The sequence below is a fragment of the Siniperca chuatsi genome, linkage group LG13 (assembly GCF_020085105.1).
Source record: "Siniperca chuatsi isolate FFG_IHB_CAS linkage group LG13, ASM2008510v1, whole genome shotgun sequence".
NCBI lineage: Eukaryota > Metazoa > Chordata > Actinopteri > Centrarchiformes > Sinipercidae > Siniperca > Siniperca chuatsi.
In genome coordinates this window covers 29,286,275-29,358,363 of record NC_058054.1, presented here as the reverse complement: position 1 = coordinate 29,358,363, position 72,089 = coordinate 29,286,275, and the positions used below count along the sequence as shown (strand labels likewise).

General features: G+C 42.3%; 2 protein-coding genes across 7 annotated transcripts; one reads left to right on the top strand and one right to left on the bottom strand.

The window, feature by feature from the left end:
• Nucleotides 1-17,148: 17,148 nt before the first annotated feature.
• On the top strand, nucleotides 17,149-39,048 carry LOC122887062 (tissue factor-like). The gene is made up of 7 exons (XM_044219902.1): nucleotides 17,149-17,377; nucleotides 19,390-19,504; nucleotides 20,668-20,757; nucleotides 27,122-27,222; nucleotides 32,147-32,325; nucleotides 34,620-34,779; nucleotides 38,157-39,048. Exons 1-7 carry the CDS (start codon nucleotides 17,311-17,313, stop codon nucleotides 38,300-38,302), a joined length of 858 nt encoding a protein of 285 aa, XP_044075837.1. The 5' UTR covers nucleotides 17,149-17,310; the 3' UTR covers nucleotides 38,303-39,048.
• Nucleotides 39,049-41,068: 2,020 nt separating this feature from the next.
• LOC122886775 (epidermal growth factor receptor substrate 15-like) lies at nucleotides 41,069-71,514 on the bottom strand. 6 transcript variants are annotated; one of them, XM_044219361.1, is made up of 11 exons: nucleotides 71,257-71,514; nucleotides 66,358-66,442; nucleotides 63,805-63,966; nucleotides 60,478-60,675; nucleotides 58,937-59,095; nucleotides 56,877-56,957; nucleotides 56,473-56,623; nucleotides 52,782-52,826; nucleotides 51,877-52,344; nucleotides 48,956-50,488; nucleotides 41,069-46,409 (listed from the first exon to the last, which is right to left on the bottom strand). In XM_044219361.1, the coding sequence occupies exons 1-10, from the start codon at nucleotides 71,316-71,318 to the stop codon at nucleotides 49,917-49,919; spliced, it is 1,983 nt and encodes a 660-aa protein (XP_044075296.1). In that variant the 5' UTR covers nucleotides 71,319-71,514; the 3' UTR covers nucleotides 41,069-46,409; nucleotides 48,956-49,916. The 6 variants fall into 6 exon arrangements, with proteins under 6 accessions (XP_044075296.1, XP_044075297.1, XP_044075294.1 ...); XM_044219362.1 differs by having other exon boundaries at nucleotides 66,385-66,442; XM_044219359.1 differs by lacking the exon at nucleotides 71,257-71,514 and adding an exon at nucleotides 70,036-70,679 and having other exon boundaries at nucleotides 60,478-60,660.
• Nucleotides 71,515-72,089: the final 575 nt, after the last annotated feature.

Genomic DNA, 72,089 nt, shown 5'->3' with positions numbered 1-72,089 from the left:
AGATTACTTACAACTAAACTCAAAGTCATTTCAGTAGTAAGTGCACCTTGGGTTAGGGTTGTTTACAACAAGTGTATCTTTATGATATTCAGCTTGCCCATTTAACTGCTGAATAATCATTCTTCTGCAGCCAGTGTCAGATAAAGCTGTATGTGTTTGTTTCTAGCCAAGCTAGCAGCGAGGCTCAAAGGAGAGTAATGTTGCTCAGTCGGTCCACCACTCCAGACTAATTCAATTGTATTTATATGGCACCAATTCATAACCGAAGTTAAGACTAACAGAAGACTAAGGACTTTGGCGATCTCCTGACTTTCTTCCTAGCGCCACCGTGAGGTTGACAGTTTGATTCAGAGTGAAAGTATTGGATTAATTGCCATGAAACGTGGTTCAGTCCTTCAGGATGAATTGTAATAACTTTGGCGATTCTTTAACTTTTGATCTAGCGCCACCATCAGGTCAAAACTGTAATTTTCCAATACAAATAGGTTTGTGACCTAAAACCTGCAAAACTAATGACGTTCTCACCAGCCTCAGATGTAGTTACTGTTTAGTGCTAATTAGCAAATGTTAGCATGCTAACACGCTAAACTAAGATGGTAACCATTACGTGCTAAACATCAGCAAGTTAATTCTGTGCATGTTAGCATTTAGCTCAAAACACTGCTGTGTCTAAGTACAGCCTCACAGAGCTGCTAGCAGGATTACTTCCTGTAACCGGACAGCTCCTGGACTACACCCGACCGGGTAACAAAACTGCAGTTCACCTTTGTTTTCTCTCTTTCTGCCCTCACTGGCTCACCTCTTGGACCTGGGGACAGTGGTCTTCTCCGCCATGTAGTCTAAGTTTGTTGTCTGCTCCGAGCAGACAACAAACTTAACTCTCTTTCTTACGGCAGCAACGCAAGAGAGCCTGCCTAAGATCCCTGCAAACAAGCTTGGTTAGCGCCAGCAGCTACGACCAGTGTTTTCTCCACCTGCCACTGTGGCTGGTACCTATTGAGATGTGCTCCTTAGTGGTTCTGCACATGACCCACAATGTCCCTGAAATCTTATATAGAGATATTATAATACAGTATTGCAACATGCTCCCCTTATTCTTACAGCATACATGGAGTGAGTAGTGGTGTAATATAAAATGATTATGTAGTGGAAGCATTATTGGATTTTGGTGTATCGTAATATGCTACCCCTGAAATCTTAAATAACAGATATTATGATAGTATCAAAATATGCTCCACATTTTCTTACAGTATACTTACCACTGTAATCAAAAAACATAAATAAAGACATAATACTGTGAGAGTTATACCTTTATGGGATATACACAACACATAAGGGAACTCGAAAACACAGCCAGGACAGAGTAGCTTAAATTTCTAGTTCCCATCCCATTTTTTCACAATTGAGAATGACTTCCGGATGGGAGCCGAAACGTCTTGATTCTGAAAACAGTGTCCAGATGACTACGACTGAAACCTTTTCTACGACACAACACATAAGGTAGAATTTTTCAACAAGGCAGCACAAATGCCACACCGCAAGTGTGTAACTACATGTAATAAAATAATAAAACAGCTACAATATTCAAGCAGTAGGCTATTTAATTTCATAAGGTAAATACTTAAACTCTTATATAGTGATATTCTCTCTCTCTCTCTCTCTGTACCGGAGCACACCTACACACGCACACGGTTGTGTCTCATTTCCAAGGTTGTGTAACCGCTGCTCCTACAGTGGCAAGTTTACATACATTAGTCAACTATAACTGACCACACGATCAAATGTTAGACTGACTTTATGAATAGTTCCATCATGTTAAGAATATTACGCGGCAGTCAGCCAAACATCTAGCTAAGTAGCATTAGGCGATACCATGGATGTAGTAGGTTGTAATTAGCTTGGCATTAAGCAGTAACTTACAGGCGAATGAACACAAGTAGTTTGTGTTTTGAATGATTTGATTTACTTACTTGTGCCGAGCAAATGAAGCCGCATTGGAAACATCCATTCTGAGGAAAGGTTGCAGTGCATGCAGAGGTCAGGCTCATCTAATAGGCCAGGCTATGAAAACGGAGCTAAGCTATCAGAATCAGAATCAGAATCAGAAATACTTTATTGATCCCCGTAGGGAAACTCTTTGTTACAGTAGCTCGTCTTTACGTCAGTGCACACAGGAGAAAGTACTAGAAAACGATATGATACACTATAAACACTATAAAACAGGTCAGAAATAAATTAAGTATCCTGTCGGTATAAGTATAAGATAAACTAAGTGTCAAGTACCAAGTGGGTTTACTGGTTGGTGATGAAAGTACAGTCTAAAATACAATGTAACTCCTTATGTAATAAATAATATTAATAAGCGGGGGTGCATGTACTGTCGAAGAGTAATTGAGGTATATAGTATCAGTAGCAATAAATAAGAAAAACTAACAAGGGAAAACTAATATTGCACGTAAGTAGAACACAGAATATTGCACAATTATTATTAATTATGGCGGAGATGTAATGCTCAATGTCCAGTTTAATGACTTAGGGTCAAACAGACTAACCCTTAGAGGGAGGAGTTAAATAGTTTGATGGCCACAGGCAGGAATGACTTCCTGTGGCGCTCTGTGGTGCATTGTGGGGGGATGAGTCTTTCGCTGAAGGTGCTCCTTTGCTTGACCAGCACGTCATGGAGCGGGTGGGAGACACTGTCCAAGATGGCGTGTAGTTTGGCCAGCATCCTCCTCTCTGACACCAACGCCAGAGAGTCCAGCTCCACCCCCACAATGTCACTGGCCTTACGGATCAGTTTGTTCAGTCTATTTGCGTCCGCTACCTTTAACCTGCTGCCCCAGCATGCAACAGCATACAGGATAGCACTGGCCACCACAGACTCATAGAACATCTTCAGCATTGTCCGGCAGATGTTGAAGGACCTCAGCCTCCTCAGAAAATAGAGGCGGCTCTGGCCCTTCCTGTAAACAGCCTGAGTGTTCCTGGTCCAGTCCAGTTTGTTGTCTAAGTGTACTCCCAGGTACTTGTAGTCCTCCACAATGTCCACACTGACCCCCTGGATGGAAACCGGGGTCACTGGTGCCTTGGCCCTTCGTAGGTCTACAACCAGCTCCTTAGACTTTGTCGCATTGAGCTGCAGATGGTTCTGCTCACACCATGAAACAAAGTTCCCCACCACAGCCCTGAACTCAGTCTCATCACCACCGCTGATACATCCCACCACAGCAGAGTCATCAGAAAACTTCTGAAGGTGGCAGGACTCTGTGTGGTAGCTGAAGTCCGTGGTGTGGATCGTGAAGAGGAAGGGAGAGAGGACGGTCCCCTGAGGGCCCCCAGTATTGCTGACCACGCTGTCCGACACACAGTGCTGCAGGCACACGTGCTGTGGTCTGCCAGTCAGGTAGTCCACAATCCAGGACACAAGGGGGGCATTCACCTGCATCGCTGCCAGCTTCTCCCCCAGCAGGGCAGGCCGGATGGTGTTGAAAGCACTGGAGAAAACATGATCCTCGCCATGCTTGCCGGCCTGTCCAGGTGGGTGTGGATGCGGTTAAGCAGTTAGATGATGGCGTCCTCAACTCCCAGCCGGGGATGGTAGGCGAACTGAAGGGGGTCCAGGAGGGGTCTGACCATGGGCCTAGCTTTTATTTCCTGCAGGCAGGGATGCAGCACAATCTGGCCATGTTTAACAGGCTGCTTTGTAATGTTTCTTTGCAAATGCATCACAAATAAAGAAACTGTCAGAAAAGTGAATGATAAATGAAAGGATGATTTGCTGTCTTTTCATCTCTACTGTTAACGTTAGCTAACTACAGACTGCTACTTAAAGGCTACCGGCAACTTTTAAGGTGGAATATTTTCTTACATGTTACTCAATGCATGAGTTGACATCGTGAAATCAATCATCACATGTTAAATGTGAACCCCAGCGATGAAATGCCACATTGTTATTCTGGGTCTCCTCGTTAAAGTGTCCGCGTGAAACAAGCAGACTCACAAATCACTGTTAAGCTACTTTTATTTACCCGCCAGCATGGCTGGTAGATTGAGCAAATTAACCCGCCACTACACAAAATCACCTGCATTTGGCGGGTGGCAGGTGCTAATTTCCACCCCTGGCTATGACACAAAGTCTGCCAGTCAACTTTACAAGCAAAAGGAGCAACAAAGCCGGCTAGCGACGAGCTGCTAACTCTGTAAGGAGAACAAAGGATGGAGCTACTGGTTTCCTCCAACCTGCACAATCGGAACACTGCATCGGTACCACAATTCTTCCCCGCCTGGCTCATCCACAACAGAATCCCCAGCTAACAAAGCAGCACCAAAGCAACTCCTCTCCCTCCATGGACTGCTAACGTAACTGGGCATAGCATAGCGTAATAGTGTACACAGCTAAGCACAGGACTACTTAACTTTTGTTAATGTACATGTATTGATATGGTTCACTGAGGTTTATTGTTGTGATGTATTTTCATCATTAGGTTATTTGGTAGCCATACCACTAAGTTGATGTTAGTGATGCTTTGCACACTTACTCATCCAACTTGTTACATAACTATTATGTCTCGCATGCAAACTCACCATCCTTTTTTCTAACCCGCCACTGTTACCTTACATGAATCATACACACTCCAATGTGGCCCTAAACATAGCCACACACGCGGAGAGGAAACTCAAAGCTCCCCCTTCACAAATTATATTTGTTCCTGTCCTAACACACGTGTTAGCGAGCTTATTAGCTAGCTGACCGTGCCCAGACTGGGAGCTCAAAGCCCAGGCCTGAAAACCTCCTCCCAGCGGTCCAAACCTCCTGTGCTAGCGGTGCGAACACCAACACTCACTCGGGGCTCCGAGCTCCCAGTCCGGGCAGTCAGCTAAGCAAAAAGCACCACTAGCTGCATGGCTAACTGAGCTAACGGCAGCTAACGTTACAATGGCAGCAGTAAGCGGTTAATTTAAAGCTGTAAATCAGAGAGTTGAGGCAGAGCAGCCGAAGGACATCAGAGGGAAAACCAGAAAATATTTTCTCCATAAAATAAGATCCAGTTTCACCAAAATCAGTGAATAAAGTTATTAAAGTTTCGTACACTAAGCAGTGAGGCACTCCACTCCGGCAGCATCTATCATTTCTCCAACCTAATTCTTGTCTCATTTGTGGTCTGATAAAGCGTAAATTCATCCAGTTCAGTGCCCCATATTGCTATTTTCCAAGATAAGTTACTGTAGCTGTCATATGCCATCGAGGTCACAAGCAACACAGTGATGCAGTGTGCAGCTCACAGCACTGGATGTGTAAAGAGGACTGGTTACAGAGGCTCGCTGCCCCTTGGCAGGCTTCTGGGAAGTTGGCCAATCAGAATAAAGTGGGCTTTTGGAGGGGGGCTTAAAGAGACAGGAGCTAAAACAGCTTGTTTCAGACAGAGGATGAACTGAGGGTCAGTATAAGATAAATAAGAATTTTTTTAACTGAATCATGCAAGGCTAGTCTAGTGGAATCTCAGAATAAAAATATAGAGCCGGAAATTAGCATAAAAGGTCCCTTTTAATTATGGTTCCATATTTTGGTATCCTTTAAGCCATTTCCCCTCCTACAATGATAATGTATTCCTTCTGATCCCACCCAGTGTCCAAGTGTGCCATAGGTGTGCCAGGCCACCAAAGTTCCAAAAGTACATTTGACACACCCCTGATGCACTGAGAATGGCGCACTTGACTGCAATCTGCCCCACAATGCTGGGTTCATGAAAACAGAGCCCATATTCTGACATTACAGCATGGATTTTCTCATGTTGTTAATGCACTACATTTTCCAGACCACAATGTTCCACATTAAACAGTAAAATTTCCTCCAAATGTTTGCCTTTAGGAAAGGCTTTACGATTGGCAATAAAACAGATTCCGCACTTTGACCATGGTAATGCAATAAATAAACTTAAAATATAATTATTGTCAGGGTGGGGGTGTCTCTAAGACCATCCTGGGGCACTGATGCTTTCACTGAAATAGTTTCAGGGGTCAGCAGCTCCATAAGGCAGGGCAGTTTCATTTCAGGTTTTACAGATTGCTGAATAAAGTCCTCCCACACTCTGCTGGAATGATTTGTCAAGCTCTGGAGAGAACTCCTTTCCTCTCTGCTCCCCTAACCAGCTCCCACATCTCCATTTTCAGATAACAGGAACATGTCTTGACAGGGTGAATGGCTTCTCTTCATGCTGTGCTAGTGTCACATGACCATGATGTTTTTGCCAGGTGTTTATGTTAATGTGGTCATAGATCAGGTGAAGTGGACCAGTGAAGTCAGGTAGAAACGCCAGTGTTTGTTCTTGTTACCAGCTTCATGTTGTTTATCATTACATAGGCTATTACAGTAAATTTCAAGTTATATAGATACTGCATTTACCATCAACTTACACTCCACTGATTAAACAAAACGTAACATCTCAACTCAAAATCTGCTGTCATGAAATTTGCTGCAGTTAAGAATGTATTTGACAACTTCCTGTGGTAAACGTGGACATTTCCAACTTTTTTTAGGTGATACACATTGGCAGATTTAGATATTCTTTACTCTTTAACCCATTTGTGTGTGTGTATTGTGTCTGCCCTGAAGTTTGTTATGTGCCGTTAAATTACACAGCAACCTCTCATCCTGTCTGCTCTGCAACCTTGGTTATGAACAGTTTTCTAGGCTCAGCCTTGGAAGCCTGCATTTTCAGTGTCAAACCGGTCTACGTAGGTAGCTAGCTCCACCTACGATGTCTGCAGTTCAGTGAAAACACAGCCCACCTGCACTGCTGTTACTTCGAGGCGCCCTTGTGACTGAATGCTAGCTGTGAGGGAAGCGGTGCCCCTTGGATGACAGAGATCCTAGGTGCTCCCTCGCCTGTGGCTTATTGCATTCATTTTCTAGTTGGTCTTTATTACAAAATAGGAAAAATCTTTTTTCCTATTAGTTAATTAGTTTATTAAATTATCAAACTGAAACTAATACTTCTGAGGGGCATACATTAAGATAATGAGCAAGTAACACAAGGGACTGGACCCAAACACAGACGCGCAGGCAGAACCGGTGAAGTGCAAGGATTTATTAGTGAACGACAGCTTTGGTGAACGGTGAGGCAGGCAATGGTCACAACCAGGGAAGCAGTCCAACAGCGGCAACCAAGTCCAGCGGGTGAACAGACAAAATCCAAAAAAACTAGGGGAGGGATTGACACGAAGACAAACTGGCACAGAACAAAGGAAGAGCACAGACTTAAATACACACAGGAGAGGGGCGACAACAAGACACAGGTGCAACTAATCAGGGCAATCAAAACTCCACCTCCGCTTACCAAAATAAAACAGGAAATGACAGAACACAAACCCAACACCATGACATCTAACCCTTTGTTTGTCTCCATGGCAACACATGATTCAAGATTCATTGAATAAAGTTATTGTTATGAATACATACATGATTTGCTGAGAAGCAGCTGTTATATGAACAAGGGGTTAAACTGCGTAGAGTTAAACTGAGTTGCATCCCCTCTGCAGATAATCACAGCAGCTTGGTGTCACGGCTGTGCCTCCACTTCTTTCCCTTGTGTTTCCTCTTCCTGATCTCCTGCTTTCCCCAGCTGTCTCTCTCTGTGTATGTGCTATGGGTGTGGCTTCCCTTCTGTAGAGTGGCACTGATACTTTTACTTAAGTACAGAATCTGAACACTCCCTCCACCTCTGACTCTCTCTCTCATTGTCTCTGTCTCAGTGTCAGACACGCACAAAACAAAACAGTGTCACAGAAATACATTTCATCACGTGATTTCCTATTATCCTGGAACAAATGAAGATCAGGATTTATGTCATCATTTTACTGTACAAAATGTGTATTTCATCTGATGCAACCAAAACAATGTGATCTTTGGTGTAACAGTTCACTGCTTTTCCCTTCATCTGTGCATGAAAATCAATAAATGACCAAATAAATGTGCAGAAAGAAAGTATTTAATATCACTGTAATATTGACAATTTCTACAGTGCCTTGCGAAAGTATTCGCCCCCTTGAACTTTGCCACCTTTTGCCACATTTCAGGTTTCAAACAAAGATAAAACTAATTTTTTGTGAAGAATCAACAACAAGTGGGACAATCATGAAGTGGAACGAAATTTATTGGATATTTCAAACTTTAACAAATCAAAAACTGAAAAATTGGGCGTGCAAAATGATTCAGCCCCCTTAAGTTAATACTTTGTAGCGCCACCTTTTGCTGCGATTACAGCTGTAAGTCGCTTGGGGTATGTCTCAGTTTTGCACATCGAGAGACTGAAATTTTTGCCCATTCCTCCTTGCAAAACAGCTCGAGCTCAGTGATGTTGGATGGAGAGCATTTGTGAACAGCAGTTTTCAGTTCTTTCCAGAGATTCTCTCTTGGATTCAGGTCTGGACTTTGACTTGGCCATCCAACACCTGGATATGTTTATTTTTGAACCATTCCATTGTAGATTATGCTTTATGTTTTGGATCATTGTCTTGTTGGAAGACAAATCTCCGTCCCGGTCTCAGGTCTTTTGCAGACTCCATCAGGTTTTCTTCCAGAATGGTCCTGTATTTGGCTCCATCCATCTTCCCATCAATTTTAACCATCTTCCCTGTCCCTGCTGAAGAAAAGCAGGCCCAAACCATGATGCTGCCACCACCATGTTTGACAGTGGGGATGGTGTGTTCAGGGTGATGAGCTGTGTTGCTTTTACGCCAAACATAACGTTTTGTATTGTTGCCAAAAAGTTCTATTTTGGTTTCATCTGACCAGAGCACCTTCTTCCACATGTTTGGTGTGTCTCCCAGGTGGCTTGTGGCAAACTTTAAACAACACTTTTTATGGATATCTTTAAGAAATGGCTTTCTTCTTGCCACTCTCCCATAAAGGCCAGATTTGTGCAGTATACGACTGATTGTTGTCCTATGGACAGAGTCTCCCACCTCAGCTGTAGATCTCTGCAGTTCATCCAGAGTGATCATGGGCCTCTTGGCTGCATCTCTGATCAGTCTTCTCCTTGTATGAGCTGAAAGTTTAGAGGGACGGCCAGGTCTTGGTAGATTTGCAGTGGTCTGATACTCCTTCCATTTCAATATTATCGTGCTCCTTGGGATGTTTAAAGCTTGGGAAATCTTTTTGTATCCACATCCGGCTTTAAACTTCTCCAGAAACAGTATCTCGGACCTGCCTGGTGTGTTCCTTGTTCTTCATGATGCTCTCTGCGCTTTAAACGGACCTCTGAGACGATCACAGTGCAGGTGCATTTATACGGAGACTTGATTACACCCAGGTGGATTCTATTTATCATCATTAGTCATTTAGGTCAACATTGGATCATTCAGAGATCCTCACTGAACTTCTGGAGAGTGTTTGCTGCACAGAAAGTAAGGGGGCTGAATAATTTTGCACGCCCAATTTTTCAGTTTTTGATTTGTTAAAAAAGTTTGAAATATCCAATAAATTTCGTTCCACTTCATGATTGTGTCCCACTTGTTGTTGATTCTTCACAAAAAATTACAGTTTCATATCTTTATGTTTGAAGCCTGAAATGTGGCAAAAGGTCGCAAAGTTCAAGGGGGCCGAATACTTTGGCAAAGCACTGTATCATGGTCAATCAAAATAAAAGAAATGATCATAACAAAGTAAGATGCCACAGTGACTAGTTCCACAAGATGTCCCCACAAAAACAACAGCATCAAATGATTGTTCAAATGCCTAAAATAACATCTGTTTATTTTTACCTGACAAGGTTATAACTTCACAAATCCTGTTAGTGAGAAGATCAGGGGGATGGATTGAGCAGTAAAGCTGCTCGTTACTAACAGTGGTTTTGAGTGAAATGTCTGATTGCCCGGCTGGGCTGCTTTTTATTTGATTGGGCAGATAAAATTGTTTTGGGTGGAGTTGTGATAATTTGGGCTACTTTTTGTGCCATTTGTACCACCAACATAGTTAGATCATATTCCATCGGTCCCTCCTCTCATCTGAGTAGTATGATTGAGATTGACAGAGCACTGACCTCAGCAGGCTCGAGTGGACACGCGATGACGGATAACTGATGACCATCTAAACCAAGTGTCATTTCAGTTTATTGCAACTAAGTTGTTTTTCCTGTTTCAATTATTTTTCCCTCATAGCTGTGATAAAAGACTTAGCATACATCTGTTCATATGAGTATTACATTAAAAGTTGAATGTAACATTATCTAAAAAACTTGAAATGTATTATAATGACTTAGCAGGTTGTAGGCTCTGATTGGAATTTGGTTCACTCGTGTTCCCCTCAGGATGAACTGTAATAACTCTGGTGATCCTCTGACTTTCCATCTAGTCTAGCAGTGAGCCTGCAGCGCTATCAACTAGATGGTCAATTTGGGAGGGGCTGGGATTTGCATAGGAGTCCTCTGTTATATTGCGACATAACATTGTATTAAATGCAGATAGGATCGTTTCCTTGAATCTAACCACAGCAATATGAGATAGACATCTAGAGTAAGTGTTTTTGCCTAACGGCGTGTAGTCCAGTAACAGCAGTTCAAAAGTTATTAAATAATGGTCCGATAATGAAAAAATGGCAATTTCAATGACATATACCAGAACAAGGTCGAGGGTGTGGTTAAAACAGTGAGTGGCTTCGTGTACACTCTGACAAAAGTCAATTGAATCTAATAATGAGATAAACGCAGTACTAAGGCTATCATTTTCAATGTCAACATGAACATTGAAATCATCTACAATAATTACTTTATCTGTTTTAAGGACTAAACTTGATAAAAATTCAGAATAAGGACCAGGAGCGCGGTACACTATAACAAATAGAACTGGCTGTCGTGTTTTCCAGGTCGGGTGAGAAAGACTAAGAACAAGGCTTTCGAATGAGTTAGAATTTAGTTTAGGTTTAGGGCTTATTAATAGGCTTGAGTCGAAGATGGCTGCAGCTCCACCTCCTCGGAGGAATGTGAGTATTAATATGACTGGGCGGAGTCAACAGTTAATGGTGATTATGTGTACCTTAATATAAAGGGTTACCAATGTTTCTGCCAGGCCTTGATAAGTGAGCTACAGGATCGCTGGTGTCTCTCTGTTGCTGTATTAATCTGGGCCCTACATCAATTAACAGCAAATACAGAGGCTCAAGGCATGGATTGTTCAAATGTTGGAATTAGAAAAGCATTTTGTATAATCCTCAAACTATGTTAAGAGTCTTAAGTGGGTAATCAGGCTGGTTAGTGCTTTTCAGTAGGAACAGTCACTTTGGGGCCTTCACTCTGTACTGATACGCACAAACACATGGGCCAAAGGTCGCTGAAATGCACAGAGGAACTAAGTTCTATATAGTTGTGATGGAAACCTTATTATGGCCTGTTGCTGTATTTGTATAGAAATTCATCAAATCTAATTGTTATTGTGGATCATGATTGATCAATCTCTGGCTCTGATGTTTTTCTCAGTTCAGTGTTTGACTGGGTGTGGTTGCACTCGGGTTGAGCGTTGAGTCAATTTTTGTAACGCTCTCTTTATTTCGGCCTTCAAACACCTATTTGTGCCACTTTTCTGCGTATAACTGAGCACAACACCATGAAGTCTTTGAGGAGAGACTGTCTGTAAATAAGTGTGCTGTTGTCCTCATCGTACGGTCCATCACATCAAGATTACAAACACACAAAAGACACAAAATTCTTGGAGAGAGATCAGGAAGGCAGTTTGACACTCCCAGGAGGATATGGCAGCGGGCTCAACACCCCACTTTCCAGCGAGCTTTCAGAACAGGTATAAATACTTTTGCCTTTATACGTGGTCTGACACGACGTTTCTCTGAAGCACACTCAGCCCCTGAGACACCCACACACACACTCTGGCAGACATTTTGGCACTACTGGTACCAGGGACTTGTTTTGATCCTCAGACTGTCCTAACCTAAGAAACTTATTTCAGACCCAACACAACACAACACAAGCAAGAACTTCTTTTCTTGCATTTGTTTAAAAATATAAGTACTGAGTGTGAAGGGAAGGATACTACAAACCTTTGGCCTTCTGCTTACAGGACAGGGCACCCTGCAGCTCTTTAGTGACATTGTTACACTTTGTATGCTATTTTTTTGCTAATAGTGTCCAGTCGAAGTTGTTTCCCGAGATGAAGGCAGATGGTCGTCTTTATTAAATGCTATGTATAATATTGTTGAATAAGGGAAAATAAATTTGGTTTCCGTTGTCGTCACTTGAGATAGACAAGATAAACAACGGATATGACTTCACCTCAAATGCTCTAAATACAACCTTCTAATTAAAATGACCAATAAATGAGATGGCGAGAGAGACCAAAGAGAATGAGTGTGTGCTGTGTTGTGTGTTTGTGTGTGCCTGTGTGTGTTTGTGTGTGTGTGTGTGTGTGTGTGTGTGCATGTGTGAGTGCGCACAATGGTAATTTGCAAGATTGAATATTTGTGTTGTAAAAGTGTGATTTAAACTGTCTTGGCTCTACGAGCTGCCTCAGTCCTGAGAAACTGAGTGTGTCTGGTCACTGAGTGAGTTTTGTTGGCCCACCCATCCATCCATCCATCCACCCATCCATCCATCCATCCATCCATCCATCCATCCATCCATCCATCATCCATCCACCCATCATCCATCCATCCATCCATCATCCATCCACCCATCCATCCATCCATCCATCCATCCATCCATCCATCCACCCATCATCCATCCATCCATCCATCCACCCATCCACCCATCCATCCACCCATCCATCCATCCATCCATCCATCATCCATCCATCCATCCATCCATCCATCCATCCATCCATCCACCCATCCATCCATCCATCCATCCATCCATCCATCCACACCCATCCATCCATCCATCCATCCATCCATCCACCCACCCATCCATCCATCCATCCATCCATCCAGCCACGTTTCGGCTCCCATCCGGAAGTCATTCTCAATTGAGAATGACTTCCGGATGGGAGCCGAAACGTCTTGATTCTGAAAACAGTGCCCAGATGACTACGACTGAAACCTTTTCTACGATTTATAGCAGATAGTTAGTCACTATAATGAAGAATCGAACAAAATGAACTGTGATGAGCCAGAGCAGCAGAAATACGCTACTAGTGACACACAAACACCGGTGACCGGAAATGACAGAATACGCTGACCGAAGGGGGGGAGGGGGACATGTTCAAGCTAAAACAGGGTTTAAAATGTGTCAGAAAGCTGGGTAACGTGACAGACGCTGCCTTGTCCCTGGTAATGATGATAGTGTTGAAGTTGCCGCTGGGCACAGCGCTCCTGCCAGTCTAACATGATGTTTCTTCTAACGTGCGCCTCGGTGGCCCTTTTAGTTATGTTGAATTTGCTTACTGAATGTATTGTTCCATAAGGAAATAAAATGGCAATTGAGTCAGATTACAGGATGAGTTTCTTTTGTTTTAATTAGTTTCAATTAGTTTCATGTACGTTAAAGAAGGCAGGCACTGTGACCCGAAACACACTCAAAGAGGTCAGGGCCTAGCCCCGGAGACAGTCCCTGCCCCCCTGTATGATGGTAGGCTTTTCACCCCGCCTTCGAGTGTGGCAACCCACCATAGTACATCCAGTGAAACAGGCATGGTGATTCGAAGGAACGGGTACGAGCCAGTCACAGCACAGTAGGGCGGGACTTGCTACAAAATGCCACAAAACAAATGGTGGGAAACAAATAGTGCGAGAGACACCAGAGACCAGCGTTCACAGCCTGTGTCCCGCCTGTTTGCTACTGAAACCCTTAGGTTATGGAAACGGTGGTTTTGGCCAAATATAGAAAAAGTCAATGTTGACATTTTCAGTATTAATTCAAGATCACTGTCTTTTCCAAACCTTAACCAAGTGCTGTAAGTCGCCTGAACATAAGCACTCAAAAAACGTAATGATGCTGTAGTTGCAAGGAGCAGACATTGTACTAATGAAATGTTGACAGCGAATGTTTAATATGAACATTTTGTGTTGCTGTCGATATAAATGTTTCCTTATTGTGTTGATAAAAACCATAATCCGGGCAGCATTATGTTTCCTACAAAATGTTAAAGCAAATAGATTGTATATTAGCATAATTGTTAGGAGAGAGGGTTGAGTAATACAAACACAGTGTCTTATTCTGTCTCTGGGTGTGTGTGTGTTTCTCTGAGTTTCTGTGTGTGTGTGTGTGTGTGTGTGTGTGGAGGCAAATCCCAGCTAGAACACTCAGATGCTTTTTAACTGCTACCAGAAGGTTTCCCCCAAATGATCCCACACTCAGCTGAACTGTTCCCACGCAGTTGCTCAATGCCATCTGTCGAAGTAGATCGCACATTTTTACTGCAGATCTCTGATCGATTACTTTAAATAGATGAAATTACTGGCATCACTGATTCTCTCAGAATCCAGAAGACCCAGTGCTTTAGCTGTGGTCTTTGCGAAGAGCGACTTAGTATGTTTTCACTTTTCTTCAGTCCCACATTCCTCGGCTTCTTTCCCTGCTCTCCTGCCCCAGGGGGGCTAACAGGGGACGGGGGGCTATTTCATGTGAGAGTATTTGTTAACTTACAGCAACAAAGTTTGCAGGAGTTTGTAGTAAATGAAAAAAAGCATTGGAATGGGTTGTCATTATTTTGCTAATGTTAATATAAATAAATAACATTAAGAGGTCATAACTAAAGAACATGATTTCAGTAACAAAAAATAGTTTGCCCCAACTGCCCTAAAATATTTTGTCTGTTTAAAATTGCAGTTTCCACCAAATGTCATGTTAATGTCACTTGAAAATTGTGAGCGAGGACCAGTGGTTTCATATTTTTGAACTTGTAATGTGACTTTACTTTTGTGGTGCAACACTGAGGCAGCTTTAAAACCCAAAAGGCCGCAAATGTCATTGTTGTAGGAAAATCCCTACAGTCAACTACAATCATTTTTGGCTATTTGGAGGCAGCAGAACAAGCTTTAAACACAACAATGACATATTATCACCTAAAAAGCTGCTATGGGGAACAAGGTAGCAAACAGGTGTGTCGTTACACATCCATCAGACACACAACAGCAGTGCCGTCCATTTGGAGTGGTGTTTGTGTCCACCTGATGTGTTCACTCTCTTCTGGCTCTGGTTTGGTCTGCCTGCTGCTGCTGGAAGCCGGGTCCATGAGAGTAGAGTTTGTGGGAAAACCAAAACAGTGAGCTAAAAGAGGCTAAAAAGTAGAGGGGAACTGCAGAGTTGCTGATAATTCTCTGTCATTATGATCTACCCTTTTCACATTACACATAGTCATTTAATCCTTTGTTACAGTAATTAAAAAAAAAGACTTCTGGAGCTTTTCTTAAATTCACAGCTGCCATTCATGTTCCAAGAAATAGATCACAAGATTAAATTCAGGTAAACTTCAGATTAGTTAGAAACCCCATGCTGCTTGATGTGCTCTGGTTGGTATTCTACTGGTGGTTATCTTATAAGCTTAACAGTAAGTTAATTAAATGCTCCGTTCTTTACGAGAGCCTGTTCTTTCAAACACAGAACTCATGTCACTGTTCATTTTCATGTTCCCAAAACACACACATTTAGGCTCAGTGATTTCCTAAAACAGCTGATCACTGTAGTTTATATTAAACCTTACTCAAACAGTGCGGCTCACTGATGTGTTATTAGTAGTTCCATGGACAACAGTGGAGCACTATGACACAGAGGAAGAAGATGCATCAGCTGTGATTCACACACAACACTGTCAGCCTTTTCCTTTAACAAATGACTTCAGAGAAAAAAAGTCTTTACGGAACATTTATGGTCATTTTAACTTGTCACAGTAGGAAAAGCACAGGTGAGGCTCTGTTTCATTTCATCGCAATGAAACAGAGCCGGTAGGCTGGTCCTCACTAGCAACACGAAGAGAACCACATTCTATCATTTCATTTATAAAGGTCTCCTGCAGAAGCTGCCTCAGTAAAGCACTTCTCTTCTCACACTGAAAACCACTGCTCACCAGAGCACATCTCAGGCCTGTTTGACTCTAGTTACCCCTCGGGGAAATACTGAACCTGGACAGACTGCCTTCCACTACTTTGCACCTTATGAATGGAATGAATTACAGAGGATTTTAAAACTTGAATGTCTCATCCCACTGGCCAATTGTAAACTTTTAACTTTGAATTGATTTACGTCTGTGATTGTCTCGGATGCTGAATGTGCTTTTGTTATGTCTGAGGGAAGGGGGGAGGGGAGAGGGAGGCCAAATACAAATACCAGAATTTTAACTAGAATTTTAAAATAGTACTAATGTAATGTAGCGGTAATATTAATAAGTTAATAATAATAGGAATGACAGTCATAGGAATAATAATGTCAGTATCAGTAACAGAGCCAATCACAACAACTGTAGTAGCAGTTGTCGAGCAGGAACACAGGGGCAGCAGGCGGCCCACAACCACAGATCCAGACTCTGCAGCTCCGGAGGCAGAAATACCTGCTGAAAGCGACAGCAGTTCACTGCTTAGTCTTTCTTTACATTGTACACAATTAAAGATCATTTTTAAACAAACTCTAAATACAGCAATATATATTATTACGTATATCATTTATTGGAAATGTAAATCTCTAACATGGGTATTAGAATGGACAGCCCATATCAGGCTGTCTGGTATTTGCTTGAACTGAGTCTCCAGTGTTGCTGTGTGAGTTTAGAAAGAGACGAGTAAGTTCCTACTGAGCTAAAAGCCAGTTTTGAACTTGAACCGGACCACTTGGGACAAAGCCTATCGACTGTCAAGGCAACAGGGCATCAAGCTGTTTGCTTTTCACACTAACACGGCTGAATACATGAGCAGCATGGTGCTGAGAGTCTCCTTCCGCAAAGAAAGATTCAGCTGTTTGGTTCTTGTCAGGGTGGGTGTAACTATTGCTAACAAATGACTCATGTTTCTTTCAAATCCAGTGAGTTTACACACTGGACAGTCACAGAGGGACAATTTCCAAGTTTTAAAGGAGTGTAATGTGTCAGCCCAAGGACATTCATGTTTTTAATCTGTGCTTTGGTAAAAGGAGGAGCTCAAACTGAGCAAATCGTTGTAGAATCCTCCATCAGCAGGCAGGCATGTGGGAGGGATCAGCAGGCCGAACGAGGCGGAACCCCGAACAGCCCCCCAGTTCCCCATCTACAGCTCCCACACTCTCCGTCAGTCAGAACAGCTTCCACCCAGAGCAACGTCTTATCTGCAGCTACTTTTCCTGGGTTCAGACAGTTTGAACACGATCAAGGATAGAAGCAGAAAGCCGTTTGGGTTGTGCTGATATGGCATCTCTGAAAACTGTGCTTTATCTGGGAGTCTGTCTATCTGCTTGGATCATCGCTACTGCAGGTAAGACCACGTGATTGGTTCGATAGATGTCAGTTGAATCTTATATGATTTCCTTTGAGTTTTCTTTTAATAATCCTTGAATAAGGTTTTGTGCTGAGGTTTTTATCAGTATTATTAGTGTAAGGTTTATGTAACTTGTCCCAACATTCCCATGTGGTTCCTACTACATTTCTTTTAGACCTTCAGTTCATTTTAGTTTAGTTTTTTAACAGAACAATACAACATAATACATGAATGGAAAAAAAGGATTGAGATTATTAAAAAAACAAACCAAGTGGGCTTATGAACATTATTGATCAATGAAAAAACAAAACAAAAAGAGAAATGATTATGAAACACATTAGCATGACATTGAGACAAAATAGAAAAATAAAAATAATAACCAATAATTATATGGATCACAATAAAAATCATTTATTACAGGCATGGCATACCAATGAGAAAAGAGACAAGATGGCCACTATATACAACATTCAAGCAGCCAGACGGTGCTCTGGGGCCGCCGGGCTGAGACTGCTGCTCACTTGTCACAGAAATGGTTTTTGTACACTTTTCCTGCGCGCCATGGTGCCGTACAGAGGTTAGAAGAAGATGTTTGCTTATGACCAGATGTTCAGCTGTCAGTTGTTTTATAGCTTGTAACTGGACCGCTGCAATTTGGAGTTTGGTTCCTACGTTCCTGTTCTATTTTCCAGGGACATGCAGAGGTAGGCCTATCTCACCGCTATAAAGCTCTGCTGCGAGGTCGGCTTTTATTTGTCCAGGTTTTTTTCTGCCTCCACAGCAACACAGTGGAGGTGAATGGCATTTCCACAGACTATTTCTTCAGTAGAAAATAGCCCCCATGCAAAGTGGAGACAGTGTACCCTTGGTTGGGCACTGAGCGGAGGTCGGACTATAGTCTCCGGTGCCATGGCCACCACTGGTCACCTCTTGGCCCCACCATTGCATGTAAATAGTTTGGCTCATCAAATAAGCCTAAATGTAAGTTTGTGAAAGAGGAAGATTGTGTTCCAATATGATGCAACCTGTTTCACAGCTGAGCTCCACTGTGTCTGAGAGAAAATGGACAGAGAGGAGTTGTGCAAATCTGCGTCTTAGTGGTAGAGCGAGAAGGTCGGCGGTTCGATCCCGGGCTCCCCCGGCCCGCATGTCGAAGTGTCCTTGGGCAAGACACTGAACCCCAAATTGCTCCCGAGGGCTGCGCCTTCGGTGTGTGAGTGTGTGACTGATTAGTTAGTTTCTTTGGACTGACGAGCAGTTGGCCCCTGCCGAGGCAGGCGCTATACAAGTACCGTCCATTTACCATTCATATTTGTTATTATATGTGTAGATTCTGAATTTATATATTAAATGAAAAATGTTGCAGATACAGAATCAGATGGACACACACTGTAGATAAGAATACATGTTAGATATATATTTATGTTGGAAATAGAAATATATATATATATATAATGTTCTAATAATGGAAATGTTCGTGTAGTAATAGTTTCTTCACGAGGTCGATGGAACAAGAACTTTGCACAGTTGGAACGTTCTCTGGAGCAACATTCTCCAGTTGTTCTGTGGAGGTATTTAAAAAATGCAGGTGTAATCAGTAAATGTTCCGTGATCTAATCATGACGCAGCATTTTTTTTAGACATGTGGGAATGTTAATGCTACTCATGTACCAAACAAAATGTTTCACAATGTTCTTTAGACGTTGTAATTAAAACAATGAGGACCTAATGGAATGTTGTTTATTTGCTGGATATGCAGTATTGCAGACTGTGTAAACACATTCATAAGGTTGTTTCTATTCAGGAAACCTGGGTTAGGGTTGGACTTTAATTATGGTCTGCTTATGAGAAAGAAGAGGATGGGGAAGTGATTGTCAAAGTTTTTCTCCAACTGATTTATCAAACTTGATACATGTTTTGGTGTGATACTACATTACACTGCAGGAAGGGAGAATATTCAAAGATCATGGATGAGTGGAACGTAATAATGTGTTACATTTTATTCATAGATAAGAACTTTGTGCCCAAAGCAGAGAAAGTACAATGGGTATCTTTGGACTTTAAAACCATCCTCACCTGGACTACCAAAGCATCGAACTACACATACACTGTCCTGTACTCTGGGTGAGTTCCACACACACACACACACACACACACACACACACACACACACACACACACAGAATTACAGAAGCGCATTAGAAGAAACCATATTTTTGACAGTGGAAGATTTTCTTTTCTTTTAAGAATTTAAAGGTTTATGGGTTAAATACTTTTAAGTAAAACTTTTACTTATAATAAAGTATTTTCACATTGTTGTACTTTTACTTAAGCAAAACTTCAAATATTTAATGAATGAAAATTAAGAACTCAAACGGGTTAAATGAATATCTTTCATTCTGTTAAAAGTAACAGACTGACATTTTAGGGTTTTGAGGAGAAAAACATGCACATGACATCACACATTGGTTTTGTTTTTAGCTACGTTAAGTATACCGTTCTGCAGTCATTTCATTTCTGTTCGGATGTGTTTGAAAACATCATTCAAAAATGGAGTTAATGTAAATCTTGCCTCATTTTGTTATGTGGTGAAATGTTAGAGCGGGCCAGCACCTTGCATGGCAGCTCTGGGTAATGAGAGGAACACTTTAGATAAAATGCCTATATAAGTGCACCCATTTACCAAATGTAGGCTACACTAAAAAAATGCTAATGAAGTCATCTTGTGCCACCCCGTTTGGGAACTGCTGGTCTAGACAATGCTAATGTGATCAGCAGAATAAGCACACTTCTACATGATGCACACCGCAAAGTATTCTCATGGAGAATGTGAGCTTGCACATATTTGATGGGAAAGTTGAGCCCAGATCAAATCGTTTGCTGGACAACCCTCCTGTAGCAGCGGCCTCACTGAATGTGTGTGTTGGACAGTGAGACCGCCGTGTCTGCGCAGCGGCGTGTCTGCGCAGCGCCGTGTCTGCACTAAGACACACAGCAGTGAGCTTTCACCTGGACAGTCCCAACACACGATGAGCCCTGTGTAATGCTGACATGTTTCTATCGTCTCACCTCAAAACTCTCAAGTGTTTTCAAGGTTCTGCCTTTTCAAATGGCAACGACTTTCCTGATAATTATACCTTTTCTCATAATTATGCAACAATCCTGTCATAAAGATTTTTATTTTTATTTCTATGTCTATCGTACTTTCTTTGCAGTACTGAAGTGGAACTGGACATTTAATCTGTATTTTATTTGTATCTGTATTTGTTTTGTCATGTGACTGTCAGGGACGACAGTGACTGGAAGGAGAGTCCTGACTGCATCCGAGTGTCAGAGTCAGAATGTGATCTGACCAACTACCTCATACCTTTCGACAGGTATGAACAAGACTTCTGTTACTTCAAGCCCTGTATAATATTTCCATAATAATCCAGTAGAGCTTAGATATCTGGTAGTTTTAGTTAGTTTACAGTGAGCTTAACAGACTTTCTCATGCCACTCATACTTTAAAATATTCCTACAGAAATGTATATTTCTCTGTTATCAGCATTTATCCACCTTTATCTTAGTTTTAATTTATCATATCATATAGTAACATACAATTTGATGAAGTTATTAACTTTTAAAAATTTTAAATTAGAGCACAACACCCCCACAGCGGATCATCACACCCAGCTCGACGGTGGAAATGAGAGATTTGGTTTAAACCAAAGCGGACACACTCAACTGATTCTCCCAGTTTACCGCTATGAAACTAGAGGCCTATATCATTCACAAGGGTGCCGTCTACATGCAGCAAGGCAACATTTTTTATGTAGAAATATAACCGAAGTACAGATGAAAAAAAAAATCTTAATTCTTTAATAAAAGTCTTTACCTTTCATGAAAAGGGTTGTATTACTGGTATGTGAGGCCACTGTTTGTTCCGCAAACAGAAACAGAAAGGGAGTGATTGGACATCCCTGTTCGATACCCCATTTCCCAGGGAATCTAAATGTCTTCACAAAGTTTACAGAGCTGTGGAGAGCCGTGGACAGTCAAGTCCAGGGTTTAAAACATTAAACTGTGAACCACTCCGTCAAAGGCTCTACAAAAATCAACAAACAAAATCTATTAAAATGTTCCCTGTAATCATCCAGATCTAAAACTAAACCAACAAGTCTCCAAATAAAACGACAAAATATGACGTAGCAGAGCAGGGATCCCTCCCCAGGACGGACAGACAGGAAGTAGATGCCGTGTGGACAGAACAGACCGACATATTAAAATTACAGTATGGACCATCATGATGACAAAGTTCTGAAGAGATCGTAACATATGTGAAGATTATGGACCCGGGAGGACGTCGAGCGACTTGAGGTGTCGCCACGCAGACCTGAGTCACATGACCTCCTCTCCACCACGGAGACCTGGAAGAGGACAGACCACACAAACACACAAGCCCAGCACTCACACAGAGAGGAGAAAGGAAGAGACACAGACAGCCAGGGGACAGAGGGCGGTCCCGGGACGGCCGATGGTCCGGCAGGAGAGAAACCGGAGCGAGACAGAGACACGGCTGTGCCTGTGGGACACAAACAAGCAGAGGGTTAGAGAGATGCAGTGGTTTTCAGAACGTTTACTGGACGAGCATGGACTCATAGAGTCACTGAGACTGAGACCGCCACGGCGGACGGATAATGGTAACAGGTACAGCAGCTGACTGAAGGTTAAAGGCCCCAACAGAGTCTCAGCGTCTGATGTCAGCAGGGACGGTATTCTCTCTGTCTGTGCTTCCAAAACCTCCATTCACTGTTGGAAAATATAGAAATAAAACACGACTTGGTTAGGTTCAGGGAGACATGTTGGTTTTGGGGTAAACTAAGTACTTAGTTCATGTTAGGGGACCTTTGTCGTCATGGTTACAATAATAACCACGACCACCAAGGGTCGTGGTCATGTTTAAAAAAAGGGTTTGGGGGCAGCATGGTGAGAGGTGCCTGATCAGGGCTAAAGCTGCTCCTCAGACCGAACGAGCCCCCTGCAGGGGCGGGGTCGTTCTGAAGGGAATCTGGCCGCGGCCTAAAGCTGCAGAAAGCACAGAAAGCAAGGACAAAGGAGGAGGGGGGGAAAACAAACAAACCCAAACTAAATAAAACCAAAACAGATGGCGAAAAGAAAGGGAGGATAAATTGGAAATGGATGAATAAATAAATGAATAAAACTCTGACCCAGCTGCTCCGGTCCCGGTTTGAGAGGCTGCCAACCTTTTGTTCCCCTCATTTCTCTCTCTCTCTCTCTCTCTCGCTCCCTCTCTCTCTCTCTCTCTCTCTCTCTCTCTCTCTCTCTCTCTCTCTCTCTCTCTCTCTCTCTCTCTCTCTCTCTCTCTCTCTCTCTCTCTCTCTCTCTCTCTCTCTCTCTCTCGCTCTCTCTCTCTCTCTCTCTCTCTCTCTCTCTCTCTCTCTCTCTCTCTCTCTCTCTCTCTCTCTCTCTCTCGCTCTCTCTCTCTCTCTCTCTCTCTCTCTCTCTCTCTCTCTCTCTCTCTCTCTCTCTCTCTCTCTCTCTCTCTCTCTCTCTCTCTCTCTCTCTCTCTCTCTCTCTCTCTCTCTCTCTCTCTCTCTCTCTCTCTCTCTCTCTCTCTCTCTCTCTCTCTCTCTCTCTCTCTCTCTCTCTCTCTCTCTCTCTCTCTCTCTCTCTCTCTCTCTCTCTCTCTCTCTCTCTCTCTCTCTCTCTCTCTCTCTCTCTCTCTCTCTCTCTCTCTCTCTCTCTCTCTCTCTCTCTCTCTCTCTCTCTCTCTCTCTCTCTCTCTCTCTCTCTCTCTCTCTCTCTCTCTCTCTCTCTCTCTCTCTCTCTCTCTCTCTCTCTCTCTCTCTCTCTCTCTCTCTCTCTCTCTCTCTCTCTCTCTCTCTCTCTCTCTCTCTCTCTCTCTCTCTCTCTCTCTCTCTCTCTCTCTCTCTCTCTCTCTCTCTCTCTCTCTCTCTCTCTCTCTCTCTCTCTCTCTCTCTCTCTCTCTCTCTCTCTCTCTCTCTCTCTCTCTCTCTCTCTCTCTCTCTCTCTCTCTCTCTCTCTCTCTCTCTCTCTCTCTCTCTCTCTCTCTCTCTCTCTCTCTCTCTCTCTCTCTCTCTCTCTCTCTCTCTCTCTCTCTCTCTCTCTCTCTCTCTCTCTCTCTCTCTCTCTCTCTCTCTCTCTCTCTCTCTCTCTCTCTCTCTCTCTCTCTCTCTCTCTCTCTCTCTCTCTCTCTCTCTCTCTCTCTCTCTCTCTCTCTCTCTCTCTCTCTCTCTCTCTCTCTCTCTCTCTCTCTCTCTCTCTCTCTCTCTCTCTCTCTCTCTCTCTCTCTCTCTCTCTCTCTCTCTCTCTCTCTCTCTCTCTCTCTCTCTCTCTCTCTCTCTCTCTCTCTCTCTCTCTCTCTCTCTCTCTCTCTCTCTCTCTCTCTCTCTCTCTCTCTCTCTCTCTCTCTCTCTCTCTCTCTCTCTCTCTCTCTCTCTCTCTCTCTCTCTCTCTCTCTCTCTCTCTCTCTCTCTCTCTCTCTCTCTCGCTCTCTCTCTCTCTCTCTCTCTCTCTCTCTCTCTCTCTCTCTCTCTCTCTCTCTCTCTCTCTCTCTCTCTCTCTCTCTCTCTCTCTCTCTCTCTCTCTCTCTCTCTCTCTCTCTCTCTCTCTCTCTCTCTCTCTCTCTCTCTCTCTCTCTCTCTCTCTCTCTCTCTCTCTCTCTCTCTCTCTCTCTCTCTCTCTCTCTCTCTCTCTCTCTCTCTCTCTCTCTCTCTCTCTCTCTCTCTCTCTCTCTCTCTCTCTCTCTCTCTCTCTCTCTCTCTCTCTCTCTCTCTCTCTCTCTCTCTCTCTCTCTCTCTCTCTCTCTCTCTCTCTCTCTCTCTCTCTCTCTCTCTCTCTCTCTCTCTCTCTCTCTCTCTCTCTCTCTCTCTCTCTCTCTCTCTCTCTCTCTCTCTCTCTCTCTCTCTCTCTCTCTCTCTCTCTCTCTCTCTCTCTCTCTCTCTCTCTCTCTCTCTCTCTCTCTCTCTCTCTCTCTCTCTCTCTCTCTCTCTCTCTCTCTCTCTCTCTCTCTCTCTCTCTCTCTCTCTCTCTCTCTCTCTCTCTCTCTCTCTCTCTCTCTCTCTCTCTCTCTCTCTCTCTCTCTCTCTCTCTCTCTCTCTCTCTCTCTCTCTCTCTCTCTCTCTCTCTCTCTCTCTCTCTCTCTCTCTCTCTCTCTCTCTCTCTCTCTCTCTCTCTCTCTCTCTCTCTCTCTCTCTCTCTCTCTCTCTCTCTCTCTCTCTCTCTCTCTCTCTCTCTCTCTCTCTCTCTCTCTCTCTCTCTCTCTCTCTCTCTCTCTCTCTCTCTCTCTCTCTCTCTCTCTCTCTCTCTCTCTCTCTCTCTCTCTCTCTCTCTCTCTCTCTCTCTCTCTCTCTCTCTCTCTCTCTCTCTCTCTCTCTCTCTCTCTCTCTCTCTCTCTCTCTCTCTCTCTCTCTCTCTCTCTCTCTCTCTCTCTCTCTCTCTCTCTCTCTCTCTCTCTCTCTCTCTCTCTCTCTCTCTCTCTCTCTCTCTCTCTCTCTCTCTCTCTCTCTCTCTCTCTCTCTCTCTCTCTCTCTCTCTCTCTCTCTCTCTCTCTCTCTCTCTCTCTCTCTCTCTCTCTCTCTCTCTCTCTCTCTCTCTCTCTCTCTCTCTCGCTCTCTCTCTCTCTCTCTCTCTCCCTCTCTCTCTCTCTCTCTCTCTCTCTCTCTCTCTCTCTCTCTCTCTCTCTCTCTCTCTCTCTCTCTCTCTCTCTCTCTCTCTCTCTCTCTCTCTCTCTCTCTCTCTCTCTCTCTCTCTCCCTCTCTCTCTCTCTCTCTCTCTCTCCTGTTACAGTTTTTCTCAATTGCTAAAACACAGTTTCTGAAACCTGAAAGCATTAAACACAAAACCTCATCTTCAAGCACTATTTACAAAACCTCTGACTGCGCTCGCAAAATGAGACTCTCGCCTCAAAACAGTTTGACCTGCGTTCAAAATCAAGCTCTGCTCTCGAATCATAAACAAAGTGAGCAAAATGACACACACCATCACGCAGTCAGTCAACAACACAGCAAAAAACAGGAAGCACATTGTTCAAAACATAGTTCTCAGGCAGAAGCACATTTTTCATCTCCAAACAGATGTGAGGGTTTCTGCGTCGTTGTCTTTTGATGAACGCAAACACGTTCTATCAGAGCAGCTCAGAACTGATCAGAAGTGACTGCTCTGCTTTGCTCTTTGCAGTTTGCTGTTGTTCTTCCTCCTCCTCCTTTTTCCAGTCCTGCACCTCACAGACTGCTCCTCTGTCTCTGTGACGCTGCGATGAACCTGCGACCAGTCGGAACCCACCGAGCAGTCAGTGCTGCGGACAGACGGAAAGCACAAAGTCCAGGGCCGTGCCACGTGTTCACTGTACAGTATGCAGCCTGCACTGCACTGTCCTGCAGGATACAACACTGACAGGGACACACATCAGAGGAGGAAACGTGCGGTCAGTGTGCTGCTTCTTGTCTTTGGGACAGGCCAGAGCACTTCGCTCAAACTGGGTCGCACTCCAAGTCCTGCGTCCCTCATTGTCAGTCCATGGACAAGAACATGGTCTATGACTGCTGCTCGAATTTCAGCACATATTTCCACTCTTCCTCTTTCTTCTTCCTCCTCCTCCTCTTTCTTGCCCTCCTCCTCCTCTTCCCCCTCCTCCTCCTCCTCCTTGCCCTCCTCCTCTTCCTCCTCCTCCTCCTCCTCTTCCTCCTCCTCCTTCTTGCCCTCCTCCTCCTCCTCGTCACCCACCTCGTCCTCTCACATGGTTTCTTCTGTCCATTCTCAGCCTTTGTCCTTCCCACGTCCACCAGCCTGTTTGCGCTCTGAACGGGTCACATCATCTGAACCAGGTCAATCAGTTTGAGTGGTTGTGTTCAGTCACTGGCGTGCGCTCTCTGTCTGTATTTGATTGCTGCCACTTGAGCTCACCTGTATGGACGACACGTGCGTTAGAGTGCAGAATGTGTTTAGAGTTTGGCTGAAGAGTCTAAGTGAGATCAGCAAACTGTGTTTTACCGTGTGAAATGGTTTAAGGTGTTGACAACAGACGATTGGCTACATGAGGTCCGGCAGCTGAGAACTTCCTTCAGCCAACGGGTTTTAGTGTTTTAGCAACTGAGAAAAACTGTAATTACTTAAGCTTATCTGTGTTTCTATCCTTTTCTTCTTCTTTTGTTGTTGTTTCTGTCTCTTGTCTCGTCATGTCTCACACGTGTCTTCCTGTTGATCACTTTCTTTGGCAAACAAAGAGAACTACTATAAAGAGAGGTAACTACAGAAAGTAAACACATTGAATGGCTGTTGCTGAAAAAAAGAATTTCAATATGACCAAAATGGTTTATTTAAATTATTATTATTATTATTATTTATTCAAGATTATAACTTTAAAGATGAGGAGAAAGTGTATCTCCCATTAAAATGTTCTCACAAAGTCGTCCACTGTGATGTGTCCTGTTTATATCCTGCTTGTTCAAAGAGAAACTAATTGGAGAAATATTTGAGTTCTTTGATCTCTTATCCATTCATTTTCTTCTCGTCCGGATACATGTTCCTCCGTCGTCATGAATCTTATCTGGTCTTAGTTTCAGACTTTGAATCATATTTTTGTCCTTCTCACATCTAATTTTAGGAATTTCCTGTCCTTTCTTTATGGCCTCATTCCAACAAATCTGTGCACAATCCAAACGCCATGCATGTTAAATGCACATCACCAGTCTCCAACCCGTATTTCCTGTTTGACAGGACCTACACTGCTGACATCCAAACAGAGGCTGAGACCATGGACTATGACCTGGAGGAGTTCCCTCACACTTATTCCCCACACTTCAACCCCTATAGAGAGAGTAGGTATCACACACACACACATTACAGTTGCCAGTGAAACATAAGGTGAGATATAAATGTCTTGAATTCCCAAAATGGCCCTGAGAGAAAAAAGTAAGCTCTGTGCAACAAGCAAGAATCTTCCTCCTGATGTATAAATCTTACTTTGATGAGTAAATTACAGCATTGATAAACTCTTCTTCAGGAACTCAGCGTGTGTTTCCAGGTGTTTGGGAGCTCTACTGCATATGTTAAAAAAGTTGTATGAAGCCATCAGCCTCTCAGAGGGAGCCATGTGGAGTCTGCTAAATGTCCTCAAGTGATGTCACTCGAGTCGGCGTCGGTCGGGGCTGAAGACGACGGGTTTGAAACTGTGGCGTCAGACAGAAGCGAGCTCAGCAGGCCTCTGCAGCCCGCTGCAGGCTACATGAGCCGCTACTAGCATAACACACCACAATCTCACACTCAACTGTCAGGTCCAGTTGCAATGTGGGTAATGTAGGCGCCAGGTTTTTTACCAAGGAATAAGAATGCATGGCATAAAAAAGTAAACCTTCATCATACTCTTTAAAGATACAGATTACAAAGTGTTTCACACAAGCAAATTCAAATCTACTGGAGTAAAATCAAATCACAAACTGTAACAATAGACATTAACTTGATCAAAATAAAACTGCTAAATGATTTCCAGTAAATGAATATGAGATAAAAAAAATCAAGAGACAATTCAGGTAATTCAAGTAAAAATAAAACAACCTCAAGTATAATCAGGATAAGCACTCTGGTAGAAATATTTTTTAAGAAGAGAGTTGAAAGATGATTGTGACTCTTAGTTCCTCAGTTCCTCAGGTTGTTTCAGAGCCTCGGGCCCTGACTGGACAGGCAGCAGGGGCGGGCTTACGGTGCTTAAACCAATCTCAGTCACTGTGTTCTGTACCAACAAAGACTGTTCAGAAACCAGGATACGGTGTTTACATGCACAACACGTAACCAGGATGCTCCAAAAACCCAATCAGAACCAGGATACTAGTGCACACGGAAACAAGTGAAGGGAAATAAAATTACAGTTCTGTCGGATATCAGGCAAGGATCAGTTGCTCATACATTGTTCAAATTAGAGCTATGTTTTCATTCGCTAAAGGAGGCAAAGGCTGTTTTGTGACAGTTGACTGTGTTTGAAGAAATAATAATTTATTGATATAGCACTATAATAATAATAATAATATGTAGGCTCATATGGAACTAAATGTGAATGAATGTCAGAAATATAGCAAGGGGACTGACTGTGAAGAGCATTAATAGTAATCAATAACAGTAAAATCAATAAAGTAAAAGTGCCAATACATCAATGTAAAAATACTTCATTACAAGTAAAAGGCCTGCATTCATAATTCTACTAGAAAATAATATACCATCTGATTGGTTGTCGGTTGTCAACAAGTATTTTACTTACTCGCAACTTTATGATGCGTGTGTCTCCCCTATATTAAATTATGCGCCAGGGATATGGCGTTTCAAAGAATGGAAAATAGCAGATGCTATACAGAACAGAGCTGCACACTGTTTTTTAGGAGTTGGGTTCCTGGATCAATAAGGCGAATATGTGGAAGGATAACACTGTGAAATCGTTTGCTTAATGTCAGAACACAGGGTCAAAAAGAAGCTTTTTCTTTGGAGTAAATCACACAACTCTCCATGGACTACAGAGCTTCATGCTGTTTTTGAGGAAGCTGATTTTCGATATATGTATAGTAATAATTTATCATTCAGCATGAACACAATTAGAAGAAAGTTACTTGCCAGATTTGAAGAAAAATGGTTAAATTACTTCTCGTTAAAACCAAAACTACGGACATATATTCAAATCAAGCACAATTATGGCACTGAATCTTATCTTAATTTATCAAGGAGTCAAAGGTCTCCAGTTGCACAGCTGAGAACAGTAATCCTTCCTCCGGACCTTGAATTTGGTAGATTTAAAAACAGCAGGACAGGACAACAGGTTGTGTGGATAATGTGAATCACATTTTCTTCTTTATTGTCCTTATTATGATGAGTTAAGAAGATCTATATTAAATTAAATGTCTGTTCAAAATCCAGAAATGTTTTGGTACAGTGACAATGCTTATAAGTTGGCTACAGGGCCGGAGCTAGACTCTCAGCACAGAGGGGTGTACCATTCTCGAGGGGCCCTTCTGATAAAGTCATTTTAAAATTCACAGCTGTAAAATAGCTGCTATCTCCTATCCAATCCATAAACACAAATTGTCATTTATTGAGCTGAGCCAAGTAAGCCTATGTCTAAGAAAACATGCAGTGAAGCCACTTTGTTTCAGTACCAAAGGAGAGACTGAATCGTTTTTACACAGCGTGCACACACAATGCTACGATGCTAGGCAACGCAGTGGCTGCTGACGCTCTCGCCTGGAAACTGAGTTACAATTATCAAGAGTGTGTCATTGTACTCACCTGTCTGAACTGCATTCTGTGAGCTTTATGCACCGCAAAGTCCTCAACGATCTGCTCTAGGCTCAACTTCTTTGCTTGTTCATTCTCAAAGCTTAATATAACCAGTCCACTCCGCCTCTCTAAAAAGTGCTCTACATCACTATAAGGCCTATTAAAATATAAAATAGACAGTCTACAGCACCACAGGCAGTGACACAGACAGGTGCCGAGATGTGGTAAACATGGAGTTAGACAACAGATGAATCTAACGTTCTGACTGATTTCTTCATAACCAAAATTAAAGTTAATAAAGACTAATTATGGATGTTTCACTCACCAACTGTTGTCCCTGCTCATCCTGCTGTAGGCCTAGCTTAGTGTAGACTAACATTAGTCCATTGATGTATTCCACCATCCTCCATGGAACAAAATAATCCGAACAGGTTAACACACTTTGTAGCCTAGCCCTTTTAAAACTTCATACTCCAGTCCTTCTTCATGGTGGCAAACCTGACAACCACTTTGTCTTTGTGAATGTTTATGTCCCGCTCAGCAGAAAAAAGCTTTTGTGTTTGGGATTCGTACTAAAATATTATAGTGACTCCCCACATTTCCCATCATGCCTAGTGCTGGACTGAATAGTTTGTTAAGTTAGCTGTTTTATGTTCCAAAATAAAGTTACTTTTTGTTAGTGTTTGTAATGTGTCTGTTCAGAACATGGTGGTTTATGTTGGTAGTTGTCATTTTTGCATTGGCTTAAGGTCTTTTCACACCGGGGACGAAACGAAAAAAATAAACAAAAATGCGGAATATCTGCTGACAATTTATCGCATTAAAACTTTCACACCAAGTCCGACACGAATATTTGTGGTTTTGTGCATTACACCGAAAATTTAAGCTTTGCACACGCGATTGTGTGCTTAATTGATTGTGCTTAAATGTTCGATTCATCCTTGTCATGTAGTCTTAAAGCTGCAGCAGTAGCGACGTTGAGTTCCTAATGTATCTTTTGGCTCAAAAAAAGAGGAAACTTTGGGTACATCCATTATTACAAGACAGAAAGCGAAGATTATTAGTTTTACCCTCTTTTGTAGACTACTCACCGTCACAAGCCAGTTCAACCGCTATATTTTCCCAGATGTTGTCTTTGAGTCTGTTGTCTTTATGTTGTTTGTCAAACAGAGCACTATGCTGTGAGACCAAATGGATCAGCCGATCAATATCCATCTTGATGAGTGTGAATGGAATTATGACATTAACGTATGAATCCATTGATTGCGTGAGCAAAAGTCCTGATTTTATTGGTTGGCTCGTTTTTGTCGGCATCCGAAATTCACTGAAATCGAAACAGCTGCGAAAAAAAACAAAACCGCATGGCGAAATATGAAAGCTTCAGACTCGGTATGGATAGGCTCATAAAGATAGATGGGCTCGAATTTTTAAGTTGACATGTAATTTATTTTCACCAATTATTTGGTCTGAAAAGGTCTTTATAGTTTTAACCATTAGTGAGGTGACCGTTACATTTCTTGACCACAGCTGCATTTTGCTGCTGTGTTTACAGTTCTTGCTCCTTGTGTTATATGTCATTAAAGGGTTGACGTCGCAGAAAACTGCATCCTATCGTTTATTCCTCGTTGTGTGCCATGATGTGACAAATTACAGTTATCAAATAAAGGGAACTAGCAATAAAGGTCTGTGTCAATCTCTAATACAAGCCTGCTTCAAATAAAGGCGTGTTACCTTCTGCAGTCGAGGTAAATAAAGGTGCTGGCCCCAGTCACTATATAAGAAAATATGAGGAAGCGGTAGCTCAGTAGGGGCTCCTACTGAATGCGGGCCCTGGGGCGGTCAACCCCTCTGCTCCCTGGGGTTGCTTCGCTTATGATTGGCTACCTTTGTTTCTAAAGCTTGGGAAAAAACGTCAGGATGGTTTATTTGTTAAGTATTATTTGTAATTGATGTTGCTACTCTTGTTTCTGGTCTCTTTCTCTAAATAATGGTGTCTTGTAAATGTTTGGGCTGGACATATTATTTCTGCATGACACAATAATAATAAAAATCAAATCAAATCATGCAGCTGGTTGATGTGGAGCTAGTTTGAACTACTTTATATACAGTTAGCTAGTTTAGTCCAGTGGTTCTCTACCTAGGGGTCGGGCCCCTCCAAAGAGTCGCAAAGTAAATCAGAGGGGTCATGACATGATTATTGGAGTAGGAAAAAAGAAAGAAGTTCTGTACACACAAGTTTGCATTGTATTTTTTGGATTTATCCAATCTTTGCTTTTTTGTGAAATATTTGAGCAGAATAGAATGCTGTGATCAATTGTAAACACACAAATGATAGAAAAGTGATAGTGCCAGTATAACTGACTCACATCCTTCAGCTTTATGAAGATGATGAGTTTATGATGATATGAGACACTTTCAACCCATATGAATAGGCCTGACAGGTAGTCTCATCATCACATCACTGTTGATTTGTCCTCTCCTCAGGTAACATCAGTGCTGTGAAATTCACTGTGGAGGCTGTAGATGAGAGGAGAGTAATTATCAACATCACAGATCCTCTGACCAGTATCCATCGGCGTGGGAAGCAGCTCAGCATCAGAGATGTTCTCAAAAATGACCTCAAGTATAAGATCAGCTACTACAAGTCTGGAAGTACAGGCAAGGTACAGTATTCAGCTGTCAACACTGACATTGATATGAAGCTCAGTTATACAAACATAGTCCAAAGTAGTGAAAAAAAAAATAACACTTGTATAATTAATAGCTCATAGAGTAGTTTTAAGTGTTCAACGTGCTGGATTTACATATGTAATTCATCAGTTGTTTCAAATATACAGTATTTAAGTTGATTAACATGACAACTTATACAAATACAATGCATTTCTGGTTACACATTAATACAAAGCTTTATAAAAACAAACGGACATGGACACAGTATGAGCTATGGATCAAGATGTGCTGGTAACTGCAAGAAGTCCATCAGAATTCAATACATCTTCTCAGACATACCGTGCATTATTCACAGAATGTTCTCGACTATCTCTCCTTGACTGGGGTTGTATCTAAGGTTTCTTTTTGTTTCTTAATAATCAATCAATCTATTAGTCATGTGACCTATAAATGTTATGCAATCCGCTGGTTACCTGCCAAGCTCCCAGCAAGGAAACAATCCTCCGTAAAGGGACAAATTGTTGTTTTTACATGTCAATTTTGGTATTGATTAGACAAACAAGATATAACATGTTAATTTGTGAGCATCAGAGGTGGATTTTGTTACATTTGGACAGAGCCAGACTAGCTGTTTCCCCCTGTTTCTAGTCTATGTCTGAATATTGACATGTAGACGTCTTCAGGCCGGGACTCTTATCAAACCTGTAAAGTTTGGGGCAGATTTGAAAATGTGTCAAGTTATAAGAACTTCCTCTTTCATGCCAAAACATCAAAATTCGACACCATGCCACGAATATGCTGTTCAACAAAAACTCAAACTTTTGATAACTTTTCATCACCAACGTCTTAGGATTGCACTACGGAAATTTGAAGTCGATCCGAATAATTCTCTAGGAGGAGTTTGTTAAGGTACAGAGCCTGTAAATGGCCTAAAATTGCACTTCAATTGTAATTCAAAATGGCTGACTTCCTGGTGGGATTAGGGTATGGCTCCAAGAGGCTTCTTTGTATGTCTTGAGGTGATACATCTACCACCCAAATTCTAGGTGAAACTTACTGCGAGGGCTACTTCATTTAAGGGTAACTTCCTGTTGCCAGTAGGTGGCACAATGACTATGATTGAATATTGCTATGTAGATGTCTTCAGACTGGGACTCTTATGAAACATGTGAAGTTTGGGACAGATTTGACTATGTACACTCAAGTTACAACAACTTACTGTGTCATGGCGAAACATCGAAATTCGACACCACAGACCGTCACAACAAAAACTCAGTTTGTTGAAGTACAGACCCTGTAAATGGCGAAAAATGGCCTAAAAGGGCACATTTAATTCAAAATGGCTGACTTCAACTAATTACTTTAAGGTGACTGAGTATTCAACTATAGGACTGTTGCCAGCAGGCGATTTGAGGTGGGATGAGGGGGGATGCCATCCACCTTGTTAGCAAAATGACCAAAATGAGTCCCCTCTTGTTAACCTGCCATCCCCCCTCTCCATCCCCTAGTAGCAGAGGGAGTGCAGGGGCAGAGGGGATGTTTAGTTGAATATGTTAGACTAGTCAGCCTGACTCATTGTTCCTTTGTTTGACTGAGGTTTGTGCAAGATAGAATCTATGGCCCCAACCATGGCTCTGAAATATCAGTAGCATAACTGTGCTGTGTATTGATAAATCCATGGCTCTTTGCGTGGTGCTGAAGTAGCAGACATATTTGTAATTGGGCCTTTTTCTCTCAGTCCCGCCCTTCTGTCAGTTTTGTCTTGGATCTATAATACTCTCTAAACTATATACTATAAATACTCAATTCTATACTGTTTTGTAGCCTATATGCTCTATAGAGTAGTGTCTCCTTCATGATTAAAGTGACAAGTAGCAACGTGTAGTTGTAGGGTGCTCCCATTGGGCCATGCCCCCTGTAAAAAATGAACAAATCACAGATTGACTATTACTATATATGAAGATTCAGCTTGCCTTTGAGAGACAGACGTGGAGGGCCATTTCATTGTCACTCCAGAGATACAATAAAGATAAATTAGATAAGTGTAAAGGTTCATACTGAAATTGAGTACCTTCAGAAGCTGATTTGATACTAGAAAGATACGCACAGTATGTTTTGATTAATCAAAAACATTATAGTCGACTCCAGAGATCATTTCAATTTTAATTGATTTGATATATAATTGTGGTAGTCAAATGAATAATTGCTGAATGTCTAAATGTCCGAATGGTAAGTTATATAGATGTTTAAGTGAGTGATTGTAATATTTCCTATTCTTACCTGATAGAGAGACATCATATCTGACTCCAGTATGGCAGAGGTGTCAGAGCTGGATGCAGGACAGAGTTACTGCTTCATGGTGGCAGCTTTCATCCCCTCCAGACCCAAAAACACCCAGCAAGGAGCCTGGAGCATACAGTGGTGTTCAAATGGACACACCCTGAAAGGTGCACACACTCTGTATACACTACACTACACAGGGTATGGACATAGAAAGATCTGGAGAGCAACATCAGCACAATAGGGCAGGTACATCCCATACTAGGTAGCATAGTATAGTAAGGTAATAAAGTGAAACTTCAGTGATCCCTGTGATGAATATGTTTTTGCACCTGAGCCCTCATGTAATGGCTAAGACTGCAAAGACTCACATGGCTGTAGGGTTGGTGGTGTCGCCCCTGGGGTCACGCCAGCATTTGTTACAATTCCGGCAAAGTGAAAATGCACATTTTGGCAAAGGGGGGGCATAGCCAGGAATTTAGAAATACCGAGGTCACGAGTCCTGCTTGTGGCTTACATGGATAAGAACTTTTGTTTGGTGTGCTTAGAAAAATGACCACAAAGTACGTCAACTGGAAAAGAGCTTTCTTGTAAACAAACACGGTTTTGTTCACATTCACTCTGTCTCACACAAACACACTGCATGTATCCTTAAAGGCTGACAAACAAACATTTCCTATCTCATTAAACCTCTGCTTAGCGGATTTTTTTTGTTTTGTTTTGTGTGAAACTAGGTACAATTCTACCCATGTGTTTCATGTGCATGTTAAATTTGTGCATAACAAAACCTGAGTGGAAACACCAATAAAAAATAAAGCTGAAATATCACAGAAACGATCTTATATTGGCCCCAGTGGTGGAATGTAACTAAGAACATATTCTCTATTCTAAGTACCGTACTTAAGTACAATTTTGAGGTACTTGTACTTTGCTTGGGTATTACCAATTATATATTATCCTAACATACTATACTACTTTTTACTCCACTACATTTATCTGACCTCTTTAGTTCCTATTTACTTTGTCGATAAGGATTTGATATTCAAAACATGTGATCAGTTTATAAAATATGGTGCATTTTATAGAGTAAACTACCCGTCAGTATTTAAAGTAGTTAAAATTAGCTTTATTATTCGTCACTAGCAGAGGGCTTTATTTGTAATGAAGTATTTTTACCTTGTCATATTGGTACCTTTACTTAAGTAAAGGACCTGAATACTTCTTCTGCTTGGCCCAGGTGGAAAAGTTGGAAAAAGCATACTGGAAAAGAGAAAATGCAACAAAGGCTGATGGGAACAGATTTTTTGAATACACCTTGACATTGCGGTACATGCCTCTTCTTCTTTGACTGTGGACAAATTATTCATTTCATGCCACTAAAAGTTACAGGCCTTCATTCCAATACGAAAGTCCAAAAAGTAAAGTTCACCCACTGCTCTCACCATTACCTTACATTTATTTAGCTGATGCTTTTATACAAAACTACTTACAATAAGTGCATTTCAACCATGTAGATACAATCCAAAAATTGCAAGAATCATGGAAGTACATCAACTTCATTAAATATTTTGAACTGTTTAAAGTGCTATAGGATTTGTAGAGTTTCTGCTGTACTGATGTCGATGGGGAACTCGTTCCACCATTGTGGAGCCAGGACCACAAACAGCCATGATTTTGTTGAGTGGTAGCAGAGCCCCCCTCGTAGTGAGGGAGTAGCGAGCCGATTGGCAGCAACAGCAGCAGAGCGTAGTGGACAGGCAGGGGTGTATGGTTTGACCATGTTCTGGATGTAGGATGGGCCATTCGCAGCACGGTAGGCAAATACCAGTGTCTTGAATCGGATTCGAGCAGCCACCGGTAGCCAATGCAGGGTGGGGAGAAGGGGTGTAGTGTGTGAGAACTTGGGGAGGTTGAAGACCAGCCGAGCTGTTGCCTTCTGGATGAGCTGCAGAGGTCGGATGCAGGCAGACCAGCCAGGAGTGGGTTGAAGTAGTCGAGAAGCAAGATGACAAGAGTCTGGACCACCTCCTGGGTGAGGAATGGACATATCCTCCTGATGTTGTGGAGCATGAATCTGCATGAGCGAAGGACAGCTGGTCATCTAGTGTCACACCCAGGTTCTTTGCAGTACGAGACGGGGACACCACAGAGTTCTCAATGGTAATGGAGAGTTCATGGACGGGAGATGCCTTCCATGGAAGGTAGAGCAGCTCTGTCTTGTCAATGTTGAGCTTCAGGTGGTGAGCAGACATCCACTGAGAGATGTCAGCCAGACATGCAGAGATTTGTGCTGCCACCTGGGTTTCAGACTGGGAAAAAGAATTAGTTGAGTGTCATCTGCAAAGCTGTGGTAGGAAAAGTCATGTGAGTGAATAACAGAGCCAAGTGATTGGTGTAAAGAGAAAAGAGCACGCTTAAGTGTTTTAGAAAGAAATGGAAGAAGAGTGGCAGGTCTGTAATTCTTTACTTCAGAAGGGTTGAGTGTAGGTTTCTTTAAAAGAAGGTTCACTCTCGCTGCTTTAAGAGTGTTAGGAAAACAACCAGTTGTCAAAGAGGTATTGACGAGGTGGGTGAGGAAAGGAAGGAGGTCAGGAGAAATAGAATGGAAAAGGTGAGAGAACAGGTGGTTGGGCAGTGGGAGGTAACCAGGGTTAGTACCTCCTATCTGCCCTGCAATCACTTCAATCCCCTCACCTGAGCTTCCCCGCCCATTTCTCATGTTTCCGCCTGACCTGCCCGTTTGAACTTCTGTCTGATTGTTTGGACTTTGGATTCCTATCTGATCCTAGTTGGATTCATTCAAGGGGCGATCACACAGAGATGTGCTGCTAGAAATGCGTCGCCAGCAAAACCATCGTTTTCTTATGTCACGGTGTGCCTGGCGTGCGCTCCTATCTTACGCTGCTCATCACGTTTTTCTAGCCGTTTTTAGACGAGCATAAAAGTTAAAATATTTTCAACTTTTCTTCGCAAGTTGCACCGTTTGCAATGTCAAACTTGGCCCAGACAGCCAATCAAATCAAGCAAGAGGTGAGCTTCACCACTTTCTTCCTGTATATCCTGTATAATGCTGTTTACTATGCGGACGGAGCTTGCAGCAGAAATGTAATTTTTGTTTTTACAATTAACACTGGAAATGATGGACACACTTGCAATACATGTAAACCATACTCCCACGACCCCCCCAATAACTCTGCAAGGGTAAAGAGCAGGTCCACTGTTCCAACACCAGGACGAAATCCGCATTGCTCCTCCTGGATCTGAGGTTCGACAATGGGTAGGAGCCTCCTTTCTATAGCCCTGGCATAAGCTTTCCCAGCGAGGCTGAACAGTGTAAACCCTGATAAATGGAGCACACACCAAACCACACCTGGCGCCTTGCTGCTGAGGAACTTCTTTATTATCTCAGTGACTTCTGCCAGGGAAAACGCAAATGCATACATAAGACAGAAATACATATTACAGTGTATATTGTATTTGTATTGAAGTGATGAATGATGAGCCAGATCTATCTCTCTAACTGTGATTCTCATTGTCCCTTCAGAGTTGAGCCTTGGAGCGTGGGTTGGTGTAGTCTTCATCCTACTCACAGTCCTCATCATCATCGTTACGGTGACGGTCCTGTGCTGCAGATGCTGCCGACAAAGAAACAAAACCCTCCAAACATCTCAATTATCAGCACCTGTTTAGTGTGTGTGTGCGTGTGTGTTTTTCTCTCTGTTTGTTGGAGAACACTATTTTATATTGCCATGCTCTTTGTTTACAGTGTAATGAGGTCATTATTTTTTTATTTCATATTTTAATTTACATTAAAGGTGCAGCTTCATCTGATAACTTAATAAGAATTCTGCTTTTCAGGTAATGCTTCCTGCATTTTAAGCACCACCTGTGCGTTTCTGGCATTTATCCCATGTGTTTGAATGGCCTATGTGGACCCACGCTCATTAGTACATCAAGAATCGTGTACAGCTTTGTTTTAGAATATTAAACGGTAACAACAGCAGCAGTTTCAACTGAAAAAGTTTTGCCAGAAGCTAATTAAGATTAGAAATGTGATTTGTCTACCGGTTAGATTGTATGACTGCACACTAAATGTATAGCATTCCCTCAAAACTTTTCCCCAAATCTTACCTTATCTACTTCTTTTAACCCAGTATGTCAATCCAGTTGCCCTCAGACTGTTTTTTCTAAACACATTTTTTTATAATTCATTTTCAGCTCAACTTTCCCTTTAAGTTCTGTCAGGACAAAAAAGTCCTTAAAGGACAAAATACAAATAACCACTACAAGTACAGTACATGAAGCTATTTAGTGGCATCTAGTGGCTGCCCCATGAATGATGAATGATGATTCATTATTCTATTATTTCTTGTGTCACAAGAGTTGCTTTTGTCAATCAAAAGGAAGGAAAAGCAATAAAACACAAAAAATGAAAAGGTTCTCCAGATCCTGTTATTTTCTTAATTCATTTATAATCACATTCAGGAATGATGTTCATCTGTGAATTATGCTTTATTTTAACATACAGTTTGAATAGTTATTAACAAGGTTCTGGAGTTTGGAGAGGCAGTGAGTCATGATATATCTGAACATTTGCTGACTGGTCCGGTCTATGGGATGCCATTTTAGTCTTTTTTTTTAAATAAATACAAAAATATGCCTATGAAATTAATAAATATGGCTATGCAATAAATAAATGAGTCGATGTAGTTCAATAAATAAATAAATGTTTTTATTTCAAAAATGATGTTTTTCAAAGGACTGCTTTTTTTATTTCATAATGCCACATTTCCATTTATTATACTCAAACGAAGGGGGCGTGGTTAGTGCACCGAGCTGCGAGACCGGACACAGCCTCGGAGAAGACGCAGGCCAGTTTAAACTTCGACAACACGACAGGGAATCAAACAGTAGCTAAGCACCAGGTGGTTTTCTTGCCGGGTTTGGCTCCTGGCACCCTGCTCTGCCTCAACTCTCAGCGATTTATGGAGTTTCCTGATGGACAGATAGCTTTACTTGTTGCTAGAGTAATGGTAGCTGCTGCTAGCTAACGTTAAGCTACCTCAGTTAGCCATGGTACTGAACTCTGTTACGTTGTCCCAACCGCCCCGGGCCTAAAAACCTCGTCCTTCTGGCGGTCCAAAGCTCCTGTACTAGAGGCGTAAACACCAACACTCCCCCGGTGCTCCGAGCTCCCAGTCAGCTAATAGGACAGCTAGCGTCCTGGCTAACTAGCTAACGTTAATGTTCAGCGGTTACTTTTTAGCAACAAGTAAAGCTATCTGTACATCAGGAAACTCATCACAGAGCGTTGAGGCAGAGTAACGTTACTGTATTCCCTGTCGTGTTGTCGAACTTTAAACTGGCCTCCGTCGTCTCCGAGGCTGTGTCCGGTCTCGCAGCTCAGTGCACTAACCACGCCCCCTTCCTTTGAATATAACAAATAAATGCGGCACTATAGATTAAAAGCCCCATGAAATACATAAAAGTACTACTTTGAAAAACATCATTTTTGAAATTAAACATATTGACTCATTTATTTATTTCATAGCCATATTTATTAATTTCATAGGCACATTTGTGTATTTATTTATTTAATATTGACTAAAATGACATTCCATAGACTGACCATCCATGCAAGCCTCTATTCCAAATTAAATCATTTAACTTCACCAGCTCTGCCTCTGTATCTGCAATGGTTCCAATGTCTGCTATCCTGCTAGCTTAGCCTTGAGTGTGATACCCATAGAGAATCATCCCCAACTCTGCAGTCTCTCCAGCTCTAGGGAGCTTTCTGGCCCCTTTTAGCTCATTTTTTTAGTTTTACAACCCACAAACTCCACTCTCTTCCAGCAGCAGCAGCTGTTTTCAGTGATAAAGCCTCTGAACTCGAGCTGCTCAGCAGCAGACAGCAGACAGACGCAGTCAGAGAGCAGCTGCTGAACATAGCGGAGCATCTAGCAGCTGAAGAGCCAGATGTTTCCCTCAGGAGGTGGAGGAGACCAAACACAGAGCTGACAGAGAGAAGACCGGACTGACGTTCATCAGGAGACACAAACATGCCTCCAAATGGATGCTAATGTTGCTCTGTGTCTGCTGGATGAGTAAATAGGCAACTGTTTGCTAACACGTTCGCTGTAGCTACAAGGTGATTATATGTTGTTTCAGGGTCTTCGACTTCCCCGAAGTGGCCAAAGAAATCAACTGATGTAGCTTCAAGCTTTAAGTGATACAGTCTGGCTGTGCAAAGCTATAACTACATCAAAACCTGATCATCTGTTGATCTGAGAATGGAAGTTTATTTTGTTGCACACTGCTGCTTATTGACATTATCTGATAAATGGCCTACGAGTAAACTCCTCTGTCCTGTTTCTGGATAGACAGCGTGTACATTGACACAAATGAAAACCGGTTGTATTTGACAGTGGTCTCTTAAAGACGAACCAGACTACATGCTGGAATTCTAGATTAGTTTTATTTTCTTAATTTTTCCAACACAGAACCTCACATTTAGACAACAACACACACGACATCACACATAAATGTATTATTGTCACAAGAAACCATGGCTTCACCATGGCAAAACACAGAAGTAGTTTTGAATATCATTTCACTCAACCATGGCTTTTAAAGTGCATCCATCTGTTTCATAGAAAACACACACACTGCAAAAAATGAAAAGCTCCAGAAGCAACTTTATCTTCTTTGTCTCTCTCTCTCTGAACAATATTCCTGCTCTGACATATGCGTTGGATAATATTCTAATCATGTCCATGTCTTGATCATGTAACAGATATTATAAGCAGAATGTAAATAAATACAAAGAAAAATAAATAAATACATACAAAATAAATATGTATATGTATCTGTGTAAATAATAAAATTGCTTGCTAACCTTTATTTTTTACAGTGCACGGAATGAGATGTGTATTGTGCTACATGAGCCTATGTACAGTCAGTGAACATTTCTTAAAAGTAAGGTAACAGATACCATTTATCAGTCAAAACCTGTTTTAGCTTTGGAGAGCTTCACTCAGTGGAACACTTGTGTATTTCCCTCGTGCTTTAAGAGGAAACTTCAGGTAGAAAACTGGGAAATGTTCCCACAGTTCTCTTAGGAACAAATCTGGTCTTATGGGTGCTGCTTTTATGAAACTTTTTGATAAAAGATGTTGGTTCTGCCTACAGCCAGTTCATAAAACTGAAACTGGGCCAAACAGGAAGATGCATTTAATGTTTCTGGTTTGTTTGGATTAATAGAATAAGAACTGGGTAGTTAGCATGAGCAGTGGGGGCTCTACCTATATATATTTCACACTGCATATTCTTATCCCAGGGCTAAGAATAGCTCTGGGATAACTTAGCCCCTTTTCACACACACATTGTTAACCCAGGGTTAATGTGTGTGCCCCAGCCTGGGGCTAACAACTCTCTTAGCCTGGGGCTAACAACTCTCTTAGCCTGGGGCTAACAACTCCCTTAGCCTGAGGCTAACAACTCCCTTAGCCTGGGGCTAACAACTCCCTTAGCCTGAGGCTAACAACTCCCTTAGCCTGAGGCTAACAACTCCCTTAGCCTGGGGCTAACAACTCCCTTAGCCTGAGGCTAACAACTCCCTTAGCCTGGGGCTAACAACTCTCTTAGCCTGAGGCTAACAACTCTCTTAGCCTGGGGCTAACAACTCTCTTAGCCTGGGGCTAACAACTCCCTTAGCCTGGGGCTAACAACTCTCTTAGCCTGGGGCTAACTCTCTTAGCCTGAGGCTAACAACTCTCTTAGCCTGGGGCTAACAACTCTCTTAGCCTGGGGCTAACTCTCTTAGCCTGGGGCTAACTCTCTTAGCCTGGGGCTAACAACTCTCTTAGCCTGGGGCTAAATGCAGTGTGAAAAGCCCTTTAGAGAAACTTTCTCACAGATGAGCCAAAGTGAAAGATTTGACATTACATCATGTGATTGAAAGATGAACTCTAAACAAACAAACAAACATTTCTTAAGTGATGTTATTTGGTCATCATCATGGACAGATATTGTTAAATAGTGAATGACTACATTTTAAATAGAAGAATAAATCTAATAAATAAAATGTAAGGTGGTTCAAAATGGAAGCAGAAACTGCAAAAACATTTCAAATGAAAGAACCCTTTCTCTGTAGAGAGAAAAGTCCAGAAAAATGTTGATTATGTATCTATGATTAGTATTGTACACAAGAACAGTATTCTATTATACTATCATCACAGTTATCCCATGTAATATCCGGCTGTATAAGGTTTTTGTGGGCAATTCTGTAAATCGGAAGTGAACCGGATTGCTTTAACGGTAGAACTTCATGTCTGGTTATTTTTTCTATTAACAATTTCTGAATGGACTTCTCAGAAAATGTAATATATTGCAGTATCTATATATTATATATATATATATATATATATATATATATGTGTTGACATGAAATTACATATACTGCGATAAGAGGATTCCTCCATATCACCCACAGTTAAATCGAAGTCTGTGTCAAGCCTGCATGTTTATTGTATTGTATGAAAGACAGTTTTGATCCATAAGCAACATTTAACTGAATGACTTTGTAAAGACAGCGCTGAAAACTGGCTCACATGAATACATTCATATGAAGTATGAATATTAGGTGTGCTGACTTAGAGCCAGCAGAACGGCAGGCTGTCTCAGGCTGGTTAGTGACTTGGTGCAGATGTTTCCTGCTTTTACAGGCTTCACAGTGTTTTCATGCACTGGTGGAAAAGTAGCAATGAGGTAGAACTGAAACTTAATATTAACTGAAATGTTCCTTTAGCAGTGTGAGGGTGGACAATTCATCACGGACACACCAATATGCTATCATACATTCACAGTCCTCATTTTATGTAAGGAGCAAACTTCTGTACATGCAGATGTGCTTGTATCTGTGAAGGCCTACTGGACTGGTTGCACGGTGGACTGAATGCGCACTGCTGAGATCTAACGGAGCCTGTCGGTTCCCCAGTGTGTGTGTGTGTGTGTGTGGGGGGGGCGGAGGCTTCAGTGCCAGCTCGCGGCTCTCTCGGCGAGCCAACGGGCCCGTGGTGCGTTCACATGCTCATCGGATGCTCGTTCTTCCGACTTTGGTGTGTTTGGAGCTTTAAGTCGTAACGTGGAAACCACACGGACACTACAAACAACAGCATGCTGATAACGAAGAGCAAAGGAACCGGATCAGGTGAGCCGTGAAATATGATCGGGAAGTCTTTTTTCAGATTATTCCACAGCAGCGGAATGCAGCAGCAGCCACCGGGACTCAGAGGACGCCAGGTCGGGGTCGGGGTCGGTGGCATTTCTGTAACAGCCCGCTGAGCTTACATGGCCTGCCTACAAGAGGGGTGCTGAATCAGTGCATTCAAACGCATATTCGATCTTCATCACTGTTATGCGCTGAGGAGAAGCTCTGTGGGCTCAAACGTGCCCGGACCCGGACCCGGACCCGGACTCTGGCTGGCCCACTTCCATACTTCACACTAACTGTAAGCAGTATGTGTGTTCACGCGTCATTAAATATGCTGTATGATACTGTGTGCTGTTGATGTAAACTATTGTCCCACAATGCAATGCACTAATGCATTCATGAGCTGCTCACAGTGAAAAAATAAGGACTTTGTGGAGTGGAGTGAGACACCCCAGAAAGCCAAACAAAGTAGGAAATCTTTGTTGCTTTGTTTGGAAAGTTTCATCTGCAGTGGCACTTCGTATGATTTCCTGTCAGGAAATACTGGGAGATAAAATGATTTATTGAGTTCCAGCTGCAACAGTAAACTCTGACAATCAGCATGTAGTACAGCTATCGCCCAACTGAGGCTGGTACCGATGTTGAAATCTGAGAGTTTAAAGAAATGACATATAGGCCAAGATTCATTTTTTACATAAATGCATCATTTAGACACACACGTGATGGGGATCACTTAAATGTGGCTCTTAGAGAAGTAGGACCAAGACACGCAGCGAGTGGCACATTTTACAGTGCAGCCCGTTCTCCCTGCTGGACAAACTCTGCAATAGATACCATGTTTACTATCGAACACATCTGTGGCATTTCTGTGTTTTAATGTTTTGGTACTCAGCCGCCATATATGGTGATACCTATATATGGGTAATAAGCTAAACCAGCTATTATTATATTAGCTCTAGTTACCACTAATGTCACCTGGGTTTTTAGTGTGGTCACACTTAGCCAAGTGAAGAAGTGGTTTCTAATGTTTTGAGTGTTGTGTTGATGGGCACTCTGGCCCACATGCAGCACACTGGCTTTTCACAGCTGTGAACTGGTGAAGGAAAGAGCAGACAGTGGTGTGAAGACTCCTGCGGCAGCTCGGGAAACAGATAAACTAAAAAATCCTTGTAAACACTGTTTTTGTTTTCTCATTTGCAATTGGCAGTAGTCTTCCAAAGTCGCAGTTTCACGTGTGTCTGCATAAACTTTCACCCCATCCTTCTGTGTTAGTACCAAACAGTAAAGAAAATCACTGCCTTGTATACTACCTACCAACTAACAGATTTTATTTAACCTTATTAGTGTATCGTGTGGAAGTGGGACACTGATGTAATGAAATGCAGTTAACGTTTTCAGTGTTGATGGTCCATTTGTTTACTGCTGCTAATTCGAATATTCCAGTATGCCGTTCAGAGGCTAAACTGCTTTAAAGAGTAACTTAACGCCCCCTGAAAATCTTGTCTTTGCTGACGTCCAGTGGTTTAACCTCTCACCTTGCGGCAGTGATATGCAGGCGTACTCCGGGATGCCGTGACATCACTGTTGGGTGTAGTTACAGGTTCAACAAAGGTCAGAGGGGAACCGGGCTCGAAGCTTTAAGCCAGAGATGGCAGTGAAACACTGCTTTCCAGCCTGCTGTTAAAGTACTTTTTAAGGAGCACCTTAAAGAAACTGCTGACTAAAAACACTGGGCATGTAACCATGGTGACGGTTAGATATGCACTCACTGTACAACACGACCAAACGCTCTCTACAGCTCTCATCCAATTCAGACCTAAAACTACCGATTGACTACATAATCTGAAAACCACAATAGCAGAGTATATAATTTCTATACATTTTATCTATGTGACAGTCCACTTACACATGCTCCACCACTAAGCTCAAGTCAAAATAGGGAAGATTATTTTCACGTGGACCAATTAGCCCTGTCAGAACTTGTCGGAAAGGATGGAAAGCTTAACTGAGAGACTCAGAGGACACAGGAGTGTGTTGGTAGCTGATATTGTGAATAAATAACAGATAACATCAGCCTTACGGTTGATTGACAAGCATCACCTGGGGTAAAAACACTAGGGAATCATAGTCGTTAATTTTCATATAGTTGTTTCCAACCCTGAATCAGGGATAAATCCCTCAAAATAGACTGAAGCCATAAGCCAATCAGGTTCCCTTAACAGTAATCATTAAATATTGTGGGGTCAGCTGGTCCCATGTAGTTTTTACATCTTGCGTACTTCTCATCTTTCCATTCTGACTTTAATTTTTCCCTTTGAAACCTGCAAACATAAAAACATCTGAAACTAGAATTATTGCCATAAATAACAGCAGGATGATCTCTCCCTCCTTTCGATTTAATCATCCCTCCTTCATTCCATTCCCCTTTGTCTCCATTTCATCGCCCGTCCTCTTACTTCTCTCCTCATCCTCTTCATCTCTTGTGTTGTCATTGTTGTTACGGGAACCCTGCTGACATGAGTGTCGGTTGGTGAGAGATCACTTCAGGTCGATGCCCTGAGTCTGGGACTGAGCCTTCTCCTTGGCCTAAAACACACACGGAAGACAACGAACAGCATGATGATGAATGTGATTTACAGCTATTAGAAATGACAAGTATGAATTCATGCCATGATATTTGACATATAAAACACTGTCTTTCATGCACAAGGTCAATGAGGGCATATGCAAGTAGACCTTTACATTACATTACATTACATTCATTTAGCCGACACGTTTGTCTGAAGCCACTTCCAATCCCAGTAGGATTTTTTTTAAGGCAAAGTGCAAAAGGGTTGTTTGGTAAAGGAGAATATTCATCATTTAGAGGGTGTGGTGACTATTAACCATCCTTTTAACTAGTCATATTACTCATTCACCCATAACTTTTCAACAGCTGAGCATGTCACAGTGATGTATGACAAAACTGGCATCTTCTATTTTTGATGTGGATTTAAACTTCAGTCACTGCCATGCTAGCTGCTCTGTGAGACAGTAGCTAAACGCTAACATCTGCATGCTAACATGCTCACTTTGACAATGCTAACATGCTGATGTTTGGCAGGTATAATGTTTATCATATTTACTATCTTTATTTAGCTTGTTAGCATGCTAACATTTGCAAATTAGCATTACACACAACATACACCTACAGCTGATAGGGATGGCATTAGTTTTGCATGTAATATTATCTTATTGTAATATTATATTATTTTAAAAATAATTATATTATTATTATTATTTATTTTTTTTTTTTTTTTTACCATTATTGCAGGTCATAAACCAAGGTACCACCAAAACTTTGACCTGATGACTAGATGTAACATCAAGGGCTCACCAAAGTTATTACAATTCATCTTGTGGGAGACATGAATGCTATGCTTTCATGGCAAGTCATCCAATAGTCCAATAGTTATAGATATTTCACTTAAAACCAAAAATGTCAACCTTTACAAAATTTCATCTCGATCCATCAAGTAGTTTTTGAGATATTTTAGTCTAGACCAGTTTGGTGAACCGACTGACCGGCATTGCCATCCCTCAAGCAACGCCACTAGAATGGCTCAAAATATACCTAGTTTCTACAGCTAAATTCAGTTCAATTCAATTTTATTTACATAGCACCACTTCATAACAGAAGTTATCCCATTGCCATCCCATTCCTACAGAGCAGGTCTAGACCGTACTCTTTAGAATATTATTTACAGACACCCAACAAATCCCACCATGAACAAGCACTTGGCGACTACTCGATGGATACTGGATGTTTGAGGCTGATACAAATATCATTACTTGATTTAAGTTAAAAAAATATCTATACATTGGCCAATATATATTTTTTTCAACATAAACACATAACGTACATAAGAATTTTAAGTCCCCTTAATTTGGTTATTAAGGAATTGTGAGATATGTAGATATGTACTGAGCACGACATTTTACAGATGAAATGTGTGTTCTCTGGTGGACAGACTATGTAATGGAGAAACGTCTGGAGGCTTGGAGGCTTTACTAGGTCCCTGTAATAATTAATGTCTATGTGGCTGTAAAACTAAAGATCACAAAGTGTGAAAAAAAATGACCAGGAGGAACCAACTTCTATAAAACAATGAAATCATGCTGACCAGTGATTTTTATGTCATTCTAACAGTTATATGCAAAGGAAATTCAGCATGATAAATCAATTCCTTATAGTCCAACTGTACTGATTGTTTTCAAGGAGCGGTTAACTGAGAAGTAAAGGTATTCAAGGGTAAAATATTTTAGGCTCCGATCCAAATTCATGGAGGAACTACCCAGAGCTGGTCTGGGAATGAAAAATGGCCCTGGACATTTTGACTCAGACTGGCCCACCAAACCCCCCGTGAAACACCACCACCCACACAACCCAAGCCACAATAACTTTAGTAAAATGTTAATGTAAAAGTATAATGTTAGCAGTATAGTATTAATATATTAATTATATGATATTAGTATATTCACATATTTTCATATAAAAGTATACTATATACCACTAGTATAATATTGATTCCAATTGGACAATACAGCTGTTATACGTAATCTTTGTAGGTTTTGTTCCTTCATAAAATCCTTGTGCAAGAAAAATGTTTTGTCTCTAATTTGCTAATGCTAAGTACTAACTTGTCAATAATCATAACCTATCATGCATAAGAATGAGTTCAACATTTGAAAGTTTGCTGTAGCACATCAGCCTTTTTTTTTAAATGTCCCGCCCTATTCAGGCTGTGATTGGTCGGTCACATTGACGAGCGCATCAACCTACCCAAACCCAACGTGCAAAAATAAATTTGAAAAAAAAAATAAATAAAAGCAGATCAGGATTTGATCCAAAAGGGACCCAAGGACAGTCAGACTCAATCCGAATAGACTAAAGCATCCAAAATGCGATTGACTCGAACCAAACTAAATACAATGGGACCCTAACCCATCCGATTAGAATGAATATGATCTGGACGAGGACCAACTCGGTCCAGGGTCGGGTCTTGGATACTAAGAACCAGAGTCATAGTGACCTATACTCGGAAAATTACGTAATAAGTGAGTGAGTTGCATGTGTGTGGTTTCCAACTTACCCTGAGCGAGGGCCGAGGAGGCCTAACTGGTCTGACCGGTCGTACTGGCTCTGCTACTGGGTTTGCCTGCCTTCTGTCCAGAGGCTCTAGGTCGTCAGCTACATCAGGACAACCAATGTATCCTCCAGCCCCAAACACTGAACCCAGATCACCTTCTAATAAGTTGTGACTGGTGGGAGCATTGGATGTAGCGAAGTCCTGGTTAGCAGACATGTTGCTGATAGCCATGTTGAAGGTGTCAGCAGTACTGGTGTTTGTTTTGTTGGTAGTGCAGATACTGGTGTTACTGAGTTCGAGTCCCAGCAGGTCTTCTGATGCCACATCACTGTCTGAGCTGTTATTGGTGGGACTGACATTTAGCTCTGGTTCCACAATGCATTGGTTATTGTTAGCTTCGGGGACAACTTCCTTACTCAACAAGTCCAGCACCTCCTGGTTGTCATGACTACCTAAGTCTAGCGATTCCTGATTTTCATTGCTACAGAGATCCAGGAGTTCCTGGTTGCCGTAGCTACCTGAAATTAGCACTTCCTGATTTTCTTTGCTACCAAAATCCAGTAGTTCTTGGTTGCCATGGCTATCTAAATCCAGCACTTCCTGATTTTCAGGATGGGAGAAATCCAGCAGTTCCCGATTGCCATGGCTACAAGGTTCCAGCACTTCTTGGTTACCATAGTTACAAGGTTCAAGTAGTTCCTCAATGGTGATATTGTGATATGGTTCCACCACCTCCTGGTTGTCATCACTACAGAAATCCAGGAGGTCCTGGTTTTCTTTGCTAACTAACTCCCTGTTGTCAAGGCTAGAAGGTTCCAGCACTTCTTGGTTTCCATTGTTACACAAACATAGCAGTTCCTGGTTACTGTGGCTACAATGTTCAAGCCCTTCTAGGTCATCATGGTTACGAGGTTCCATTACTTCCTGGTTGCTATAGTTAGAGGGTTCTACTTGCTCATTGTTGTCACAAGTGCAAAGGTCCATTGCCTCCTGGCCACAGATGGCCACAGAGGTCCAGTACCTCCCGGTTCTCTTCCTCAGGGCTGAGCTTAAAGCCATAAGGGTCAGAGTCCTGTACCATCTGGGAGGAAGTGATGTCAAACCCATATGGATCAAAGTTCAGTTGGTCTGGTTGAGAAGAGGAGGGCTCGGGGTCAAAGGTCAGATCGTTTTCAGGGGGTTCTGGGCTCAGTTCAGCTTCATCAGGGTCTAAGAGAGTGTGACTAGAATGTTCTGGACTGAGTTTAAAGCCATATGGGTCAAAGGAAGACTGACTGGTTGGTTCATAGCTCAACTCAAAGCTCAGTTCTCTGTTCTGATCTGAGTCAGGCTGAATGAAGACGCTCTGGGAGCCTAGTGAGTTTTGGGGAGTTGCAGGATTTTGGGGTTTGTCTTCGATGTTGCTAACCCATTCTGCCGCCTGACTGGAGGTAACATCACGTGACAGAGTTTGCTCTATGTTGCCTGTCCAATCTGGTTCCAAGAGGACTTGTTCGGCGAGCTCAGGGACAGCCTGAGCAGAACCAGAACTCAGACCTAGGAGAAGAAAACAATGAGGACCATCAGGGGCAAGACTTTTAGGGGGCCTGGAAAGCAACGAAATAAACTGTTGGTTAAAATTACACTTATTTTAATATTGCATAATAAACTATTTGAAACAATATCAGTCAAATATTTCAAATCTATATAGAGGATCAAAATAGCTAGTACTAGTAGATGTAGAGGTCAGTTTCCAAGGATATATGATTTAGAAAATAAAACAAATCATAGGACAAATACTAAACACAATGGAGACCACAGACTTGAGTAGACATGAATAGATAAACACTCGGCCGGGGAGGCACAAACTGACACGAAGACATGTCGGAAATGTTTTAACTTGATCAAATTTGCACTCATCCTGAGGCTTTATGACTCCACTTCATGAGAGGAAAAAGGAGAAAGAAAGAAGAAAAATAACAGAAAGGACTGGATTTCCTGGTGAGCTCTGAAATCACTAGGTACATTGGTCGTTTGGTGAGGCAAAGGGTGAATAAGGCACAGGTATGTATTGTTTTTAGGCAACATAAACAAGAGTTTTCCAACCACTTGTAGGAAAATGGTACGAATCTTCAAAAAACAACTTTTTCATGGTTCTGTTCTTCCTTGTCCCACGGCCAGCTTTCTACTGAATTTCAGTGTAACCGGTTTGGTAGTTTTAGAGACTGGCATGCATTGTCTGCAACAATGTCTTTTGATACAACCAAAATCTGACCATTTCAAATTCTACACCTAGTGGAATAATATCAGTGTAATAGGGTCATCCTACTAGCTGTGTCTATCTCAGAGGCTGGGCAGTAAAGTATACCCCCGCAGCTCGGTGGGGGGGTATGTATAACTTACATTAAAATCAAATAGAAAATTATGATGTTGAGTGTATTTTAACAGGGAGTATCAACTTAAAAACAACTTGCATTTTGTTTAAAATCTTTGCTGATTCATACTTACGTTTTGGAGAGCATTTGTGCTTTTTCATCTCTTCCTCTCACATCAAGGCAAACTTGTGAGTGTGAGTCAAGTTTTCATTTCTTTAGCAGATGTTTTTTCTGCTTTTTTGTTTTTTTATCGTTCTGAATGTTAAAAGCTGTGTTTTATTGGTGGGGAGAGGTTTAAAGACTGTCAGCCTGCGGGTGGCAAGCTGTTTTTTATTGACATTTCTATAGTTTTTTAGTTTTGCTTTTACGCTCACCCCTCTCTTTATTTTGTTCTCTCTTTTCTCTCTCTCCCTCTCTTTCTCTCACTTATTTTCAAATTAGGTACAGAGACTTGTGTAATGGAAATTGGCCACACAAGGTGCTCAACAATGACCTTTAAGACCATATTAAGGAGGAAAGCATGGAACATGTAAAATTTGAAAGGTGGGAATGGATTTGGGTATAAATTACCTTGTTCCAGTCCTTCTGTTGCCTCAGCGCTAGCCTCTCCAGCTAGAGATCCCAGACTGTGTTCGTCTATGTCAGAGGGAGGGGAGACAGTGCCAAGGTCCAGCTCATACCCATTAGGGTCTGATTCTACAGAATACTGACCCTGGGACCTCCAGCCCTGGATGGGCTCTGGCCCCAGCTCCTCTGACGAGCTCTGAATGGGTTTAAATCCACAAGAATCATCGACCACAGCGATGGCGTCCAGGTCCTCTCGGCTGTAACTGATCTCTATGTCGCTGTCTTCATCTGGGAATTCAGACTCAAAGCACTGAGTTCCTGTCGAGGCTTTGTTTTCTGCACAGGACAGACTGGTGTCCGCCTCATCAACAACATTTCCAGCCCCCTCATCTGTGCCGACGTTCACCTCTGGGAACAAAATATCTGCTGCAAAGGGGTCGCTGCCTTTGAAAGGGTCTGAAGCGAATCCATCTGGCAAACAGGTTATTTAACAAAAGCTTAGTGACTTGCCAGTTAAAATGTTACAACCATCCCAATTTTGATCATATTGAGACAGAGAAAAAGCTGAAAGTAGGCAACATGACTCAAGCACTTTCTGACAGCTTGAGTAAATGAACTTAGTTACATGCCACTGCTGTCTAAAAGCATTTCAGATCTTTACAGTTAGTTTACACTAGATTTGTGGTGCTACATAAAACACCAGTGAAACCTTAAACCCAATAAAATATAACAATAGTTGAGTTCAAAGAGTTTCAAGCAACAACATAGTAACAGTATATGATACGTGGGTTAGGGGGTTACCTTGACTTGTCATATACCTGATCTCCACCAACAACATGTCCAGGACAAGACCCTTAATAAAGTTTCAAGTAAAATAAAGTGTAGTTAACTAGTGTATTATTACTCACCAGATGAGTCCGTTTTAGGGAACAGGTCTTCATTGAAGAGGTCATCTACAAATCAAGTGAGAAAGAAATTGGAAAATCGCTACATATACATACAACCAAAGGGACGTGGTAAGAAAAAAAAGAGTTACAGCATAAATTCGGTACAGGGTGCACATGGCTGGCTCGCTATAAAGCCATATCATACATGCGTCAGCAATACACACTGTTAGGTACTCCTCAAAACATCCTTGTTTTCAAGAAACCCCAAATGGTGGAAAATGTAATACACATACAGTTAGGTTCCAGAGACAAATTTGTACAACTGTGATTGTAAAGAAAAGATGTGCCAAATCTGATGCCTCGTTTTTCAGTAGAAGTAATATAGAATAGCAAGCATTCTCATTGCCAGTGTTCAGTAACTGGCGGTTGGAGCACTTCAAGGCTTGGATAAACATACAATTGTCCTGGTTGAATCATCAGTAGAAAAGATGAACAACTAAAATATATTTTTGGATAGGAAGTAGGGTTGCAGCTAACAATTATTTTCATTATTGATTAACCTGCTGATTATTTTCATGTTTAATCGATTACTTGTTTGGTCTATAAAATACAAATCGAAAATAGTAAAAATTCTTTTTTATCATCATGAACCTAATGTGTCTGAAATCAGTCCAGTCAACAGTCCAAAACCCATACTTAAACAATGATTTAATTATTAAAATCATTGCCGTGAGTGTAATAAATATTACACTTGGTAGAAACCTAAAAACATTTAGTAATCTAAAGAGTTGCTGCTATGATCGTGCTTGCCCTGCCAACTAGTGGTGACTACGTGCTCGTTCCACACAGTGTTTAACAGCGATGTTACACATTATACAATGGTACATCACAGGTGGGTGTAGTCACCAGTACGACCACACCTGACCACACTCAACATCCCAGCTGGGAGGTTCAACAGACTTATACCTCTCAACCCACAGAGGTCAGTGGAGCAATGCTTTTCCTCCATACAAGATCTAGTGTGGAGTTACTCTCAACCCGCTCACTTTCAGATTCTGGGTCAGTGTCAGATGAATTTCCACACTATAGTGCAGTGTTTTGTTCCCAAATGCAACAACGAATTTGTGTCTAAGATTTCACACAGAAAGACGGGTCATGGTCCCAGCTTGTCATTTGTCATTTGAGTGGTTGTCACTCTCAATAGGTTCCTACCTAATATGAGCCGGCCTGAAGGCAGACGCCAGAAGGAGGCTGAAGTAGAGGGATGGACAGATGAGAGTTGCGTGCTGCAGATGAATGCACTGAGCAACTTTTTGCTGAGACGGTGACGGACAATGAATGATGGCCCTTGTTCCTCAAGTTTTTCTTTTTGTTTCTGCCTGCATCTATTTTTTAACCTAAATTAACGCAAGCTCAGTGCATGGCTGTTTGCACGAGAGGAGGGCCGGAGTGGACCTGACCAAGCTGGCCCAGCCACGCATTGCTCATTTGGGTTTTGGGTAAAGCCTGAATCCTTCTTTTGATGACTGACAACCGAAGGCATTTCTGTATGTATGGCCTGTTGGCTTTAAAAAGGGCTAACTGTCAGGTTGAGATAGAGAAGTGTGCTCCTTATGAACTGATAAGCTGTTCAGCCCAAGTACCCTCGCTTACAGAGTTTAGGGTACAGCAGAAAGTGTTAGCTTTAGTGTAAGCTGCTGGATGCTAGTAAGTGGTCAGAGAGGACGTAGCGTTTGGGTTTGGTTTGAGGATGTCGTCAGTGCTCGGTATCTTTGATTCACCTGAGTTGGTGGGACTGTAATTCTGCCTTGCTGAAAGCAGTGTGTCGTTTGGGGCTTGTTAGAAGCCCGCTTGTGCAGTGTGCATTTAGTGCTTGTGGTTCACTTCTGACAGTGATTTCCACATACAGTGATAGCAGTTAAAAGTGTCCTACTTTTCCTCTGTGGTTTGGTTGCAGCTCCCCCGCGGGGCTGCCACAGTGGGCACACAATATCCTCCGAAAAAAATCCAACATGGTGTTCTCTTTTCTGCCACCAGGAGTCATAAAGGTCCTCCCTCATCATCACGATCTGAATGCAGTGAAGAGTCCCAAAGCAGCTTGTGAATTGTCTTCCTGTATTTCATATCATACAGGGTCTGCGCTGGATAAATAATAACAATGTGTTGCACGCAGGGTTTCAGCTATAGACCACGGTTAACACAGTGCCACAAGTCACTGAAATATTAAACATGGTTTACGGTTAAGACAACTTCTCTGTAAACACTGATTTTAAATATGGATATATCACACAGCTGCTGTCATGAACCTGTATTTATGTTGACTTTGTCATAAAATCTAGATTTGACCAGGAGCCAGCAGCTTGCAGTGACTGCTGGTTGTATTCATGAGCCGTGATCAAATCTGTTTCTAACTCGCTCTGGTGTCTGACACCAGACACAGAAACAGACGTAAAGAGTTCAACTACATCACGAGTTCAGCTGTATTCAGACACAGTATAGGTGATCACAGAGAGCAGGAGGGGACTGAACAGAGGTTTAACGGGCTGACGCTCATTGCCAATCCAAGATGGTGCGGGGGTGGCTGCCTTGGTGTTTTGGTGTGCGTTGTTGTGTCTTTTTTTTGTAGATTCAGTTTTCTGCTGTGATACCCGGAGCTCTTTCATCAGAGAAGAGCTCCTGAACATCAGGGGAGCTACACCAGTGGACTTATTTCCATCTTTCATCAGTGGAATTATTGGACATTCTGGTCAAAGGTGCAGTGAAACGCCGGAGGAGAGAGAAATGTGCCAGTGCGCCACCGTCAGCGCGGACTTCGCACACCGTTACCGGGAATATTTCTCTCCACCGTGCGCTCACTAGGGCTGAAACGATTCCTCGAGTAACTCGATTACTAAAAATCATCGATTCAAATGATTTGCATCGAAGCTTCATGTAATCCATATAACTACACACGGCTCACTGTGTTTCGCTGTGTGATCGTTCCGAGGATCCTGTTTGTGGATTTCAGCTCCACCTTCAACACTCTCGTCCGGGCTGAGTGTGCCTGACTCCACCTGCAGGTGGATCACAGACTTCCTGTCCGACAGGAGGCAGCGCGTGAGGCTGGGGAAACGCGTCTCTGACTTCCAGACCACCAGCATGGGTTCTTGTACCAAAAACAATATGTATGGCAACCAGTAGCTTGCACTGCTTATGTGTAGTGATGTTTGTGCTGTTTGGTGAGATCCTGGACGGAGCGGCGTGGGCAATGCAGACTGTAGAGCCCACAGAGGCCATCGGAGGTGAGGGATCTTTGTAAAACAAAGCTACGTTTATTTACCAGTACGTCTCCCTCGGACCACACACAAGTCATCGTTCACTGATGTCACTCGTAAATATCAAACATGTTTAAAAAAATCTTTCTGAGAATGACTGGCAGCGACTGGATCCGAAGACTTAAGATTAGAAACTTTCAGTTCAATGGTCCCGCCTTAAGGCCTGCATCCTTTTCTTGTTGATTGACAACCAAATGCATTTCTCATATGGCCATGTATGGGCAGGTAGTAGCTGGTACAACCAGAAGGCTTAGTGCTGATTTACCAGTACTACCTTCTCCATGACAGATGGACGCACAAATGATAAAAAAAATCTATACTTAATTTTGTTTCCAAGTCATTGAGTGAAATGTACAGTATTATCAGGCTGCCAGGCTTAGGCTCCCGGTCATACATACGATCACTCTGACAGTGGGCGAAGGGGTCGGCTTGGTAGAAGTCCAGTTGGCTGAGAGGGATAAAAGTGGAGTCTTCCTTCTCTCTCTCATTTTCCCCTTCATCGTCGATCTCCCCCTCCTCTGGGTCATCCTCTATGTCAGATCTGTCCATCTGTTAAACATGACAACACAGTGTTTGCATCCCACACCAAGGAGGACATGTTATTTGAATGGTGACCACACACACACACACACACACACACACACACACACACATATACATATATATATACACATATATGTATATATACATACACATGTCATACACTCTGCTCCTGCAGTTAATGACTGCCAGGCCAATACACTGTGTATGTATCCCATTCGTGCTGTGCATGATGAGAGGCATTCTGCCGTAATGACGCCACCTTCGGTGAGCTGGTCCCGCTGTCGTCTGCTTCTTCTCTGGTATCTGCTAGATTATTGCAGAAAGACGAGCCACTGGCCCTCTGGTAGCCATACGCACAGACAGAGATAAAGACAGTGAGAGAGTTGGAACATTAAAAATACTTTTTATTAATGTCCATTCACAAAAAAGAAAATGCAAGTTGATCATGTGCATAAAGTCACACCTATATTGTAATAAAGTCACACAACTGTCTACAAATTTCTGCAAATAATTCAATTGCTGCTACATCTGCCACAATTACACTACAATTTCCCAGGTTTTCCAGAACAGTTTACCATTTCAATTAAGTGCTCCTCCTCTGTAGACACTTTTAAGGCTAAACTTAAGACCCGCTTGTTTTCTCAGGCCTTTGAATGCCCTTAATGGTTTTATGCATCACTTTTAGTCCTCTACATTTTAAAAATTCTCTTTTACTGTTTATCTTGTGTGTGCAATATGCTTTTTTATGCTACCACGTTCTGTGATTTTATTCTTTCTATGTTAAATATATGTATATATTATACAGCACTTCGGTCAGCTCTGGTTGTTTTTAAATGTGCTTTATAAATAACCTTGATTTGATTTGATATTCAACAAAAACGTGCGAGAAGGCACTGTGGGGTTTTTCAGCTGCGGATGTGATGCATCCCTTCCCAGATGCATGCAGGTATCAAACAGAAACGCTGTGGTGGAGAAACGAAATATAATCAACCTTCAATACATGGAAGTCTCACTGATGTCAGGCACAGAGTGAGTGCACCATACAAATATTTAGAGAGCAACATAGTTAACTAAAAATGTATTAAAAAAATAATATATATAAAATAAAAGCTAATTCTTAAAAAGAATTAGAAAAAATTGGTAACTCTTCATGTGGATAGTCCGCCTACAGATAGAGTATTAGTAACATTTCAACTGTTTGGCTTTGTCTGTAGATGTTTAGCAGATTATCAACAGAGTATATGTGACAGTTCATGAACAAACCCTAACCAAGATGGTTTTGTGCCTAGAAAAAAGCGTGAAACAGTTGAACTGCTGAATCTCAACTAATAAAGTGTTGAAATGTTACAAATAATAAACTGTCTGTAGGCGGACTATCCAAATAAAGTGTAACCGAAAATGATATTAAATGTCTGATTGTAAAAGCAAACAGAGGGTGGAGCGTTGAGGCTTGTGTTGTGGTAGACCTGAATTTTAACTTGCCATTCAAATAACTGTGAAATCACTACAGGCTGCAACTGAACTCTTATGCATTTACCGTAGTGGTCTAGTAAGACATCGCTCACATCAACAGCATCTCTCTCCACTTCTGCTCTCTCTCTCTCTGGGTGTTATTCTCTCTTGTTTAATGACTGCTCTCTCTGTGTGTATATGTGTGTCCTCTCTGCCTCTCTCCTCTCTCTCTCTCTCTCTCTCTCTCTCTCTCTCTCTCTCTCTCTCTCTCTCTCTCTCCTGGTGTTATTAAGCTTGTTTAATGACTGCTCTATGCGCCTCTCATTGAATACCTGTCTCAGACTTGTCTCCAAGGTGCCCTAACTACAGGTGCCTCCTGTTTTCAGCTAGGAGAAAATCAAACATGAAACGGCGTCAGAGTATGTGCGACAGTTGCATCATGCCGTCAAGTGATCACGACACACATTAAGGAATTACGCATGGGGGTTAGAACAGGGCTATGGGGTTGGAATGTTACATTGAGAGCGGGTCAGTAAAGCTACTAAAAGACTAAATCTCTGCCTGGACATTGGATTATTCCTCGGTCTACCAAAGTACAGTAGACTGGTAAATGCCAGTGTCTTTAAAACTCCACACCCCCTGTCTGTGGCACAGCCGTTCTGAGATAAATTTACAGTCTGCAAGCCCAAACTGAGATTACTTTTGGTGATGTCACTTGACAAGAATAAGATTTTTTCCAAAGAGGTAACTGCTAATAGTGTAACTGCGTGGTACCAAAACAGCATGACACACCCTAAGAGTTTCCACTGCTGTTTACTGTCTTTTCCTGGCTCCAAGGTGCTACTCAGCTTGATTACTGTGATTTACCATTATCAGGTCAGCATAGGCGGGCAGTGATTGGCTCCTTCCCCATGGCCTCATAGGAAGCGGATCATCTTCAGTGGTGTCTGCAGGAGATGTTGACTCCTCCAGCTGGCTTTCTGGAGTGACTGCACCTCCTGACAGAGAACACAGAGTGTGCTCCTCCTACAAGAAAGGGAAGAGTAACGCCGGGATTCGGGCACGGCTCTATAACGTCGCGTCTGCGAGCCGCTTTTGTTCCGTCCTCCAAGCGGCTTCATACCCCACTGGGAAGTCTCAGAAGCAGAGCGGTTGGCCTGCCCGACGTTGTTGACTTGTTGATTTGGTCCTTTTTCTTCTACCATGGGTAAGCAGGCTACATTTAAATGGTTTCTATTTGGGCCTGTTTTAGTTGTGTTTTTGTTGATATACGACCGGGAGTCTGCACAGAGTGTTTTATTTTGAAAATTGACCAGATTCTCTATGCCGTTTCTGTGTCTGACTTCCTGCCCGGTTCGTCTGCTCTGTGCAGCTTGACGCGGCTTCCGTCAGAAACAGACTCGCCGTGTATTCACGGCGGACGCATCTGGTCGCGGCCGAACGCGACGCAGCCGTGCCCAGTGGAATCCAGGTCTAAGGGCTCATGAGGAAACAGTGATACATTTAGACTAGATTTTAGATTACTTTATAAAAAGACCACAGTTACCAAATAAACCACTTTTTGCTTTTGTTAACACAACCTGTAAGTATGAGAATGAAATGCAAAAAATACTATATTCTACTAGTTTTTCCCATTCCTCAGTTTTTATAAATAATTGTCATGGTCCCTCACTGAGCTACATTAAAAGCAGAAAGATCAAGACCTTGACTTTTTCTGGGTGTTCTTCCTTTTAAATGAAAATGCTCTCTCTAGATGAAAGTATTTCAATATTTCAGTGGCTGTGGTTACATGCAGCAGTTTTCTTTTCCCTCCACAGGTAATTATTCTGAGTGACAATACCAGATAAGTGTAATACAGCACCATGTTGACATGCTCGCAGCAAACAGTTGTACTACTGCGGGAGCTGTTGGGCAGAAGACATGTCCTCTGGTTATCTCCCTGAACCTCACCTGTTGCCTAACCTGCACCTCACGGAACAGTGGAAAACACTTCCACAACAGAGTGGTGGGTCTTCACACTGGAACATTTTTAAGTTATCTTAAGTGGGCAAACTTACCAGAAACTGAGTATGAATATTCAGAAAATAGAAGAGAACAGTAACCAGAAAGCGTGTTTACAGATTTGATTCTGTTCACTAAATTATTTAGGGCTTTAGACCAACCATTCAAATGGAATGAATTTCTTTCAGAATAAGATAAAGGTGTTTACTAAACCTAGATATGAGAAGTGTTAGTTGACTTACTCTGAATTTAAGCATCCTCCACGAGTACTACTAATCCTGTGTCTAGTCAATTAAACAAAAACATCAACACATTATAATCAGGAGATAGCACAGGTTCGTTCTAATTTTACTATCACAGATACATACAATACACACACATATGTAAACATGCACACCCTGTTGTACCTGCAGGATCTCTTCATAGGACTGCCTGATGGAGTCTTGTAGAGGAGTGTTCCTCTCTCCAGCCTCCTCCACCTTCCTCTTGGCCTGCTTCACCTCCTCTCTGAGCTTCCTAAGCCTCCACCTGGCTCTGGCAAGTTCCCTCTCATACTCCTCCACCTGGCTCTCCTTCTGCACCTCCTCTGCCTGCAGAGACAGGATCTGGCAAGAAAGGACAGAAAGCCAGTCCAGTGGCATGTCAGTCAAACATCAAATGCTTCTAGTTTAAATAATACAGTCCCCAGCCTGCAGAGAGCACATCCAACAGACAGCAACCTCTTACAACCTCCCAAAGATTGATAATAATGTTTGTTTTTGATTTAGACATTATTAATCATTACGCAATAATAATTACCAGTAAATGGCTTTCTGTGACATACACTGTACTAGAGCCGATACGGATATCAGGGAGTAAAAATAATTCCGAAATCGATATATCGGCCAATATTCTTTTTATATATATATATATATATATATATGCAGATTTTTTGCAATGCTCCCTCAACTATGGTTATCAAACACTTGTGACAAAGAAGGCAGGATATTTTAGAGTTTAACAATAAACTTTATTGGGAATGAAAATTATAAATGATAAATAACTATACATAAAAAATACAAACAGAACAATATATATTATACTTATAATAAGAAAAAGGATCATTTATACATTAATAACTTTAAAATTAAAAAAGGGCCAATCCAACAGGGGCAGGTTTATGCAGGAAGAACAGCCTTTCTGCATTGTAAACACAAAAAATAAATACTAGTAACAATAAAGGTCGGATCGATTCCCGGACCAGACCAACATCACACAATCTCTCTGGGTGGAGTCTGCATGTCCTCCCCGTGTTACCGTGGGTTCTCTCCGGGTTCTCCGGCTTCCTCCCACCGTCCAAAGACATGCATGTGTAGGTTAATTGATAACTCTAAATTGCCCGTATTGAATGAATGTGAGAGTGAATGGTTGTCTGTCCTTGTCTGTGTCTGTGTTAGCCCTGCGACGAGTTGGCCACTGTCCAGGGTGTACCCTGCCTAAGGCCCAAAGTCACTGGGATAGGCTCCAGTCACCCGCGACCCCTAACGGGACCAAGCGGTAGAAAATGGATGGATGGATGGAACAATAAAGGTACATTTAAATGCAAATAATGTGGTAATGTGTTGTGTGGGGCAAGCCTATATAAATTACATATTGACAGATGAACATAACACACATTCTTTTTCACAAGCCCCCCTCAGTGCTACAGTCCTCCTTAATACTGCCAATCCATCAGGGGCAGGTCATAATGCAGGAAGCACAGCTTCCTGGGTCAGGGGGACGCCCAGGAGGCAGAGCTGAAGGGCTGAGCTGGTCCGGGTGAGGACCAGACGTACGGAGCCACTCAGGAGGCCGGCGGTGAGGACAGAAGCTCTCTGGAGGCCGGCGACGAAGGCGGGGACCTTTCTCAGCCAGTCTTTGGCTTGGGTTAGTGTCTCTGCTGACAAAGGCTGCTCCTTCTAGCGTGGGTCGAGCAGACATGTGAGCACCACCTCTTTTGACCTTGGAGAACCTCTTCTCCAGGCTCTCCAGCAAAGTCTTCCTCAGATTCTGGATTCCTCTACTAGTGGGTCTCTGTGACTCCAGCAGACGCCTCAGCATCGCTACACAGGGTTTAATGCAGGAGGCAGAGGAATGCCTCCTGCATTATACCCTGTGCCTTCCAGTGGTGTCAGGGTCTCCACCAAGTTTGCGGCCCCATTCCTCCGCAGTTGAACTGTGAAATGCCCGCGGTCGCTGGAAAAGGCGGTGATTGCTCTCTTTTGCTCCAGCGCCCTCAGGAGCATGTGCAGTGTGGAGTTCCACCTGGTTGGCACAGCCTGGAGCATGGAACGCTGAGGGACACCAACCTCCTCCCGGATGACAGAGAGCCGTTGCTGTGTAGGTGTGTAGCGCTTCTCTTTAGTTTGGCCAATATGTCCTCCGCCACCCTCTGGGAGCTGAGGCCATCATTAATCATCAGTTGCAGTGTATGAGCACTGGAGCCCAGGTCAGGCATCTCTGCAAGTCTCATACCCTTTACCATGTTTGCGCCACTGTCTCTTAGCACCAGGAGGACACGCTGTGCGTCGGTGTTCCGTTCCTCAAGCATAGTCGAGAAGATCTGCCTGATGTATTCGCCTGTGTGGGACCCCGACATGGCCTTCCCGTTTAACACAACTTGCACTCTATTCCAGTTCCTGTCGATGAAATGAGCAGTCAAGCTCATGAGGGCTTCAGTAGCTCCAGACCAACAGTCAGTGGTAAAGCTTTCCTGCATTTTCCACTGAGAGAAGTTGCCTTCTTTTTGTGACAACTTGTGAGTAAATTTGGCCCATCAGCTGAGTGCAGAAATACTTCTCGCTTTTGAAAGGATACCTGGGCTCTGCCTTTGCCAGTAATCTTTTAAAAACCAGTACTCTCCACAATTGCATAAGGCAGGATATCAGCAGCGATCGTTTCCATGATCAACTTGTCCAGCTCCTTTGAGCTAGGGTCGTTTGGGGTGACGTTAGTTTACTGCATCATTAAAGGTGGCAGGTTTTTAAACAGCATTTTCAGTATCTTGACATAAAGTGTTTGGAAAATGCTTTCCCGTATCTTGCATCCTATAGATAGAAATAAAAGGGAACTGGCAAATGGATAAACTGGATAAATTAGTCCATGAAAATGAAATAATCATTGATAGTTGGCTGTTGTAACCATCAAAAATTAATTTAGCCAAATGCCTATTGTGTCATTTGTTTTTGTCTATAAAGGGGAACCCTTGCTTACTAGCTAATTACAATTAACAACAACAACAATAATCAAAATAAATCAAGTGAGTGTTTACTGTTGCAGTTGCTGTTATGTATGTTGAGTTTTTGACAGTAAAAGTAAAAACATATTTTTTTTTCAACTGCATAATGTCCTGCTCAGTAGATATCTTGGAACTCTTGTAACGTAAAGGACCCTGACCAAAAATGTTTGTTTTTGTTATTTAAATGCCTAAAATATTGAAATCGGCATCAGCCTTAAAAATCCTGTATAAAAAGCTCTTATTAAAGTGTGAATTGGTTAGTAAGAGATCTCTGAAGAAGTGTCCAATCAGAAATCCTTCAACAATGTGAACACAGACTGTAACAAAACCTCCAACAGGAATGACTTCCACAGAGAAGGCAGCGTTTCAAAAGTATCTGCACATCAGTTATAATACATACTGTATTTAAGTCATTTAAAGAAGCACTCATGCAGTTTACAGTGACAGAACTAGATGTAAATTAGCAATTCATCATCACCTGTTGACTTTCTTCATAGCAGAACTGTCTAGTTGCCTTTATTTGCTGTAGCAGCTTCTCTTTGTGTTTCTCTAATTTAACCAGAGTCTCCTCCAGCTCCTTGCGGTCCGACTGCTGTTCCTGAAGCTCCAAGTTTTCCACCGCCACTGCATTTTCCAGCTCCTACAATCAGACACACACACACAGTTTAGGATTTAAGAATGAGTCAAACTCATCTGTGGAATGATAAAACAGGCATGTAGTGGTACACACATACACACACACACAGGCACAGGTGAGAAATGTGGATGGAAATGTTCTTTCACAACATCTAAATGATCCTATATAGGTAGTGAACAGTTTGATCTGCCTAATGTTACAAACGTGAACAGAGATAACCGCCCCTCGAATGCTTAATCACATTAACATGTACCACGTTTGGCTCAACATGTGATCGACAGCAGCTTCAAATCAGACGTCGTCTAAGAAACGCTGCTTGTTTGTTGTTTTACCCAAAGTCTGATAGAACATTGACATCAATTTCATTTGTGTGTCCAGTGAACAAATAAGCCTAACATAGCTGTTCAGCCTGGTTTAGCTCAAAGACTAGAAGCAGGGAGACTGCTAGCTTAGCTCCAAGCTACATGGAAAAATATATGGAATATATTTTGAAACAATACATACATGTTTCCATTACTGCTACAGCAGAACTGCAAGGGGGCCCTGGGTAAAACTGAGCGGTGGGCCCATATTGACCCCTGATCCTGCCAATCTCTGTGCTTTGGGTGTGTCTCCTGCTGGCTTCAGGTGCCCATCAGGTACACTGTACACTGCAGACTACAATGTAGTGATGCTCTGACATCATTCGAATCCGCATGTACACATAAATCATCCACCCGCCACCCACCCGAACAAATTATTTTCTCCGATTTAGAGAGCTGCACCCGCATGGACATTTCTCTCCACCTCTGCCAGTCCCTGCAGGCTCCATTGCCTTTTAAATGATGTCGAGCTGTGCGAGCTTTCCAGGTGATTCCTTTATTGTGTGTTGTGTTGATGTACGAGTGTTTTCTTTAACGATCAGAGAGGCTGCTGTCAGTCATTTTAAACCTTTCCATGCCGCAGTAATGTCACCGAAAATATCGTGGGACATTAAAGCAGCAAAACTAAAAACTGTAGTTAGAAACTTGACAGGACAGAGGAAACAGAAGAAACTTTTAGCTTCGAAAATACATTTTCTAGGCAGCTGTGACGGAGCTCGGGACTTATCAGGACGGCTGTCCACGTAGTGAAGGTTTTGACAGCAAACATGGCAGAGTGTGCAGTTTTTGGATGTAAACCGGAGCTTCCTTCCACTATCTACTAACGTTACATAATAATGTAAACACACTGTAACATCGTAGCAGATATTATTGTATGTTTCACAGCCACTAACGCTGCGTCAGCCACTGCCAGTTACAAGCTAACAAGCACAAACAAATAAAAGATGCTAACGACACTTACTTTTTATGTGGAATAACCATGTTAAACAAAATATTAATCATAGCAAAGTATTTTTACATACTTTAAAATGTGTCTGGAGGGAAACTTTAATATTTATTTAAGTGCAGAGCCCGAGAGTCCATTTTATTTACTGTTTTGGTTGTGTGGTTTTTTTAATTAAAACGCCCAGTGGCATAAAATGGTCTTATAATGACAAAATAGTTTATCGCGAGACAATATATCGTCCAACAAAAGTAGTTATCATGACAGGCCTACCTGTACCAGTACCCTTAGTTTGTGGTCATTTGATTAACACTGTGCCTTCTCCTCAGACTAATAACTCAACACAAACGTTGTTTCGGTGATGCCGGTATTGCATCGTGTACAGTATGTCCATCTAGGGTAGATGGGCGCTCAAACGATTGGTCAGTTATTTGATCAACAGAAGATTATTCTGCCAGCAACAACTTTGATAATGAATTAATCGTTTAAAACTCCACGGGTTCTAGCTTCCCAAATGTGAATATTTGCAGGTCTTCTATCTAATCGAGAAAATAAATGAAAATAATCAGTGGGAGCCCTATTCCCTATAACGTCAGATCTTGGCGCATAATCATCTAAATTAGACTTTTTCTTTAATACCAAAGTAATCCAGTGATTGGTTTTGGCACAGGACCTGGCTACAAGACAGTGCCTCAAAATTAGGTAAAAATGCAGAAAGGGGCTTTGGGTCCTGATCCTTTCAGTTTATAGAGACATGATCACTGTCAATGACCATTACCATGTTATTAAACTGAAATGAAATGAGCCAAATAACAACAAACCAAACAGTAAACCTGAGGCCTATCTACAGCGTCATCCAGTCAGAGACTAGTGTTACAGTAGCATGACATCACATGAGAGCATCATGGGAAACGCAGTGATGGAGGAGTCCCAAACTGGAAACACTACACACACATACAAATACTAATTATTATTATTTATGTCCTGTCCACATTATTTATATTGACAAACTCAAAGAAAATGTGAAACCAACACAAAAGACACTCACCCAGGTGTATAAAAACCCAACACACACAAACACACACACACCAGCGGTAGGTGCTGCGGTCTTCTTACTCTGATCTCGGCTGCCTTGGCGAGGACTCTCTCATCCGTTTCCACGACGTCGGTGTCCCTGGGAGACGACCAGCAGAGAAGACAGGAATGTTTAAGGAGGGAGGAGAGGGAGCACTCATTCTTCCAGTCTGCTTTCCCTCCATCATTCCCTCCTTCCCCTGATCCCTCCATTTTTTCCTGCTGCACTGCTGGCTCCTCCATTGCTGCCTCGCTAGCTGTCACTACACTGCAGAGGAGGCGGAGCCAGCTCTGTGGACGTGTGTGTGTGTGTGTGTGTCCGTGGTGATCGATGCATACCGGCAGAATGCACCAATGTCAGAATGGAAAGAGAGAGAGGGATGAGTCAGAGTGAAAGCAGTAGAGTAGGCTTATCCATCCGTAGGAGAATGTATTTCCTCTCCTCTAGTCTCCTCCCTTCATGTCTTTCCTCCTCCTTCCTTTTTTCCCTTCCTACCATCATGCTGCTTCTCTATTTCCTCCTCCCCCTCCATCAGCATCGCTGGCCACTGCAGTATGCATCAGTCCAAACACACACACACACACACACTGGAAGCAGCGACTGAGCCATTCATAAAAATCCCAGAGAGCAGAGAAGCAGCAGTCTGCACAGGCAAACATTACCAATCAATCAAGAATCATTCACAAATACATTTTACATATGTGACCAGATGGTTTTGCCACTTGGGGGCAGCAGAACAAACATCTGACATTATCATCTTTTTATTTGTCATGGTGAACATAACAAGCACAAGCACAAATTATACTATCAGTGTGTGCAGACACCCAATGTAGTATAAACAAAATAGCCGTCCCTTCTGGACTATATCCAGCAAACAGTTGTCTCTTTACACTTCCGAGTCACAGCTGACCAAGATCATTTTGCACAATCACAGGAATTCTAAGACAATGTTAGAAATGTCGCAACAAAGAGAATGCGAAGTAGGGGCGTTTCCATCGGCTGTCTACCTTCCTGCTGCTGGGCAGGTTCTTTGGTTTCAGCTCATATGAGAGCATATTTCTTGCCTTCTGAAGCGAGCTGATGACGGAGAGGAGCCGGTAACGGGTCTCTTGATTTATAGCGGAGGGTCTCCCCTACGGGTGCAGCAGTGCGTTGGACGGCTCTGGGGAACGTTACGCTGCAGATCGTTTACAGAATCACTTCATTTACATTGTTTATCATTTGTGTTCAAATAGTTTCCATTATTCCAACAGTCTTCTGCTAAAAAATGGCCAAAAAAGCCCCTTTCCCTTGTGATTCCTTTCTGGTGTATTAAACAACATTGACTGAAAGTGATCCATGTTGATCCAAATCCTTTTATACCTATCCTGCCAAAGACCTCTCAGACCCTCGTGCTTTGAAGAAAGTATAGCTACTAATCCACTTAAATTAGTTTCTATAATTGTCATATCCATCTTTTTGTACATTATATTGTTACATGATAATCACACGGTGTGAAACTTGGTGCCTGACAGAGCCCTTACGATTCTCACTCAAAATCAGCTGAAAAAGTATTTCTTTAAAAGGTGCATTAGTCAACATTTTTTATATTAAAGTTAAATTTAAATCCTTTTGTAGTCAAAAACCTTTTGTAGTCAAAAATAATGTTAATATGTTTTTATGTACTGTTAATAATTTTTCATTATTAAAAGGAGGGGAAAAGGTCTTCTGGGAAATATCAGAAATGCTCCCTTTCATCTCAGCCGGCTGGAGGGGCGTGTCCCCGTCTGTGTTTGATTGACAGCAGCTGGCAGGCTGCCAGAGGGCCGGTGTTACACCGCGGAGAACCAGAGACAAACTTGGACAGTAGCTCCAAGTCAGGGGCAGACAGCGTGTTGTTAGTGGTGCTGAGGAGGAAGAGCCACAGCAGCGTTTAACGTGCTGCGCTGAGCAGCTAATCAGATATCTAGCCAGGACAAGACGTGTGTTCTTGTTTTTAAGTCAGATAAGGAGACTTCAGCAGTAATGTGGTCTGCTCTGCCTATGATACAACGCTGACATTACTGCTTGATTCTAAATATATATTCAGGAGGTGATCGTGTGTATCGAAACAAAGCAGACGGATACCTAGCAGTATTCCTTTGAAGTACTGCAAAACTTTTTCATTAATCATGAAATCACCAAAAAATCTAAATTTCTCCCTTTTGCTTTCTGATTTTTTTCTCAAAAGGAGAACACAGGACAAGTGATTGACAGAGCAGACATGTTGCTGAAGCAGTTTCAAAAGTTTCAGTTGACTGCGTGATGTGAAAGTGCTCGCTTGTAGTGACAAAGCCACAGGGAATTATCAGTCAACTTGTCACAGGAGTGAGGAAGAGTGGCAACAGGGATAAGACCTACGGGCCGGCAGTTGAGGCAGACACAATAATTTCAGCGATTTATTGCTAACTGAAGGCTTAAAGGCAGGTATAGGTAAGCGGACCGGTTCCGGTTCAGGCTTGAAAGCAAAGGCATGGGGCGCATGGCAACTAAGACAAACTGGTATGCAGCAGGTGGGAAAGGGCTGGTGAAATATCTGCAGGGCTGATGAGGAAAGTGGGAACAGGTGAGGAGGTGGGCGGGGAAGGTCAGGTGACTTGGACTGGAGGGAAAGGGGTTACTGCAGGACAAGAGGGAGTGGCTCGTATCAGAGTCAGACACATGGCTGAGACGGGTGGAAAAGTCAGGGAGCACCTGGACAGGTAGAGAATGGCAATGGTTTGGTTTGGGGAAGTGGGAATGTGGCTGGACACAGACACAGACACAGACACAGAGAGGTAGAATGTGCCACAACTGCACAGCTTTTGTTGTGGCACATTTACTGGACACTGCGCTCTTGACCTTTGTGCAGCTATTTTTCTCAGGAGCTGGTGGAGACCAAACCAGAGCTAAAAGGAGAGTGAATATTGGACTAGCATTCATCAGGTGGATACAAACATGACTCTAAATGAATGCTAGTGTTGCTCTGTAACTGCTGGATGTGTAAATAGGCAACTGTTTACAATTAGCCATAACATCCTCAAAAGGCGACAGCACGTCAGGGCTTTAGTCAGCTTGCTTCTGACTCCTCCATTCCCCCAAGAGTCCAACATCGAATAAAGCACCTTAATAATAGAAGTATTAATATCCTTTACTTAAGTAAAAGTAGCAATACCTCTATGTAAAAATACTCTATTAAAAGTAAAATACTTCAAGTATCAAATTTAAAAGTACACATTATGCAGCAGGGCTCCAGACTGCGACCATTTAGTTTATTTTTACACTGTAAAATGTCCCAGTCAGTAGCCTGTGTACAGCATCTCGGCCACGATTACAAAAACACAACTAAGGAATCTGTATCAAGATTGTTTATGTTCAAAAAAATGAACATAAACTGATGAACTGATTTTTTAAACTCATGTCAGTATCAGTATTGGCCAGTCTATACTTCATATTATATTATTTGCTTATTATTGCAGATTCATGTATGTGTTAGCAATATTTTCATGTTGTAGCTGGTAAAAGTTATTGTAAATACTTTACATACTGTTGGGTAGTTTAATCTGTGCATAATTTATGGTTTGGATAAAAACAATCATGGCCGTAGCCAGCACACGACTGGCCTTACCACCATGGTTTTGGTAGATAATCTAAGAACAATATAGAACGGCGATAATAATAAGTTTATAGCCTACCTCTCGAAGCAAGACTGGTCGATGTCATGAACGACAGGCCTGGTTACAGCCTTCCATAGACTGTATTCCACCTGACCTACACACTCACAACAAGTCACTACGAGTCCCACCACAGGAACAGAAGCAGCAGCTGCGTTCAAGATCGGCGCTCGCAGACTTTCAGAACGGGACACGTCCACACTTTTGTGCATAATCAATTAGGAGTTTCTGCTCTGACACTTTCAGTGGCAAAACTATTCACGGTGAGAAACAGGCAAATACATGACAATAAAGTTACACTGCGCGGCAGCAGCTTTGAATAAACTAGCCTTGCTGCAGTCCGCTCTGTTACCGCCTGCTCCAAAAGTGGCCCTTGCTGGGAGTAGCGCGAGATTCGTGGAGATGAAGGATCGCATCAGGGCAGACAGCCTCTGTCCAAAGTAAATATGTTGGCATGTATGCGAGAGAAGTCGGTCTCTTCTGGGTCACTGTGCTGCCAAAGACTTTGGAATGACAAGATTTCGTAATTCCTTTTGCTCTCTACTGCTGCGCCTTCGTATCAGAATCTTTGCGGGCAGGAAATGTACAGGAAATGAGGCACAGACAGATAGCTGTGTGATTATTACCAAAATGTTTCAGTGATACCTCAGTTATCACTAGAATTCATTGATCAATGAGAAACACCTCTTCTTTTATTTTATTTAAATAAGAATTAGCTTTACTGTATTTTATTTCTATTTTGAAAGGCGTATTATGTATTGGTATATATTCAATTTAAAGACATATTAGGCCTATGTATCTTTTCAACAATTTTATACAACTTCCTTGAATCTGTGGAACATATTAGTAATTTTTTTGCAAAGGAATAAGTTTGAAATAAATTTTCCGAGTCAAAAATGTCCGAGCACCTCTTTCTTCCCTTGAAATGAACGCGCCATTTTTGGTGGGTGTAGCAACCACTAAATTTAAAATTCAGTATTTGCGTCCCTCGGTGCTTGAGTAAGGGTGCTCGGTCGCTCCACACCTCTGGAGCACTGCGGCAGGCCCGGAGTCTGCTGCCTAACGTTACGCTTTTTACGTAAAGCCCAAATCTGAATTATGGCTGTTCTCAATTTAAAGGGTAGCCTCCATTTACGTTTAAGTTAGTTCAAAGTTTGAAACCGCCTTAAAATGATGTAAAATGCGCCTCGTGCGAATGTAGCTGTAATAGTCTGTATTTCTGTAACGGTAACGGTACGTTACCCTTCGTCCTTCGGGGTTGTCGCTGTCGGTGTCCTCAGGCAGTCCAGAATAAAACGCATCATTACTGCAGTGCTCGCGCGCTCATCCTCTGGCTGTCGCCTCCGTTACCGACCGGACAGACTACCGGGCCGTGCTCCGCTCTCTGCCTCCTCTCTGGAACCAAGGCGAGTGGGAAGTGAAATCCCGGTTGGCAGGTAGGCAGAGTGCGGTCAGAGCACCGGCAGAGCACCGGCAGAGCACCGGCAAGAAAACCCTCAACAACGGCAGTAAACGGCACTTCCTGTCCAACCTTTCAAAATAAGACCAGGTCGCAGGACGAAGTTGTATTATAGCATTTAGGCTACTAGACAACATAATAAGAGCCAGAAAGAAAACACCATGCACCAATAGGCCTATGTGGCATTTTGTATCCGTGTGATATGGAGTTCTGTTCTGTCCACTCTCTGTGTCTCTGTGTCCCCATTGTACCCTGTCAATGGTGCTTTTACGTTGAAGGCGTGCTGTTTCCAGTGCTGTATCTCTGTGGTCAGCTTGACGCAGGTCTCGCTCTGCTTCTCCGCCGCTCCCTGTCGTTTTGTCAATCTACGAAAAGTAAATGCATAATCATTTATCCCGCAGAAAACCATTCTGCACTATGAATGGGATGTAAAAGATGCGGAGAATGCACTGACCTACTCCACCAGTTTTGAACAGGCCGCCTGCACACAGTACTTGTTAGTAGGGTGCAGTTGTTGGTTTGGCTCTGCACATGGGATTTGATGACAATAATAAAAATAAAAATATATATTATCTACATATTTTGAATATAAAATTTATAATGATAGTTAAGTTTA

Coding starts and splice junctions, on each gene's coding strand:
- LOC122887062 (XM_044219902.1), top strand. CDS start 17,311: ATGGCATCTCTGAAAACTGTGCTTTATCTGGGAGTCTGTCTATCTGCT. Junction 17,378..19,389: donor TTGGATCATCGCTACTGCAG/GTAAGACCACGT, acceptor TTTTATTCATAG/ATAAGAACTTTGTGCCCAAA. Junction 19,505..20,667: donor TACACTGTCCTGTACTCTGG/GTGAGTTCCACA, acceptor TGTGACTGTCAG/GGACGACAGTGACTGGAAGG.
- LOC122886775 (XM_044219358.1), bottom strand. CDS start 70,226: ATGCACAAAAGTGTGGACGTGTCCCGTTCTGAAAGTCTGCGAGCGCCG. Junction 66,443..70,035: donor GACCAGTCTTGCTTCGAGAG/GTAGGCTATAAA, acceptor GTCGTCTCCCAG/GGACACCGACGTCGTGGAAA. Junction 56,624..56,876: donor GCGGGACCAGCTCACCGAAG/GTGGCGTCATTA, acceptor CATGTTTAACAG/ATGGACAGATCTGACATAGA.